This window comes from Panicum virgatum, chromosome 8K, assembly GCF_016808335.1.
Source record: "Panicum virgatum strain AP13 chromosome 8K, P.virgatum_v5, whole genome shotgun sequence".
Taxonomy (NCBI): domain Eukaryota; kingdom Viridiplantae; phylum Streptophyta; class Magnoliopsida; order Poales; family Poaceae; genus Panicum; species Panicum virgatum.
Window position 1 is genome coordinate 36,451,533 of NC_053143.1, and position 72,089 is coordinate 36,523,621.

The 72,089-nt window shown below is 46.4% G+C and overlaps 1 protein-coding gene and 1 non-coding gene across 2 annotated transcripts; one reads left to right on the forward strand and one right to left on the reverse strand.

The window, feature by feature from the left end:
- The first annotated feature begins 41,773 nt into the window (after positions 1–41,773).
- LOC120645669 lies at positions 41,774–43,489 on the forward strand. The gene has a single exon (XM_039922433.1). It carries the CDS (start codon positions 41,774–41,776, stop codon positions 43,487–43,489), a length of 1,716 nt encoding a protein of 571 aa, XP_039778367.1.
- LOC120646563 lies at positions 42,140–42,246 on the reverse strand. The gene has a single exon (XR_005664467.1). It is a non-coding gene; the product is annotated as a small nucleolar RNA R71 (small nucleolar RNA).
- Positions 43,490–72,089: the final 28,600 nt, after the last annotated feature.

Here is a 72,089-nt window from a genome sequence, read left to right on the forward strand (position 1 = left end):
AGAATTCATATAAAGGAGTTTCATCCACCATCCACCAAAAATATCCACACACTTGCACATCTTGATCAAGGCTTATGACTTGTTTCTCTTTTGGATCCGGTCTTTGACTTAGCAAAATGTGAGAAGCGGGTTGCCTTTACATCCTCCATACCTACAGATCCACCAAAAAGAGCCATTCTAAGTAGGATGTAAAAACAAAGGCACATAAAAAGACCTTGGTGAGGAATGAAACACATTTGAGCGATCCGAGAGATCACCTTAGGAACTTACAAAATTTCTTTTAAAAAATTATAATTATATAAAAACTCCGGATTGACGGTTGAACAAAGGAGTGGTAAGTGGTACTCTACAAAGCCGTTCTGACCCTCAACCGCCAAAGATGAGGATGATGCTATAAGCCCCACAGGAGTAAGGTAAAAGGTGCGAACAAGGCCAACTTATTCAGAATGAAGGTAAGAACACTCGGTTGTGCCTTGGGCATAAGTCAGGAATGCGACATTGTAGCAACTCCTGATCAACAACCTAAGTCTAAAACTTTGCTCGGGACGAGCAAAGGGCTAGCTTGGGGGAGTTGTTGATGGTGCTTAAGTGCCATTTTCAGCCGTCAACTATACTCAATAATAAAGGAAAACTACATGCCTTACTCGCATATTTGTATCACTAACCTCGCTCCACAGTTGTTTTCGAGTTTTGTACATTTTAGATGAGCAAGAGCGGAATAAGACGAAAACACGCAGCAGACACCATACAACTACAAACGGCGTCACCCACTTACAAAGAGGGCCCATCTGGCAGAGCAAACGGGCACGCCACTCATAATGCATACAAGGAAAGATATCAGGGCCCACATGTCAGCCTGCTAGAGAAGGATAAGGATGAGAGGCTGCCAGGTGGGGCCGGCCGACCCCCTGGGTTGGCTGAACCTGGCCGGCCTCCCGTCTAGGTGCATTTCGAGGAGGAGTCGCTCCCAAGTCTCCTGATCACCTTCCATACGTGCATTTGGCGGGAACCGACCTCCACTAGTATAAATAGGCCCCCCTCTCACCCCTCTAAACACACACACACTTCATTCCATTCTCTCCAAGAAGGCTCTCCTCTCTCTTCCTCTCTTAGCTAGGCAGTGGAGCTAGGCTAGTTCTCTTTAGCGAGCAAGTCGTCCTCGGGCTCGTTGAGCAATCCTCGGCTCATGGTATGGCTTTGTATCCGACTTGTCAGACTTCTATTCATAATATAGAGTTCTACCGTGGTTGCTTTACTATCGTGATAGTTTATCAATCCATGCTTAGATCGTTCATAAGTTATGCTACGGTCTTGGTTAGGCCAGATGATCCGGGTACGGATAGAGGTTCGTTGTGCTTTCGGGCTTGCTCTAGTGTTTTACTCGTCCATCCGAAGGGTGGGAGACCTAGGGGCACTAGAGTAGTGACTTCATACACGAGCGTGGTGCTCGGGTATGTGGGATCCTTCAGATATGACCGTGCTCCACGGTGTGACTGGGGTAGACGGCAGGTGGTGACAGCCCTGTCCGTCCGGCGTAACAGCGGTGTTGCGTTTAGCGTACTCCTCGACGTTCGGGTTCGGTGTAGGAGTTCATGCAAAGTGGTAACGGGACTGGATGTACTCCGGTGCAGGACCTTCTCCCCGCTATCCCATTTTCCTGGCACCTGCAGTCCTAACATGACCCCAGCTTTGGATAGAAGCACTAGGACACCTAACCTAGCCTAAGGTCCAGCTGACTTGACGTAGGATAGAGTAGTTCTTTGTTTTATAGTTTCTCTCCTTTATTCCTTCATCTTGGAGTGTGGATGTGTGCTGTGTCACATTACCCTTGCTTATTCTTTATCTGTACTTACCTCTGTTAGAGTATTGCCTATTGCTTGAGGCACAATGTCATGGTTAATGTTGAGTACAATACCTTTGCCACTGCCGTCCTTTGGGACACAAATAAATGACGATACCCTTACTCTCCGGGTGAAATGCTACAACGGTATATCCGTGCGCTTGCGGATCCATCTGTAATCGTATTGATTATACCACGAGAGTGGCACCCCTTGTGTGCAATTGCTAGGATGGGTTCGGCGCCCTCATTTCTAGTGATTGCACTAAGGGCTGCCAACAGGCATTTCTGGCGCTGTTGCTAAGGATTAACCATTCCTAGTGATTGCGCTAAGAAATGTCAACAGTTGGCCTGTCTTGACTTGTTTAAATTGGGTTCTTGCATCACTTTTGGTCCATCTGAGCCTGAATCGGTGCTCTGACAATTTCTATGATTTTATGTCGGGCCAAAGTGTGCTTGTAACCTGCATATTAGCTTGAAAACACAACTTGCATATTCTAAAAGGTAAAGTGTGGTTTAGGGACTTTATTGGATAGGATGCGTGTAAGAAATGCAAACTCTCATGATTTTCTGATCAAGTTGACGCCTGGAAATGATCGTTAGTGAGCGTCAACAAGATCCCCCAAGCTGTCTTTTGCTCGTCCCGAACAAAGTAGGACAAATCAGGTTGTTGATCAGAAAATCACTTTGACTCGTACCTTACCTGTCATGTCATAGTCTGAAGCAAAACGATTCATCTATAAGCTTAAATAAGTCGGTTAGCATACCTTTGCTCAATTACCTTACTCCTTCATAGGGCTTTTTAGCTATCTCCTTGTCTTGGGCTGTTGAGAGTCAGAACTGTGCATAGAGTGATACTTACTTGTTCATAGATCCGCAATCCATCTGGAGATACTTTTTGAAAGAATTTTGAAAACATGGCAAAGCTCCCAGGATAACTCTCTCGAGACACTCATCTTGTATTTTCTTACCATGGCAGTATCTGCCTTTGATCTTCCCTACTACTACAAGTCTTTATGGAGCTCAAGGTAGGATAAGAATAGTGCACACTTGTATTCTATTTATTGTAAAGTCAAAGAGAGGATCCATAGAGAAACAAGTCATGAAAACTCGATCAAAAGGTGCAAGTGTATGAATGGATGGATAGATGGATGAATATGGCTTACTCATTGAGGTAATGGCTTTTCTATCTCGAATCATCCCTGTCTCTCTCTCTTTTTTTTTGAGACATGGTTACCCCCTTTTTCTCTTCTTTTTTTTGGGTCATGCTTCTTTGGCATGCCATCTTTTCTCTTCTTTTTAGGACAACCATAATCTGACTTTATTATATTTCAGGAATGTTCTACGAGAGAGATCACCAAGACATGGAGCATTTATAGATGTGAAGTGGATGGTGGTGCTAATTCCCAGTGTAGGAATATAACAAATGGATGGGACGTGTACGTGCTTATGATCGAGAAAGCATGAAGAGCATCTTACTAGGGTCACCCAATTTGACAAAACTCAACAGAATATCAAGCAGCATATGTATAAGGGTTTTTCATGGAATATGACATATGGCTCTAGTAGGACATTGCATATCGCTAGGAAACTTGCCTTTTAAATTTTTTTTCGAAAACAACTCCAGTCTTCAAGCATCACTAGAACAAGTTTGCATAACCTTATTTACCATATCTAAGCTCACAACAACTTAGACTCGGATCAAGCATATGCAACACACGGAACTTTCAGGTTTATTGGCAACATATTTGTATAACCAACGAATATAAACTCAAGAGAAATCTTATTTTCAAACTAGGCACAACAGACATGATAGAGCAAAGCAAAACTCATCCTTTCAACTTGTCAAAAGGGAGTTAAAATATTCTTACTGCGCATCATGTAAAAGGGAAATAAAGCAGTAAATTTTTATTTTGTTTTTGGAAGTTTTTATCAATTTTTATTGAAAGCAAATAAAGGGATACGGTTGGCTTAGGGGAGGGGATGTGTGGGAGCATGAGTTTAATTTCCAAAGTCTAAGTTGTTGCGGGATTCGAGATAGCCCAAATCGGAATAAATTGTTTGCTCTAGTAGGGAACCTCTCGGAATTCTATTTGAAAATTTAAATCATGGTAAAGGTTTCCCCTTGGTTGTAATAACCTATCCAAAGCCTTACAAATTTTATTTCATGAACCGTTATGAGCTATCTTGTGTTACTTTGAGCTTTGTCGAATGGTGTGTCCGCTCAAGAAATGGTACTTGCCATCTACCGATCTTTCTCCTTCGCGTACCCATTGTTTGCTAGCCTCAAAGTGTCTCGTATGTCAGTCACCTACTCCGGGTATTGACATCCACCTTCGCCCGACAAAATTCCCTCGCAATAACAAACCCAAAATCTCCACAGTGTGCCCATTCATCCCAAAAAGGTCTTGCCATCCAAAAACTCCAAAGAAATTCAAAGTTATACCAGCAAAGGAGTATCGAGTCATCTTCTCTAAAAAATGAAAAATGATGAAAAGGAGAAAAAATAAATTCCATACTCCATTCCAAAAGAGTTGCAAATATGAAATTCAAATAAAAAGACCAAAGTCCATCCAAGTGTGAGTCCATTTTCTCCCTCTCCCCTGGACATTTTATCTTCCATAAAATCGGAATTTGGCTAAGTACCAACCTTCTGCAGATCACTCTTTGGCTCGGCAATACAGGTAACCAAGGTATGCAAAAACTCTTCCTACCCATAAGCTCCACATATCAGCCTTAGAATTTCGGTGAGTGAGGATCATACACCTTGAGTGAGGATCATACACCTTGAGTGACTCGAGAGTATCATTGGGGAACCTGAACCTCTTTTGAAAAACTTGCAAAATTCCGAGCTAGGAACCAGAACAGGTAGCAGAAAACATTTCGGTGAAGGTTGTTCAGTCCTTCAACCACTCAAGACCGAGGGATGAAAAGCGAATAAGCCCCATCTTCCAGAACCTTAGGTATGAGCCAACTTATTTACCATACATACAGGAAGAGTAATATGTTGTGCACAAGGTACTTACAAGGTGTGAACATCGACACAACTCCTGATGCACTGATCCTTAGTTTAAGCTTTGCTCGAGGACGAGCAAAAGTTTAAGCTTGGGGGGTGTTGACGGCCATTATTTCACATTTTGGCCATCAACTTCTCGGAATAAATTGAGCTTTACACTATGTTCCATTCATATTTTATTTATTTCTAACGAGTTCTACAAGTTTTGGATGAGTTTTGATTTGAGGAGAACATGTGCCAAAATTGGATGAAGTTGGGTGCACACCCAGACCGACCGGCCTCTCCTAGGCCAGCCGGCCTAGCACCCTCACACACTCTGCCACGTCTTCAATCCAGATGCAAAGTAACACGGGTATAATGCCTCTGAGTCGTGGATTGGATGTCAGTTTGATCAAATGGATTGAAAGGCTTGTACATGGATCAAAGGACCCACAACTCAGTGCAAACCCGAGTCCAAGTCGGCAATTCAACACCCAGGGCTGATCACAAGCGTTGGAGTGCAACATCGGCACAACACCCAGGGCTGATCCCTCAGGCCGGCCGGCCTAGCACGTGTGTGTGTTCATTCCAAGCAACTTACATCAACACAGGGAGAAGATCAGAGACGTCCAGGAGAAGGCAGTGGCCACATGGCCACACCCCTAGGCCGGCCGGCCCCATTTGGCAACCCCTGAACTTGTTCGCGTGGAAGACAAGCACACCGACTTCAACTGCTTACAACTAACGCCACATGCTTTACCTGCCAAGAACCGACCATGGAGCACTATAAAGAGAGCCCCATCCATCACTTGTGACACACACCATTGGAGTTCAATCTCTCTTTGCTTTCTAGAGTAGGTTAGTAGTTTGGTAGTTAGATTCAAGTCGAGCTTGCCTCGGGATTCCAGAGTCGTCGGAAGTCTGGTATAGCTCTTGTATCTTTCTTTTGACTTTATCAATATAAGTTATCTTCTCTGTTTATCTGAGTCAGCTTTACTTTCAGCATTTATGTAACACCCTAATTTAAATTTCAGCTTTTAATAATAAATTTAATTGGCTTTATTTAATTTTCTAAGGTTTATTATGATTAGTCTTGCATTTAATTTAATTTTCGTTCCACAAGTAATTAAAATTTGTCTAAGTTTAAAATTTGTTGTTGCATTCATGCTGGTGCATGTTTTTTTTTGAATGCATAGGAGTTTTGAATTCAAATTTGAATTTGAATTCAATTAGATTTGAGTTAGTTTGAAAAAGAAAAGGAAATAGAAAAGAGGAGGAAAACCAGAAACCTAATCTAGACCAGCCGGCCCTCCTCCTCTCTTTCCTTTTCCTCACTCCAGCCCAGTCCGCCCCGATCGGCCCAGGCGGCCCAGTTCCCGCGCACGGCGCCCCGCTCCCACGCTCCCGTCCCAGCTCCGCTCTCTCCATGCCTGCGCGTGCGCACCCTCATGCTGCCACATGGGCCCACCCGTCAGCCGCTTCTCCCGCACTCCAGCAGCACGCGCTCGCCCGACCCCCCCGCTTTCGCTGACATCTCGGGCCCGCTTGTCGGTCCCATCTCCTTCCTTTCTCCTTCTCCATGCCGAGCCTCTGCTCCACCCGCTCGCCTCGCTCCTCCGCACCGTGGACCAGCACAACCCCGTGGACCACCCCGACGCCGCAGACCCACTGGTCAGCGCGGCGCGTCCTCCTTCTAGAAGCCACACCCCGAACGGGATCACGCAGAGTTGTTGCCCGATCCGTTTCCTCCGCGTGCAGTCAAATCCAAGCTCGTCGCCGCGATCGTCGCGGTACCCTTCCATATCGCGCCGCCAGGATCTCGGCACAGCTTCTTTAAACACCCGGCCTTCCCTGCACCTCGCGTTCCCATCCCGCAGTGTAACACCCGGTTTATAAAAGGACATAAACCGAGCAATCATATACATGCCAGAATCAAGTCACACGTATATACAACAAAATGAACAGTATATCATAGCACATATCACGTAAAAAGATATAATAAAGCGAATACGAAAGTTATTTATTACATTAATGACAAAAATGTCTGATACAGCGGAAGCGAAGTACAAATACGATAAAAACTCTCCGAAGCTGAGCAGGGTGCCACAGGGAAGTCGACTGGGAGACGAACACCTAGAAGTCCTCGTAGTCCTGGTAGCGCAGAGCGAACTCCCTCGTGTCGGCAGGAACTGAGCAGCAGTAGCGTATCCCAAGAGGAAAAAGTATAGAAGAAGCAAGAGTGAGTACACAACCGTACTCAACAAGTATAACACAAACTATGAGGCTCTAAGGTTGGCTGACTCAACTGCATTAGCTTTTAAGTCTTGGCAAAATTTTATTAAAGCTAATTACTACAAGTGGATGAATTACCATGAACCCAGTTACATAGTAATTAATCAAAATTAATCATGTTACTACTGAGAACCAAACCACAACAATACCAAAACCCCGAGAGGCACCCCCTCGTCGGAAGGAGTTAACCCCAGTAATCAAAAGGAGGATCTGGGCCGCTCATGACCGTGAGCACGGCTAGTATACTAGTTTTACACTCTGCAGAGGTTGCACATCTTTACCCACAAGTCGTGAGCTACGCTAGTTGTTCATCACACTTCCTTAGGTGAGATGACTAGCAAACTCACTACGAGGCCTTTACAAAGAATCTCGTTGGCAAGGAGTAACCGCGAGGGTTGGATCGGCGACTATGGAGCAGGTCTAGTGGGCGTCATCGACGAGGCCACTCAGTATGAGGGACATAGAAGCTTACCACCCTTGCCCCGTCGGTAAGTTACTCCAAACCAAAAAGACCTAATTATTACGCCAAGACCGTCCCATTCCAGTCTTGTGGTAGCGCTGTTGTCCCAAGTTGTCGCTCTATGAACCGGTCCTTATGGAGAGTGGCCAACCAGGCAGTAAGCACCGTGCTGGCCCCCTAAACCATGTTTCTAACAAAACCAATTTTAACGAGAAGTGAACCACTCAAGCCACACAGAGGGTCACTCTCAGAATTAAGTTGCATATACCATTAATCAAATTAATTTAAAAAGACAATTATGTGTTATAGCGCGGCACCTAGCACAACTAACCAAAATGCAACCCAAGGATATATATAAAGGATATAAAGTGGCTAGGAAAGTCCTTATAGGCATACAGTATTAAAATGCAGAATGAAATTGTATTTAAAAGTGATAGGTTGTTCATGTTATACTTGCCTTCCTCGTACTGCTCAGGCTGCTACTCAAACTGCTCCGTAGATGGCTGCTCCGGGTACTGGTACTGGGGCTCCTCAGATGGATCAGCGTCTACTCACGAACACATGGCCAATACAGTGCACAATAATAAGAATACAAGCAAACACTAACAAAAACTAAGAAACAATACATCAATACATAAAAACAGCACACTAAACTAGTCTAAAACTATTCTACGCGTTACAACGATCGCGTGGATATAAAGAACGCTTAAAACGGAGTTAAAACGCATAATCTAGGCTAGAAACAAGGTTCGGGGACTAAACTGCAAGAAATCTTAGGTTCCAGGGGCTTTTCTGCAAAAACCGAGGGCCTAAACATAATTAAACTAAAACTCTGGGGTCTAACTCGCGAAAAGGATAGGTCTGGACCGGGGGAAAACGAGCTCGGCGAGGCTCCTGGTGCCGGGGCGGAACAATTGCGGGGTTTGGCCGGGGCTATTGCGTGGCCGAGCTGCTGGACCGCGGCGGCGCAGAGCTATGGTGCGACGGTGCTCGGCGTGGCTGCGCTCTAGGGTTTGTGGTGGCGGCTGAGGAGGGGAGGAGGGTGCAGGGGGTCGCGGGGCGTTTAAAGAAGGGCTGCCGGAGATCTCGGCATGCGGGCCAGGAAGGAAAGGCCGTGGGGATCAGGGCTGGACTCTGCTGCGCGGCGAGATACGTGGGAGGTGGGGGATGATAGGCGGGCCCGGGGGCACAGTGAGGGAGGGCGACGCGGTCGCGAGCGAGCGGGCTGAGCGGGGTCCTGCTGGGCCGAGGCGGGGTGAGCGAACGGGTGTGGCGAGCTGGGCCGGGAGGCGGCGCGGGAGTGTTGGGCCGAGCAACTGGGATGCTGACGCGGGAGAAGAAAAGGGAGGAGGGGTCGGGCTGGGCCCGGAGAAAGGAAGGTGGGCCGCTGGGTTGGGTTGGGATGCTGGGCTGGTTTGAGTCCGGGTGGGTTTTCTCTTTTCCATTTCCTCTCTCTTTTCTATTTCTAATTCAAACAAAGTTTGAATTCAAATACAAATTTGAATTCAAACCACACTCAAATAATTAAAACTATGCACCAGCATGAATGCAACACCAAAATTTAAACCTATGATAAAATTTTAATTACTTAAGGAACAAAATTTTAGATTAAATGCAAGTCTAACACAATAAACCTTAGAAATTTAATTAAAGCCAATTAAATTTATTATTAACTAGAAAAATTAAATTAGGGTGTTACAAATCCTACCCCCTTACAGGAATCTCGTCCCGAGATTCTGGGCTGGCTAGCAAAGAGATCAGGATAAGTCTTCATCAACTCCTCTTCCTTCTTTTGGCAAGTCCTCTGAAAAGACATCCGGGAATCCAGCCACCACGCGAGTACCATCCGTGGGTCTAGCCTCCATCTGATGAAGAAAACCAGAAGGCTCTGTAGCACTGACTGTCACCTCTTGGCCATTAGATGCTAACAAGTGAACTGACCGCTGAGCACAATCAATTCTGACTCCCCACCTGGCAAGAGTATCCATTCCCAGAATCACATCGATACCCTTGGTGTCTAGCACCCTCAGAGCAGTACTGAACGTTGCCCCCCTTATGGCTATACTGACTCGAGGGCTAACAATATGGGATCTCAACTCCCCTCCCGGTGAAGAGACTAGCAGATACTTCTTTAATGGGGTGGTAAAGAAACTATGCTGCTCAACATATGACTTGGTGATGAATGAATGAGTAGCACCAGTATCGAAAAGTACTGTAGCTGGATGGGAGTTGACCATGAACGTACCAATAACCACGTTAGGAGCCTCGGCCGCTGACTCGGCCGTCACGTGGTTCACTCTGCCCTGTGCTGGCGTCCTGGGCTGAGCTGGGCGCCCCTGCTGTCCCGCCTGCCGTGGAGCCGGTGAAAGGCGCTTCTGTGGACAACCTTTGGCATAATGACCTTTTTGTCCGCACTTGTAGCACTTGCGGTGGTGGTGAATGGCGCTACTTGGTTGACTTCCCTGTGAACTTAACATCACATCTTGCATTATTTCTGCTGCCTGCTCTTTGGACTCCTTGTGACTGCGTGGCTGAATCACCTTCATAGTGATAGTCAACCCATCAACATAATCATGGAGAGCTTGATTCTCGACCTGTGTATCTCTAGAGCACTTAGGATCCTTTCTCTTCTGGATAGTCTGTAGCTCTTCGACCGATGGACCGTCAAGGAAAAGGGAATCCTCTGCTAGCTGCTCTTGATGAGACACCTTCCTCTTTGTACCGGAGAACAACCTCTAATTCCTCCTAGTTGCGGCTTCATCTTCAGTCGCACGAACTTGACGACAAGGAACGCCATAGAATTGGCAACACGGGCAAGTTTTCTCACCATCACCCATTGCACTGTCTCCAAGGTCTTTTTGTTCTGTCGACATCTGAGCTAGGGCAAAGAGGAAACACAGATTGGTAAGGTCAAGGAAGAGAGAAAAACTCCATTATTTAAGGTTCTATCCTATTTAGATAACACTGCACAGGCATTACTGCTGATAACTCCAGATAGGTGTTACATAAATCTGGAAAAAGAGAACTATAGAATAACTCTTCTGTCTCATCTGAGAGATTCTCAAATTCTCCAGTACTATCTGTAGGCCGGGGTGTCACATCCCTACCCCCTTACAGAAACCGACGTCCTCGTCGGTGAATCTCTGGATGTCACCTTATCTTCACGCCATCCTTCTTCTCAACAAGCAAGACAGAAGCCCAAGGCACGATAAGGTAGAGAGGATAGAGTGGATGGTTTTACCCCGAACGATCTAAGTCATTTTATTAATTAATTAACTTTAACTTAAAACTGATTTTCATTAAACAAATTTAAACTACTAAACTATGCAATCAACCAAAGATCCAAATCAAACATGTAGCATAATAACAAGCATACAAATTTCACAACTTAGCCGAGTTTAACACATGACTCGACTAACACAACGCGTCGCAGAATGTGCTATCGTATTATTATAAAAGGGTCACCTAGCTTATACTCATGGTGGTCAGATGACTGATTCAGGTCAGAATCTACGAAAACTATTCTTTAGAGAGAGAAATCAAGGCAAGACGAGTAAAAGGCATAGAATTCAAGGGGTATAATAGTAAAATAGTTTCAGCAGACAAGGCTAAGAGAGAAAAAGACTTAAAACTCGACCAGTTCTATCTAGGCTTTCGTCCTACAGTCGATACGGCTCTGATACCACTCTGTAACACCCGGTTTATAAAAGGACATAAACCGAGCAATCATATACGTGCCAGGATCAAGTCACACATATATACAACAGAATGAACAGTATATCATAGCACATATCACGTAAAAAGATATAATAAAGCGAATACGAAAGTTATTTATTACATTAATGACAAAAATGTCTGATACAGCGGAAGCAAAGTACAAATACGATAAAAACTCTCCGAAGCTGAGTAGGGCGCCACAAGGACGTCGACTGGGAGACGAACACCTAGAAGTCCTCGTAGTCCTGGTAGCGTAGAGCGAACTCCCTCGTGTCGGCAGGAACTGAGCAGCAGTAGCGTATCCCAAGAGGAAAAAATATAGAAGAAGCAAGAGTGAGTACACAACCGTACTCAACAAGTATAACACAAACTATGAGGCTCTAAGGTTGGCTGACTCAACTACATTAGCTTTTAAGTCTTGGTAAAATTTTATTAAAGCTAATTACTACAAGTGGATGAATTACCATGAACCCAGTTACATAGTAATTAATCAAAATTAATCATGTTACTACTGAGAACCAAACCACAACCATACCAAAACCCCGAGAGGCACCCCCTCGTCGGAAGGAGTTAACCCCAGTAATCAAAAGGAGGATCTGGGCCGCTCATGACCATGAGCACGGCTAGTATACCAGTTTTACACTTTGCAGAGGTTGCACATCTTTACCCACAAGTCGTGAGCTACGCTAGTTGTTCATCACACTTCCTTAGGTGAGATGACTAGCAAACTCACTACGAGGCCTTTACAAAGAATCTCGTTGGTAAGGAGTAACCGCGAGGGTTGGATCGGCGACTATGGAGCAGGTCTAGTGGGCGTCATCGACGAGGCCACTCAGTACGAGGGACATAGAAGCTTACCACCCTTGCCCCGTCGGTAAGTAACTCCAAACCAAAAAGACCTAATTATTACGCCAAGACCGTCACATTCCAGTCTTGTGGTAGCGCTGTTGTCCCAGGTTGTCGCTCTATGAACCGGTCCTTATGGAGAGTGGCCAACCAGGCAGTAAGCACCGTGCTGGCCCCCTAAACCATGTTTCTAACAAAATCAATTTTAACGAGAAGTGAACCACTCAAGCCACACAGAGGGTCACTCTCAGAATTAAGTTGCATATACCATTAATCAAATTAATTTAAAAGGACCATTATGTGTTATAGCGCGGCACCTAGCACAACTAACCAAAATGCAACCCAAGGATATATATAAAGGATATAAAGTGGCTAGGAAAGTCCTTATAGGCATACAGTATTAAAATGCAGTATGAAATTGTATTTAAAAGTGATAGGTTGTTCATGTTATACTTGCCTTCCTCGTACTGCTCAAGCTGCTGCTCAAACTGCTCTGTAGATGGCTGCTCCGGGTACTGGTACTGGGGCTCCTCAGATGGATCAGCGTCTACTCACGAACACATGGCCAAAACAGTGCACAATAATAAGCATACAAGCAAACACTAACAAAAACTAAGAAACAATACATCAATACATAAAAACAGCACACTAAACTAGTCTAAAACTATTCTACGCGTTACAATGATCGCGTGGATATAAAGAACGCTTAAAACGGAGTTAAAACGCATAATCTAGGCTAGAAACAAGGTTCGGGGACTAAACTGCAAGAAATCTAAGGTTCCAGGGGCTTTTCTGCAAAAACCGAGGGCCTAAACATAATTAAACTAAAACTCTGGGGTCTAACTCGCGAAAAGGACAGGTCTGGACTGCGGGTTCAAAAAGTAAAAGCTCAGGGTCCTATTCGTTAAAAACCGGACCTATCTGGAAATATTTTTGAATTAAGAAGGACTGCGGGTTGAATATGGAAAAGTTGAGGGGCTCTTTAGCAAAAAAATACAGGCCAAACCGGTATCTACGCTCGGGGCCTTCGGATCTCGATCTGACGGTTCAAAAAGGACCGAGCCGCGATCTAATCTGGGCCGTTGACTCAAGATCTAATGGCCACAAGCGGTTGGGGCGCGGGCGGCGGCGCTGGCGGTGAGCCTAGCGGCGGCGGCTTGCCGGAGTTCACCAAAACCGGTGCTCCAGGGGTCGTTTCGACTCGGGTTTGGGTCGGTTGGCGTCTACGTGACATGGGTAAACTACTGGGGCCAAAAACGGGGCTCGGCAGGTGACAGGGCGGTGAGAGCGACGGCGCAGGCGGCGAGCCTCGCCGGAGTGCAGTGCCCTAAGCACTAGAGCGCACCAAGGTCCAAACTAACCAATGCAAAAGGTGTAGGAGGTCTGGGAGATGCTCACCGATGGTTTGTGGCGGCCGGATTTGCGGCGTAGCTGAGTCATCGGCGAGGTCCGGCGGCGGGTTGTGGCGGGGCCCGCGGAGGTAGGCCGAAACTGGGTTGCTCCAGGACCCTGGACTCCTTGGATCGGCGTGGGATGCTCCTGCGGCGGCGGTGGAAGGGTCAGCGCGACCAGGGCAAAACCGGCGGCGAGCAATTTCCCAATTTGAGCTCACCTTCGACGGCGGGGTCCGGGAAAAATTCCGGCGCTTGCAGGGCTTGGACCGGGGGAAAACGAGCTCGGCGAGGCTCCTGGTGCCGGGGCGGAACAATTGCGGGGTTTGGCCGGGGCTATTGCGTGGCCGAGCTGCTGGACCGCGGCGGCGCAGAGCTACGGCGCGACGGTGCTCGGCGTGGCTGCGCTCTAGGGTTTGTGGTGGCAGCTGAGGAGGGGAGGAGGGTGCAGGGGGTCGCGGGGCGTTTAAAGAAGGGCTGCCGGAGATCTCGGCATGCGGGCCAGGAAGGAAAGGCCGTGGGGATCACGGCTGGACTCTGCTGCACGGCGAGATACGTGGGAGGTGGGGGATGATAGGCGGGCCCAGGGGCACAGTGAGGGAGGGCGACGCGGTCGCGAGCGAGCGGGCTGAGCGGGGTCCTGCTGGGCCGAGGCGGGGTGAGCGAACGGGTGTGGCGAGCTGGGCCGGGAGGCGGCGCGGGAGTGTTGGGCCGAGCAACTGGGATGCTGATGCGGGAGAAGAAAAGAGAGGAGGGGTCGGGCTGGGCCCGGAGAAAGGAAGGTGGGCCCCTGGGTTGGGTTGGGATGCTGGGCTGGTTTGAGTCCGGGTGGGTTTTCTCTTTTCCATTTCCTCTCTCTTTTCTATTTCTAATTCAAACAAAGTTTGAATTCAAATACAAATTTGAATTCAAACCACACTCAAATAATTAAAACTATGCACCAGCATGAATGCAACACCAAAATTTAAACCTATGATAAAATTTTAATTACTTAAGGAACAAAATTTTAGATTAAATGCAAGTCTAACACAATAAACCTTAGAAATTTAATTAAAGCCAATTAAATTTATTATTAACTAGAAAAATTAAATTAGGGTGTTACACGCACCCCACCGAACCCTAGCATTGCCGCCTTGCCTCTGCTCGGAGCAGAGCACCCCTCCGCGGCCACGCTGCGCCACCGCCCCCAAGCCCCTGCAAACCGCCACAGCAACTCCGCCTCGGCACCAGGAAGCCATCCGAGTACTCCTCCCTCGACCTCAGACCCCGCCATCGCCGGAATTGGCTCAGTGCCACCCGGAGGTGAGATCCCGTCCGCCGTGCAATTGCTCGCCGCTGGTGAGCTCTATGCCTCTCTGACCCCTGGTTCTTCTCCCCAGCGACACCGCGAATCGAGCCCTACAGCCCAGACGCCCGGAGGACCACCGCAGCGCCCTGTCCATGAGCCCCGCTTCTGCTCCGCTGCCGGACAACGTCGCCGTTGACTCTGCCCGGCCTTCCAGCCTGATCTGCCCCTTGGTGAGCACCTCTCGAACCCCTTCTACCTTCTGCAACTGCTAACTAGGCGTGTAGGCCACTCTTGTGGCACGAGCACCCCACGCCGGCGACCCAGGGCCGCCTCTCGCCACGGCGAGCCACGCCTGAGCCCAGACTCGCCATCATGGGTGCTCCAAAGTTTTACGCGTGTCGCGCTTGCTCTTCTGAGCCAAACCGCAGGCCGAACAAAGCCCTGGATCGCCAGATCGGCCAACGCCGGCGAGCTTCCAGCCGCGCGCTGCCGCGGAAACTCAGCTCCATTGACTTTACGCCGCTGCCCGCGCGCCGAGTCCCTCCCATGCCGCACGATCCAGATCGGACAGCCTGAGTCAACCCGAGCCCGAGTCAAACATACTAGATACCAGTCAGCGCCGTCGGTTTTGCTAAAGAGACCCCGGGGTTTCCTGAAATTAACCCGCGGTCCTAACCTGTGTAAAAGTATTTACATCCAGGCCCTGTTTTATTCACTTAGACCCCTGCGCTTTTCTCTTTTAGAAACCGCAGTCCAGACCTGCTGTTTTTGCATGTTAGGCCCTAGAACTAAGGTCTAATTATGTTTTAGTCCCTGGTTTTTGCAGAAAACACCCAGAAACACTGTTTTTCTTACAGTTAAGCACCTGGACCTTGTTTTAGGCCTAGTTTTCACGTTCTAGCTCCGTTTTAGGCGTTCTTTATGTCCACGCGATCGTTGTAACGCGTAGAATAGTTCTAGCTTGGTTTTGTTTGCTGTTTTTATGTATTGTTGTACTGTTTCTTAGTGTTAGCCTTTGTTTGCATGTATGTTTATGTTGTTGCCTTGTTTTTGGCCATGTGTTCGTGAGTAGACATTGAGCTACCTGAGGAGCCATAGTACTAGTACCCGGAGCAGCCACCACTTTCTGAGCACTTTGAGCAGCAGGAGCACTTTGAGGAAGGCAAGTATAACATGAACACTACCTATCACTTTTAAATACAATTTGATTCTGCATTTTAATACTATATGCCTATACGGACTTTCCTAGCCACTTTATATTCTTTATATATATCCCTTGGGTTGCATTTTGGTTAGTTGTGCTAGGTGCCGCGCTATAACACACTTGGTCCTTTTTAATTAATTTGATTAATGGTATATGCAACTTAATTCTGGGAGTGGCCCATTTGAGTGGCTCACGTCTCGTTAAAAATTGGTTTTTATAGAAACATGGTTTAGGGGGCCAGCACGGTGCTTAGTGCTTGGTTGGCCACTCTCCATAAGGACCGGTTAATAGAGTGACAACCTGGGACAACAGCGCTGCCACAAGACTGGAATGGGACGGTCTTGGCTTACTAATTTGGTCTTTTTGGTTTGGAGTAACTTACCTACGGGGCAAAGGGTGGTAAGCTTCAATGATCCCTGCTCCTCCGGCTTGGTCTGTGCTTGGTCTGTGCACCTGTGCTTGTACCCCCGTGAGGTGGGCCCCATCGTCGCCGATCCAACTCTTCGCGGTTACGCCTTACCAACGAGATTCTTTGTAACGGCCTCGTAGTGTGCTTGCTAGCCATCTCACCTAAGGAAGTGTGATGAACAACTAGCGTAGCTCACGACTTGTGGGTAAAGATGTGCAACCTCTGCAGAGTGTAAAACTGGTATACTAGCCGTGCTCACGGTCATGAGCGGCCCAGATCCTCCTTTTGATTAGTGGGGTTACCTTGGTGGTTCGGTTTGGTTCTCAGTAGTTCATAATTAATTCTGATTCATTTCTATGTAATTGGGGTATGGTAACTCATCAACTTGTAGTAATAGCTTTAATAAAATTTTGCCAAGATTAAAAGCTAATGCAGTTAAGTCAGCCAACCTTAGAGCCTCATAGTTTGTGTTATACTTGTTGAGTACAAGTTGTGTACTCACTCTTGCCTACTCTACTCTTTTTTTCCGCATGTTCTTTTGGGGGATACTCTACTGCTGCTCAGTTCCTGCTGACGCGAGGGAGTTCACCCAGAGCTACCAGGAGTACGAGGACTTATAGGCGTTCGTGTCCCAGTCGACGTCCCTGTGGCTCCCAGCTTCCGAGTTTTGTACTTGTACTTTACGCTTCCGTTGTATCAGACATTTTGTCATTAATGTAATAAATAACATTCGTATTTGCTTTAATATATCTTTTTACGTGATATGTGCTGTGATATACTGTTCATTCTGTTGTATATACGTGTGACTTGATCCTGGCACGTATATGATTGCTCGGTTTATGTCCTTTTATAAACCGGGTGTTACAGAGTGGTATCAGAGCTATATCGACTGTAGGACGAAAGCCTAGATAGAACTGGTCGAGTTTTAGGTCTTCTTCTCTCTAAGCCTTGTCTGCTGAAACTATTTTGCTATTATACTCCTTGAATTCTAAGATTTTTACTCGTCTTGCCTTGATTTCTCTCTATAGAATTAGTTTCCGTAGATTTTGGCCAGAAGTAAGTCGACTGTCCATCATAGGTGTAAGCTAAATGACCCCTTTATAATAGCACAATAGAATGTTCTGCGACGCGTTGTGTTAGTCGAGTTGTGTGTTAAACTCGACTAAAGAATGAACTTTGGAATGCTTGTTATTATGCAAATGTTTGATTTGGATTTTTTGTTGATTGCATAGTTTAGTAGTTAAATTTGTTTAATGAAAATTAGTTTTAAGTTAAAGTTAATTAATTAATAAAACGAGTTAGAACGTTGGGGGTAAAACCGTCCACTCTATCCTGTCTACTTTATCATGCCTAAGTCTTCCTTGCCGAAAGATATCATACCCATCTGAAATTATTTCTGCAATATCTTTGCTCATACATCTTTTGTTCAAATCAGATGGTGAACACCAGGAGCACCGGTTCCGGTTCTGGCCAGCAGCAGGGGCAGAACAACCAGGGTACCAGGATGCCGATGCCTCCACCCTTGACTCCGGAGCAGTTCTTCCAGCTCCAGATGCAGATGACGGCCACCCTGAACAACACCGTTCAGGCACTGCAGCAGGTCCACGCTCAGCCTCCGCCTCCGCCTCCACCACAGCAGCCCCGCGATAGGCGGGCGGAGTTTATGAGGGGTCACCCGCCGACGTTCTCCCACACGTCTGACCCACTTCAGGCAGATGACTGGCTCCGTGCAGTGGAGCGCCAGTTGGACATCGCCCAGTGCGATGATCGGGAGCGTGTTCTGTACGCAGCAGGACAGCTACAAGGGGCAGCTCTTGACTGGTGGGAGTCCCACCGAGTTCAGGACCGCGAGGCTTTCACCTGGATCCAGTTCCGGGAGTGGTTCAGCAGCCACAACATCCCCGCGGGCGTTATGAAGACGAAGAAGAAGGAGTTCCTTGCACTTAAGCAGGGAACTATGACGGTCACGGAGTATCGTGATCAATTCCTTCATCTCGCTCGCTACGCCCCTGCCGAGGTCGCGAATGACCGCGACAAGCAGGAGCACTTCATGGAGGGACTGGAGGACTACATCTAGTATGCGCTGCTCAACCTCCGCTTCGACGACTTCAACCATCTGGTTGAATGCGCGCTCAACACGGAGCGCAAGCACCAGGAGATGGAGGACAAGAAGAGGAAGATCACTCCCGTTGCTTCCGGCAGCAACACCCGTCCTCGCCTCCAGCCGCCCCAGCAGTACCAGCAGCAGCAGTACCGGCCGCCTCAGCAGTACCAGCAGCGGCCGTAGCAGTACCCGCCTCGACAGCAGCAGCAGGCAGGTCAGGGCCTGAGGTTACCGGCACCTCCGGCTCGTGCTGCTCCACCAGCTCCACCAGCACCTCAGGCTCCACGGCAGGCAGCTCCTCCTACCGGACAGCAGGCTCAAGGACCCCTTCGCACCTGCTATCACTGCGGCCAGCCGGGGCACTACGCCAACACTTGCCCCCAGAAGGCGCAGGCGGGACAGCAGGGGCGCCCAGCTCAGCCCATGGCGCCACTTCAGGGGAGGGTGAACCACGTTACGGCCGAGTCAGCGGCCGTGGCTCCCAATGTGGTTATTGGTACGTTCATGGTCAATTCATATCCAGCTACAGTGCTTTTCGATACTGGTGCTACGCATTCCTTCATTACACAGTCTTTTGTCGAGCAACATGGTATTCGTACTAGCACATTAAATAGGTGCCTATTAGTATCTTCACCGGGAGGACAATTGAGGTCTCATACCTTCTGCCCCAGAGTTAGTGTATCCTTGAGGGGGGTAGAATTCAGTACAGATCTGGTGGTGCTAGACACCAAGGGCATCAATGTTATTCTGGGGATGGAGACTCTTACTAAGTAGGGAGTCCGGATAGATTGTGTTCAGAGGACAGTCTTGTTATCGACTTCCAGTGGTCAAGTGGTTACTATCAGTGCAGTGGAACCTTTTGGATTTCTTCATCAGATGGAGGCTAGACCCACGGATGGTATTTGCGTGGTGTCTGAATTCCCGGATGTCTTTCCGGATGATTTGCCAGGTATGCCGCCTGAACATGACATCGAGTTTCTATTGATCTCTTGCCTGGCACTACTCCTATTGCAAAGCGGCCCTACCGCATGGCACCTATAGAGCATGAGGAAGTCAAGAAGACTATTGATGAGTTGCTAGCCAAGAGCTATATTCGTCGTAGCTTTTCTCCTTGGGCTTTTCCATTGTTGCTAGTAGATAAGAAGGATGGCTCGAAGAGAATGTGTGTCGATTATCAGGAGCTGAACGTAGTTACCTTTAAGAACAAGCATCGACTGCCCCGTATTGAGGATCTGTTTGATCTGCTTCGAGGTGCTCGTGTATTCTCGAAGATTGATCTGCGTTCGGGTTATTTTCAGCTGAGGATTCGTCCTGAGGATATTCCGAAGACGGCATTCACTTGCAAGTACGGGCTGTATGAGTACACAGTCATGTCTTTCGGCTTGACTAATGCCCCGGCTTTCTTCATACACTTGATGAACATGGTTTTCATGGATTATCTGGATGTCTTCGTGGTGATCTTCATCGATGATATTCTGATCTTTTCCAAGTCAGAGGCAGAGCATGAAGTTCATCTGAGGCTCGTGTTGCAGAGATTGAGGGAGCATCAGTTGTATGCTAAGTTCAGCAAGTGCGAGTTCTGGATTGACGAGGTTCCATTCCTCGGTCATATCATCTCCAAAGGAGGTATTGCAGTTGACCCGAGCAAGGTGAAAGATGTGCTCGAGTGGGAGACACCGCAGATGGTGAAAGAAGTCCGGTCATTCTTGGGCTTAGCAGGATATTATCGGAGGTTCATTGAGAATTTCTCCAAGATCGCGAAGCCTTTGACTTCTTTGCTAGAGAAGAATGCAGCATTCATATGGACTGATGAGCGACAGATGGCATTTGATGAGCTGAAGAAGAGGTTGACTACGGCGCCAGTCCTTACTCTGCCAGACCAGAGCAAGAGGTTCACGGTGTACTGTGATGCTTCGAAGGATGGTCTTGGTTGTGTTCTGATGCAGGAGGGCAGAGTGATTGCTTATGCTTCACGATAGTTACGTCGGCATGAGCTGAACTATCCCACTCATGATCTTGAGTTAGCCGCAGTTGTGCATGCTCTGAAGATTTGGAGGCATTACTTGTATGGGCAGCAGTGTGATATCTACACAGATCACAAGAGCCTCAAGTATATTTTCACACAGAATGAGCTGAACATGCGGCAGAGGAGATGGTTAGAGCTGGTCAAGGACTATGACCTGGAGATTCACTATCATCCGGGTAAGGCCAATGTTGTGGCAGATGCTCTGAGCAGAAGAAGCTATGTCAACATGGCCGTTGCTTTCCAGATGCCTCAGGAGTTATGTGAGGAGTTTGAGCAGTTGAGTCTGGGGTTCTTGCATCATACTTCGAGTGCAGCATTCGAGGCAGTGCCCACTCTAGAGGCAGAGATCCGGCAGCATCAGAAGGAAGATGAGAAGCTGCAGGAGATCCGTGAGTTGCTCAAGAAAGGCAAGGCTCCTCATTTCAAAGAGGATGATCAGGGTACCTTGTGGTACAAGAACCGGATCTGTGTGCCAGATGTGAATGATCTCAGAAAGTTGATTTTGAGTGAGGCTCATGATACAGCTTACTCTATTCATCCGGGCAGTACCAAGATGTACTATGATCTCAAGGAACACTTCTGGTGGTATGGGATGAAGCGTTCAGTGGTAGAGTACGTGGCTATTTGTAACACATGTCAGCGTGTCAAGGCTGAGCATCAGAGGCCAGCAGGTCTGCTACAGCCATTGAAGATTCCAGAGTGGAAATGGGAAGAGATCACTATGGACTTCATTGTTGGATTGCCTCGTACTCAGAAAGGGTACAACTCTATATGGGTAGTAGTGGATTGTTTGATGAAGGTTGCTCACTTCATTCCAGTGAACACTACTTACTCCGGTGCTAGACTTGCAGAGTTGTACATCTCTCGGATTGTCTGTTTGCATGGTGTGCCCAAGAAGATCATATCTGATAGAGGATCACAGTTCCCTTCACGGTTCTGGGAGCAGCTCCATGATTCGTTGGATACGAAGCTGCGTTTCAGTATTGCCTATCATCCTCAGAAAGATGGACAGACAGAGAGAACCAACAAGGTGTTGGTAGATATGTTGCGAGCCTGTGCTATTCAGTATGGTACTAGTTGGGATAAGTGCCTGTCGTATGCTGAGTTTTCCTACAACAACAGCTACCAGGCCAGTCTGAAGAAGTCCCCCTTTGAGGCATTGTTGGCGCTCCTTAAGTATCCATTTTATCCCCTGTTTAACTTTGATAATGGCATGAATTTAATATCAGAATCACTAACCATCCTAACCTCGGCCCAATTATTGGTCGTTTTCGCGTTTGCACATATATTTTGGAGGTACTTCGTTTTTGCAGGTTTTTGACCAATTTTGGAGCATGAAATGGCGAGGCCCACGATCACGCGATGACACGAAGAAAGACGAAGGCCAAAGCCCGAACAAAGGATCGAAGGCCATGATGATTAGAGGCCTGTTCATGCACATCCACCCTCCAATGAATCCCAAAGGACAAAGCCCATAAGATAAGATCAAGATACTTAGGACTAAGCAAAGCAAAGAGATATTTAAGGAAGGATTTTCCATCCTATCCTTCTCCTCGAAAAAATCTCGAAGATAACGACGTCTAATGGGGTGCAATCGTGAAAGACATAAACTCTAGAAGATTCCAGGAGACTTGGAGAGAAAGATGAACACGAGCCGGTGAAGGAAAGACCCAGGCCGGCCGGCCTAGGCTCATTGGGCCAGCCGGCCCAGCCCTTTTTTAGGTCGGTTCGACCTCCCCTTTGACCGAGGGTTCCCTGAGGCTATTTAAAGACCCATCCCCAAGGTTCACGCAGAGATCAATTCGGGAGACGACGCCAAGGAGTAGAGAAGATAGATGGACACCTCTCGGAGAGCCGAGGGTCGTGCTAGTTGTCTAGGGTTCGCCCTAGCCGATGTGGGAACCTTGCAAGGAAGACCACGTCGGAGTTCTGGAGCTAGGATCATCAAGATCAAGGTAGGGCCCGGTTGTGATCTTGTGATGTACTATCATTCATGGTGAAGTTATTTGTGATTCCGAATGTTTAGCGACCATGTTCTCTCTTTCGATTTCATTCTTTTCTTTGGGTTTGCTTCATCCTAGATCTATTATCGAGATAGATCGCTTAGCATGATCTTATAGTCATGGTGGCCAGAGGTTCATGACGGAACTACCAAAGGGGGTTCGACTTGCTTCAGGGTATTTCGTTCAAAAGGGGGGCGTCGTGACAGGCCGTCTCCATAGAGTAGGTGGAGTATCGAGGGATCGGATTGGAGATTTTGGGTTTAAAGAGGCTTTTCATTGAGATTCACATCTATCTTACTTCACTTTATCTAGCTAGAATTAAAACATATGCATGATCTAGGTGATCTAGATTGGTTATCTCTAACTTTCTCTTGCTACCTTCGGTGTTTGTCGTGTTTTTAGTAGATTAGATTCGTTTTCACCATCTCACACAAAGGAATTTCTATGCTAGTAGATTGTTTCTTGTCTCTTTGGTTCCGTGGATTGATAAACCTTGGGGGAATACTCTAAGGGAAAAGTTACACGAAACCGTGCGCTTGCGGTATATAAATCGGGGGCGCTAAGGAGCATCAACAAGCTTTTCTGGCGCCGTTGCCGGGGAACCATCGATTTAAGATCCAATCTTACTTGCATTCGTAAATATTTCTTGATTTTTCTTTTTGACCTTTTTAGATCTCTTATTTTTCTGAGCTAACTAAAAAAATGGATCTATTCCACGAAAATCAATCTAATCTAGAGTTTTCTTTATTTTGCTTTATTTTTCTTTTATGTTTTAGATCTTGTATATTCATCTTTTAGATCTCGTATATATTTTTTCTTTTTCACTAACCCCTAACAGGAGATGGACGGGAGCCTCTCCAACAAACCCGAAAATTTTGTGGATGATCCAGAAAAAATTTATAGGCAAAGGAGACGAGAAGCACGATCAAGAAAGCTGGAACTAGTAGATCCAAAGGTTGAAGCCGACGGTTCATCATCTTCACCTCAAGCAACTCCACCAACAAGTCCAAAGGAGGCGCCACTTCACCAAGGGATGGCGCTACCGGAGCCGAAGCGTACGATCGAAGAGCTATGCACTCCGGATGTTCGGGACTTGCCGATCCAAAATCTCGACAACATCGGAGTTCTGTTCGAGATCAAGACTTCAATCATAAGGATGGTGCAAAGCTCGCCCTTCACTGGAAAAGAAGACACTAATCTACATCTTCAAGCGTTCCTCCAACTATGCCGCACCTTCGACATGCAAGGGATGACTCAAGATCAAATAAGAGCGAGGCTCTTTCCATTCTCTCTATTTGGGAGAGCGCTGCAATGGTTTCATTCTCTACCACCGCGCACGGTGCAAAATTGGGAGTCCTTGATGAAAGAATTCATGACGGAGTTCTACTCGCCGGGTAAGACCCAGATTCTGCGCAACAAGATTGCAACATTCGCGCAAGCCCCGACGGAGACTATTGCAGAAGCCTATGAGCACTTCAACGACTACATCCGCGCCGTACCTCATCACAAGTTTTCAAGGGAGGATATGGTCCAGAAGTTCTATCAAGGCCTCACTACTGCATCAAGGGGGATCATTGACGCATCGGCCAGAGGTTCTATCATTGAGCTCACGCCTACTCAAGTTTTCAAGCTATTCAAGAAGGTGGCGGACAATGACGCATGGGCATCATCGGGGCGCCTACAACCACTCCAAGCCGTGGGCGCCGCGAAGAGTGTATTACAAGTGGAACGCGAAGAAGTGCTAGAAGGGAAGATCGACTCGCTCATGAGAAGGTTGGAGAAGTTGGAAGTGGAAAAGAGAGAAGCCCAAGCTATCGATTTGATGGCGGCCGAAGCGAGGTCTACATGTGAAGAATGTGGAGAGTATGGCCATGTACAAAAGAATTGCCCGGAGGAAGCCAAGATGCTCGACTATATGAAGAAGGGAGAATGGATTCCGCCGACCAATTTCCGCTACGGGCAAGGTAGACCCCAATTTAATGCAAGCTCTTCCATTCAAAACTTAGTGCCTCTTCGTATACAGTTGAAGGAGTTCATGGAGGAGCAAGGCAAGATCAACAAGGACACCGTCACCAAGTTCAAGGCTATGGACAAGATTTTGGAGAACATTGTTGGCAAGGTGACGGAGGTCGGGAGCTCTAACCTTCAAGTACTCAACTTGATGACGATGCTAGAAACACAAGTAGCCTAGCTCGCCGGACGCCTATCTAGCAATGAAGGAAAATTGCCCGGGCAACCACAAAGTCCGGAGACGGCTAAGGTAATTTAAACTCACTCGGGAAGGGAGACCGAAGAACCCGAACATGCAGCGGGAGCAAGGAAGCCTAAGCCAAGAGTTGAAGTGGAGACAATCATCAAGGAGAAGGCACCTACTCCTATGCCAGAGATAGTCACCGAAGAGCCGGAATTTGAGCTAGATGATATAGACACCAAGATTCTACCGCCAAGGCCATGATACCGCAAAGGTAAATATGAAGATGAGCAATTCAACAAATTTGTTGACATGGTACGCAGGTTGAGCATCAATATGCCGCTCTTGGACGCTCTACAAGTTCCGACGTATTCTCGCTACTTCAAAGATATCATGGGAAACAAGCGCGAGATACCGCCAAGCACTATCAAGCTAACCAAGGAATGTAGCGCGGCAATCGCTAATGAAGCTCCTGAAAAGAAGAGGGACCCCGGATGTCCTACCATCCCGTGTTCCATTGGGTCTCTTATGTTCGAAAGAGCACTTTGTGATCTCGGTGCAAGTGTGAGCGTCATGCCAAAGAATGTGTTCGAGAAGCTACGCTTACCGGAGCCGGAGCCCACTGCCATGTGCCTAGAGTTAGCGGACAATTCCGTTCGCTATCCTTTGGGAATCGCCGAAGACGTGCCCGTGAAGATTGGAGAACACTTAGTCCCCATTGACTTTGTGATTCTCGATATGGGAGAAGGGAGCAAGGCACCTCTCATACTTGGGAGGCCTTTCCTCAAGACCACAAGGGCGAACATCGACATTGGCAAGGGGGAGATAAAGTTCGACATCAATGGCACCACAAGCGAATTCAAGTTTCGTCCACGCCTCGAGGTATGCAACATGATCAATGTCAAATATGTTCCGCCTCACCGCCGTGTCACAAAGGAGAAGCCGGAGAAAGATGAGGAGCCAAACAAGAAGGAAGCGAAGAAGGAGATAGAAGTCGTCGCGTCCATCGCGACAAAGAAGATCGTTGCACCCGTTAAGAAGAAAGCTAAAAGCCCGCCTATGAAGACCAAAAAGAAGACTAACGTAGAAGACAAACCCACACCAAGGATTGTGCGGAAGAGGGTACCCAAGACTACAGCGCCATCACCGAGCGTTGGTCCGAAGTGAAGAAGAAGAAAGTCTAGCTATAGACTATAAACGAAGCGCTTTGCGGGAGGCAACCCGTTCATTGAGTCAAGAATAAAGCTACCGGGAGTTCAACCCGTTCGTCGATTCAAGAATAAGCTGCCGGGAGGACAACATGCGAAAGGTTTAGGTAAGTGAGTCGAGAATTTTGCTACGCAAGAACATGATATACTTTTGAACAATTGGTAGTTCGGTCAAACAATTCGATTTGGAATTTTATTCGCTCAGTCATTCCGATGTTATCTCTTATTCTAAACCAATGACATGAGCCATCCTATGATTTATTTGCCTCTTCTTGAGAAAGCCACATACAAAATTCCATACCTATTTTTGGCGACCGTCCTCTCCATGACGGCCGGACCAAGTTGAGATAAAACACACGAATAGAGCCGCGCTATGTTTATATCATTTGAATTCTTGATGCGTAGGTTCGTGCAAACATAGAGAGAATCTTCAGTTTCATCACCATAGGATTAGAATTTTCCTAACTTTATTATTCTCTTTTTTCAAAAATCTCTCTCTCATTTTGGCAAAAATTAGAACCTAAACCCAAGACCCACGGTTGAATTCGAGATTGTTCGCTATCAATTCATGAAAGTGAACGGTTCCGATGCAATCAAAATTAATATAGTCGGGAAATATTTTTCGACTTACAAATGTAAAGATGTTTCAATTCCCCTCTAATTATTCATTTAAACTCATTGCATGCTTTGAGTCAATTCTGAAATTTCGAAGTTAGAGGATTAAACATCTAAGCATGATTTGGAGAGGGTTTATGTGCTTGATTAACATCCATTGATCAAAGTGAGTTCACGGGAAAGATTTGTGCTCTCTACCTACCACCACATGCAAATAATTCAAAGGAGGGAGCAGCCATGCATGGAAGGACATGTGATTTTCAGCAAAGATGGCACTATGTGATGCATGATGAAGCATGGGACAAGGTGAATGACACAAAGTAGAGAAATAATGTTGCAAGTGGACATCAAAGGCAAAGAAGGAGTGGTTCACAGGATTTGCACGGTGCAAAGCATGCAAGATGTACTGGACAAAAGCGAATAATTGCACCAGGAAGCCACCAGAGAAAATTGAAGTGGAGAGGAGCCAGAAATCCCCTAGGCCGGCCGGCCCCAAGGCCCTAGGCCGGCCGGCCTGGCCCCTATTTAACCCCTCTGGTGCTCCCCTTTGGCAGGTATACTCCTCACTCAATTCCTTGCTTATGTTCTTCAAGTTCTTTGCCCAGAAACATCAGTTAGAGCCCTGAAAAATTCGTCCACCAAAATCTACTCCAAAAATCTCAGAAAATTCACCACAAATCCTAGTTTGTTCCACTCTTCGATATATTGTTCTCCCACCGGCAAGAAACCCCCGGTGTGTTTGTTTTTGAGTGTGTGCAGCAAGGAGTCACCATGAGTGGCCTCATGAAGTTCATCGCCGGGAGGAGAAAGACGCGTTCATCAACATCCGACGCATCGGCAAGTTCTTCGCGGAGGCACTCGGTCTCCGAGTCTCCGCGAAGCATGGAGGAAGACAACCCCGCACCGAGAAACGACATGCTGCTCCTTGGTGGGATGAGAGACCCGAGAAGCTCCTCCATGAGATTCACCGAAGGGATGCCACCTCCTCCACGGCGTTCGACAACGTCATCTGCACCACCACCATACAAGCCCAAGAATTCAGAATATGGGTTTATTATCTTGTCGAAGGAAGAAGAAGAAAGGCTCAAGTTCATGAAGGGAAGACTACGAGCAAATTATGATTTTGATGATGAAGCATTGGTGAAGCTGGGATTCCATCATGACATCTATGAGCTCTTGGAGAACATCGGTTGGAAGTTATTTTCCGACGGTGTCACGGTTGATATGCAAGAAGAAGTGGCTCTTGAGATGTTCATGACAGTAGAAAAATCAACGGAAGTGGTGGATGATGAAGAAGTTCCATGTCTGAAATTTAGGCTTAAGAATGAAGAGAAAGTAATCACCTATGGAGAAATAGGAAGCTTGCTCGGATTTAAAAGTAATGCATATGAAATGGTGCAAGTTGAAGATGGAGAGCTTGATGAATTTTGGACAAAAATAGTAAAAGATGTCAACCGCCAAAGGAAAAATATAAGTAATGTGACCCTCCAAATATTCCACTCTTGGTTGAGCAAGAGAATCCTCGGGAGGATGAGAGAATCGAAGGTCACCGACCAAGAATTAAATTGGATGTATGCTGCATTGGTGAAGAAACAAGTGATTGATCCCACCTACATCATGGTTGAAAGGTGGATTTGTGAAGCATCATCCGGTACGGGAGAAGTTGGTTCGGGGTGTTATCTCACAATGATAGCCCGAGCCATGAATCCGAGGTTACGAGTGATCCAAAAGTTTTATGTCCCGGGAAGAGATATTGGGATTGATCATTTGAGGCAAGGTCATTATATCGGAGGGGATGAAAAGAAAGGATTCACTATTTCTGAGATGGATATTTCCCTCCCCGATCAAAGGCTGAAATTATTTGCAAGAGGGAGGACTGATTGGCGAGTTGAAAATATTGGAAAAAAGGTGAAGAAATCAAAAAGAGGAAGGTTAATTGAAGGAACATCGGCATCAGCACAACAAGAAGACTTGGAAGTAAACCTTCCACCGCCAAGTTCTGCTTATTGGAGGAACGAATTTCAAGGTGAATCAAGTGGACAGGGATACCCACAAGGATGGACGAGTCAATGGGAAGGAAGCCAAGAACAAGCATGGGGGCACACTGCGGTGGCACCCCCACCATTTAGCAACTACGGCTACCCACCCTCGTCATACCAAGGAGAGATGCCCGACCCTTCATTTGGAGCACAATATTTTGACCTCCCTCAACCGGAACAAGGAATGAGAATCATGGGTGCCTATGCGAGAAGAAACATGGAAGATATAGACGCCATCCGGAGGCATACAACCCAACTAGAAGATGGGACTGCGGGAATTGCATATCAAATGGGACTTCTAGGCCTGGCGCCACCGGAACAATTTAATGGAGGAGCATTTCAGCAGTATTATGACCAAGGATACAACGCAAGAGCCAATCAAGGAGATTGATCGACGGCAAGACCATGAATAAAATGCTCGCACGTGTGGTTTGGATTTTCTATTTCTTTTCATTTATTTTAAGCATGTGTGCAATTTGTTTTCTTTTGCTTTCATCACCATGATAAATAAATGCATCACCCACGCTTTAATGTTATGGTTAGTAATGATGATAGAAAGTTTGTGCCATGATAAAATATGATGATCGTTGCCGCTTTGTCTACTTTCTTGTGCTTGGTTTATGCATGATTAAACTAATGCTCTCTCTAACATGATCTGAAAATTACATAAATGCCGGCTAATTCAATTGTGGAGGTTATGATAAATTAAGACCCATATCTTTTACTCTTGCTCTCTTACTTAAGCTTGTCAAGGAATATTTAATTTGGATTTAATTTTGAGCTAACCTTGTCAATCATACCTTTTGCAATTGCTCTACCCTTCTTCAAGCCTAAATGATATATCATAACAAACCATAGAGCAAGAATTATTTTCAGGTGAATTAATTCAGGAATTATCTTCTTTGGTACGAGACTAAGAAGCTGACCATTCCGTATTTTTGCGTACCTCTCTTTTGCTAGCCATTCTATCCATGCATTGTGAGTTTCTATACCGGGAACATCGCAAACCTCGCTGGATATCCACCCCTAACCAAAAACATATTTTTGTGAAACACCTCCTTGACCACAACCTATATATTGAGTATATATTTATTTCGACGGCAAAACAGTGGAGGCCTACAGGCAGTAGGCCGGCCGGCTCAACACCCTTAGGCCGGCCGGCCTGCTCTTTTTCCTCCTCTGTTGGCTTCAATCTTTCACGAGGAGATGCTCCATTGAATTCCAAAGTTGAGTCCAGAGAATTGATAAAGGTTTTGTGCACTCACTCCATCAAGTTATCATCACTTCATTGCTTGAGGACAAGCAAACGTTCAAGCATGGGGGGGAGGTGGAGTAAGTGCATTGTGTTGCCAATGGTTCTGAGGAGCAAAAAGAAAGAAAGAAAAAAAAAAGAGGAAGAGAGAAAAGAAAAAAAATGAATGATGATGAAAAGCTCCTCGGTTCCTTTAGCTTCATTAAACTCCAGGTACTTTGAAGATTATTCTATACTCAATTATTCCATCCATGTGCAATCCGATAACAAGGACTTCAGTTGTGCCTTGGGATCAACCATTGCCATTTGCACATGTCCACCATCTAAAGTGTGTGTTCCATTCTCTCCCTCTCCTCAAAGAAATTATTTTCCAATGGTATTTTTGACGAGTCTCGGTGAAATCCATAAGAAGTATTTCTTGTTTTGATAATATCTTGATTATAATATCTTTTGTTAGGACTAACCTTTCCAGAGCTCCAGATAAAGCCTCACACATACATATGAGAGAAAGAAAGGAGAGAGTTCTTGCAAGATTGAGAGACAAGATGAGCTGAGAGTTTCCATGAGCAAATTGCAATGAGGTTTGAATTATTGATCTTGGTTTAGTATTACTTATGGAACTTACTTTCTTAATTTTGAGACTTGTTTAATTTTGAGAGCATGTGCTTAATAATTGTGGGGAAGCATTTAACTTGTATCTACCTTCCACATTGAAAAAGCTTGTTACAACTTGAACTATTAATTGCAAAATATTTTGGGTGCCTTGTGTTTTCTCGTGTATGATCAAGTGCAGGGATTGGACACTGAAAGACAGCGCTGATTTTTATCAAAGACTTACTCGAGGACGAGCATGGTTTAAGCATGGGGAGAATGTTGGCGCTCCTTAAGTATCCATTTTATCCCCTGTTTAACTTTGATAATGGCATGAATTTAATATCAGAATCACTAACCATCCTAACCTCGGTCCAATTATTGGTCGTTTTCGCGTTTGCACATATATTTTGGAGGTACTTCGGTTTTGTAGGTTTTTGACCAATTTTGGAGCATGAAATGGCGAGGCCCACGATCACGCGATGACACGAAGAAAGACGAAGGCCAAAGCCCGAACAAAGGATCGAAGGCCATGATGATTAGAGGCCCGTTCATGCACATCCACCCTCCAATGAAGCCCAAAGGACAAAGCCCACAAGATAAGATCAAGATACTTTGGGGCTAAGCAAAGCAAAGAGATATTTAAGGAAGGATTTTCCATCCTATCCTTCTCCTCGAAGAAATCTCGAAGATAACGACGTCTAATGGGGTGCAATCGTGAAAGACATAAACTCTAGAAGATTCCAGGAGATTTGGAGAGAAAGATGAACACGAGCCGGCGAAGGAAAGACCCAGGCCGGCCAGCCTAGGCTCATTGGGCCGGCCGGCCCAGCCCTTTTTTAGGTCGGTTCGACTTCCCCTTTTGACCGAGGGTTCCCTGAGGCTATTTAAAGACCCCTCCCCAAGGTTCACGCAGAGATCAATTCGGGAGACGATGCCAAGGAGCAGAGAAGATAGAGGGACACCTCTCGGAGAGCCGAGGGTCGTGCTAGTTGTCTAGGGTTCGCCCTAGCCGACGTGGGAATCTTGCAAGGTAGACCACATCGGAGTTCTGGAGCTAGGATCATCAAGATCAAGGTAGGGCCCCGGTTGTGATCTTGTGATGTACTATCATTCATGGTGAAGTTATTTGTGATTCCGAATGTTTAGCGACCATGTTCTCTCTTTCGATTTCGTTCTTTTCTTTGGGTTTGCTTCATCCTAGATTTATTATCGAGATAGATCGCTTAGCATGATCTTGTAGTCATGGTGGCTAGAGGTTCATGACGGAACTACCAAAGGGGGTTCGACTTGCTTCAGGGTATTTCGTTCAAAAGGGGGGCGTCGTGACAGGCCGTCTCCACAGAGTAGGCGGAGTATCGAGGGATCGGATTGGAGATTTTGGGTTTAAAGAGGCTTTTCATTGAGATTCACATCTATCTTACTTCACTTTATCTAGCTGGAATTACAACATATGCATGATCTAGGTGATCTAGATTGGTTATCTCTAACTTTCTCTTGCTACCTTCGGTGTTTGTCGTGTTTTTAGTAGATTAGATTCGTTTTCACCATCTCACACAAAGGAATTTCTATGCTAGTAGATTGTTTCTTGTCTCTTTGGTTCCGTGGATTGATAAACCTTGGGGGAATACTCTAAGGGAAAAGCTACACGAAACCGTGTGCTTGCGGTATATAAATCGGGGGCGCTAAGGAGCATCAACAGGCATTGTATGGCAGAAAGTGCAGGACTCCTCTTTATTGGGATCAGATTGGTGAGAAGCATCTCTTTGTCCCTGACATTATAGAAGATGCAGAGCAGATGGTACAGGCTGTGCGAGAAAATCTGAGGATTGCACAGACTAGGCAGAAGAGCTATGCAGATGGCAAACGGAGGGACCTGACCTTTAAAGTGAACGATTATGTGTACTTGAAGGTGTCACCAATGCGGGGAATCCGCAGGTTTAATATAAAAGGGAAGCTAGCACCTCGGTATATTGGTCCATTCAAGGTGCTAGAGAGGAAAGGCGAAGTCGCTTATCGCCTGGAGTTGCCTACCAACCTCTCCGGAGTTCATGATGTCTTCCATATTTCTCAGCTGAAGAAGTGTCTGCGAGTACCTGAGGAGCAGGCACCACTGGATGGGTTAGATGTGCAGGAAGATCTGACCTATACTGAGCATCCGGTGAAGATTCTGGAGACGTCAGAGAGGGTTACACGGAACAAGTGCATCAAGATGTGTAGAGTTCAGTGGAGTCATCACAGTGAAGCTGAGGCTACATGGGAGCGAGAAGATGAGTTGAGAAAGACATATCCAGATCTCTTTGCTAGCCAGTCCAGCTGAATCTCGGGGACGAGATTCCTATAAGGGGGTAGGGTCTGTAACACCCTAATTTAAATTTCAGCTTTTAATAATAAATTTAATTGGTTTTATTTAATTTTCTAAGGTTTATTATGATTAGTCTTGCATTTAATCTAATTTTCATTCCACAAGTAATTAAAATTTGTCTAAGTTTAAAATTTCTTGTTGCATTCATGCTGGTGCATGGTTTTTTTTTTGAATGCATAGGAGTTTTGAATTCAAATTTGAATTTGAATTAAATTAGATTTGAGTTAGTTTGAAAAAGAAAAGGAAATAGAAAAGAGGAGGAAAACCAGAAACCTAATCTAGCCCAGCCGGCCCTCCTCCTCTCTTTCCTTTTCCTCACTCCGGCCCAGTCCGCCCCGCTCGGCCCAGGCGGCCTAGTTCCTGCGCACAGCGCCCCGCTCCCACGCTCCCGTCCCAGCTCCGCTCTCTCCATGCCTGCGCGTGCGCGCCCTCACACTGCCACATGGGCCCACCCGTCAGCCGCTTCTCCCGCACTCCAGCAGCACGCGCTCGCCCGACCCCCCCTCCCCCGCTTTCGCTGACAGCTCGGGCCCGCTTGTCGGTCCCGTCTCCTTCCTTTCTCCTTCTCCACGCCGAGCCTCTGCTCCACCCGCTCGCCTCGCTCCTCTGCGCCGTGGACCAGCACAACCCCGTGGACCACCCTGACGCCGCAGACCCACTGGTCAGCACGGCGCGTGCTCCTTCTAGAAGCCTCACCCCGAACGGGATCACACAGAGTTGTTGCCCGATCCGTTTCCTCCACGCACAGTCAAATCCAAGCTCGCCACCGCGATCGTCGCGGTACCCTTCCATATCGCGCCACCAGGATCTCGGCACAGCTTCTGTAAACAACCGGCCTTCCCTGCACCTCGCTTTCCCATCCCGCAGCCGCCACTGAACCCTAGCATTGCCGCCTTGCCTCTGCTCGGAGCAGAGCACCCCGCCGCGGCCATGCTGCGCCACCGCCCCAAGCCCCTGCAAACCGCCACAGCAACTCCGCCTCGGCACCAGGAAGCCATCCGAGTACTCCTCCCTCGACCTCGGACCCCGCCATCGCCGGAATCGGCTCAGCGCCACCCGGAGGTGAGATCCCGTCTGCCGTGCAATTACTCGCCGCTGGTGAGCTCTATGCCTCTCTGACCCCTGGTGCTTCTCCCCAGCGACACCGCGAATCGAGCCCTGCAGCCCAGACGCCCGGAGGACCTCCGAAGCGCCCTGTCCACGAGCCCCGCTTCCGCTCCGCCGCCGGACAACATCGCCGTTGACTCTGCCCGGCCTTCCAGCCCGATCTGCCCCTTGGTGAGCACCTCTCTAACCCCTTCTACCTTCTGAAACCGCTAACTAGGCATGTAGGCCACTCTTGTGGCACGAGCACCCCACGCCGGCGACCCGGGGCCGCCTCTCGCCACGGCGAGCGACGCTTGAGCCCAGACTCGCCATCCTGCGTGCTCCAAAGTTTTACGCGTGTCGCGCTTGCTCTTCTGAGCCAAACCGCAGGCCGAACCAAGCTCTGGATCGCCAGATCGGCCAATGCCGGCGAGCCTCCAGCCGCACGCCACCGCGGAGACTCAGCTGCGGTGACCTTACGCCGCCGCCCACGCGCCGAGTCCCTCCTAGGCCGCACGATCCAGATCGGACAGCCCGAGTCAACCCGAGCCCGAGTCAAACATACCCGATACCGGTCAGCGCCGTCGATTTTGCTAAAGAGACCCCGAGGTTTCCTGAAATTAACCCGCGGTCCTAACCTGTGTAAAAGTATTTATATCCAGGCCCTGCTTTATTCACTTAGACCCCTGCGCTTTTCCCTTTTAGAAACCGCGGTCCAGACCTGCTGTTTTTGCATGTTAGACCCTAGAACTAAGGTTTAATTACGTTTTAGTCCCTGGTTTTTGTAGAAAACCCCCAGAAACTCTGTTTTTCTTACAGTTAAGCCCCTGGACCTTGTTTTAGGCGTTCTTTATGTCCACGCGATCGTTGTAACGCGTAGAATAGTTCTAGCTTGGTTTTGTTTGCTGTTTTTATGTATTGTTGTACTGTTTCTTAGTGTTAGCCTTTGTTTGCATGTATGTTTATGTTGTTGCCTTGTTTTTGGCCATGTGTTCGTAAGTAGACGTTGAGCTACCTGAGGAGCCCCAGTACCAGTACCCGGAGCAGCCACCACCTTCTGAGCACTTTGAACAGCAGGAGCACTTTGAGGAAGGCAAGTATAACAAGAACACCACCTATCACTTTTAAATACAATTTCATACTGTATTTTAATACTATATGCCTATAAGGACTTTCCTAGCCACTTTATATCCTTTATATATATATCCCTTGGGTTGCATTTTGGTTAGTTGTGCTAGGTGCCGCGCTATAACACACTTGGTCCTTTTTAATTAATTTGATTAATGGTATATGCAACTTAATTCTGGGAGTGGCCCGTATGAGTGGCTCACGTCTCGTTAAAAATTGGTTTTTATAGAAACATGGTTTAGGGGGCCAGCATGGTGCTTAGTGCTTGGTTGGCCACTCTCCATAAGGACCGGTTCATAGAGCGACAACCTGGGACAACAGCGCTACCACAAGATTGGAATGGGACGATCTTGGCTTACTAATTTGGTCTTTTTGGTTTGGAGTAACTTACCTGCGGGGCAAAGGGTGGTAAGCTTCAATGGTCCCTGTTCCTCCGGCTTGGTCTGTGCTTGGTCTGTGCACCTGTGCTTGTACCCCCGTGAGGTGGGCCCCATCGTTGCCGATCCAACTCTTCGCGGTTACGCCTTACCAACGAGATTCTTTGTAACGGCCTCGTAGTGTGCTTGCTAGCCATCTAACCTAAGGAAGTGTGATGAATAACTAGCGTAGCTCACGACTTGTGGGTAAAGATGTGCAACCTCTGCAGAGTGTAAAACTGGTATACTAGCCATGCTCACGGTCATGAGCGGCCCAGATCCTCCTTTTGATTAGTGGGGTTACCTTGGTGGTTCGGTTTGGTTCTCAGTAGTTCATAATTAATTTTGATTAATTTCAATGTAATTGGGGTATGGTAACTCATCAACTTGTAGTAATAGCTTTAATAAAATTTTGCCAAGATTAAAAGCTAATGAAGTTAAGTCAGCCAACCTTAGAGCCTCATAGTTTGTGTTATACTTGTTGAGTACAAGTTGTGTACTCACTCTTGCCTACTCTACTCTTTTTCCTCTTGTTCTTTTGGGGGATACTCTACTGCTGCTCAGTTCCTGCCGACGCGAGGGAGTTCACCTAGAGCTACCAGGAGTATGAGGACTTCTAGGCATTCATCTCCCAGTCGACGTCCCTGTGGCGCCCAGCTTCCGAGTTTTGTACTTGTACTTTACGCTTCTGCTGTATCAGACATTTTGTCATTAATGTAATAAATAACATTCGTATTTGCTTTAATATATCTTTTTACGTGATATGTGCTATGATATACTGTTCATTCTATTGTATATACGTGTGACTTGATCCTGGCACGTATATGATTGCTCGGTTTATGTCCTTTTATAAACCGGGTATTACAATTTATCTATCTTCTCAAGTTTGAGTGTTTAGCTTGAGCGCGGAAGTAGGTTTACATTTAGCATTAGGCTAAGTTTTCTCTCTTATTTTCGGGGTCTTATCTTAAGGGTTTTCTCGCCCAGACTAGAGAACTCAAGTTAGTTCTCTAGGTTGAGGGGGATTTCTCTCGAAGGCTTCAAGAGAAATCCTAACACCGAGTACGGACGTGGTGTCTGAACTCAGTATTAGCTAGAGAGTGTGTTCCACCCCACGGTACCGTTGTGGTAGGCGGCTCGTGGTGACAGCCCTGTCCGTCCCTTGTAGTTCACCACGTTCGGGTGTTTTCATAGCAGTAATTGCCGACTATTGTTGGACTCCCTTCTCATCCCATTCTTAGTCCTTCCCTAAGGCCGCCGAAGTAAGCTCTGGTTTCTCGAAGACTAGTTAGAAGTTTAGTCTGATCTAGAGAGTCTAGCTCGATAGTTCAGAAGTGTATTAGGTGTCTTATCTGGCTCGTTGTCCTCCTAGCTACTACCCCTCTAAGGAGTTGAGCCTCCGTGTGTCACTCGGTCATTGCCTGGCCACTTATCTTACCTACCTATTTGGCTTAACCCCCGTCAAGTTAGTCGGTTGATTAAACTAGTATGGTTATCATTCGATTTACGATACTCTTTACCATAGTGCTTCCCTAAGGAAAATTACGATACCCTGGAATACTCCAAGGTGAAGTGCAACAGCGGTGATTCTGTGCACTTGCGGAATTAATATTCTATTGGGCATAAGAAACGCCAACACCCATGAATTTTATAACCATCTGACTGCTCCATATGTATCTCTTCCTCTAACTCTACATAAAAGAAAGACGTCTTCACATCCATTTGATGGACATGTTGACCATAGGAAGCAACAAGTGCAAGAAGCACTCTAATGGTGGAAATCCTGGCAACTGGAGATGAGGTATCAAAGAAATCCTCTCCTTCTTTCTGAGTAAATCCCTTGGCCACAAGCCTAGCCTTTTACTTTTCAATAGTACCATCAGACCTCAATTTCTTTTTAAAGATCCACTTACATCCAATTTGTTTACAACCACAAGGACGATCAGTAATCTCCCAAGTACCATTTGACATTATAGAGTCCATCTCGCTACAGACTGCCTCTTTTCAGTACTCAGCATCATGTGATGCATAAGCCTCAGGAAGAGTTTTTGGCACATCATCTACAAGATAAACAATAAAGTTGTCACCAAAAGATTTTGCAATCTTTTGTCTCTTACTCCTTCGAGGAGCATCATCAACTAAATGTTCATCTTTAGATTTCTCATCATTTGGTTCAAGTTGAGTATAGTTCTCTAAACTGTGCTCATGAGTATGCCTATTCTCGCTCCGAGAAGTGCTACCTGCTGCTCTCATAGGAAAAATATCCTCAAAGAAAGAAGCATCTCTAGACTCCATAATGGTATTCACATTTTGCTCAGGAGTATTAGATTTTACTACTAAAAATCTATAGGCTGTGCTATTGTGTGCCTAACCCAGAAACAAACAATATACTGTTTTGGGTCCGAGCTTTCTCTTTTTCGGCTCAGATAAATTAACCTTAGCCAAACAGCCCCAAGTTTTCAAAAAGCTAACATTGGGTTTCCTTTTGTTCCATCCCTCATAGGGAGTGACTTCCCTATTTTTAGTCACAACTCTATTTAGAATGAAATTTGCTGTTAAAATAGCTTCCCCCCACCATTCATAGGGCATACCAGCATTCTCAAACATGGCATTCACCAAGGCTGTTAATGTCCGATTTTTCCTCTCAGCCACACTGATGGAACCCGCTGGGGTTTGTTCCCGATCTTTCGGTGAGGGTAAATCTGGATAACTCAATTTAAGGGGATGGTGAAGACATTCACGGTCCGACTTCAGCAATTCGAGGATGCTGCGCCTTAGCAACCGATACACCTTCTCCAATGATTGCCGCGAACTTGTGGTGCGCGACACCCAGCCACTAGGGCACCTGCTCTGCAAGAAATTGAGAACTAGCAAGAACAAGTAAACAAGAACTGAAATCTAGATTAAAACAAAGTTGGGGACTCGAATACAAGAAGACTGGTGGTTTCTACAACACACGCGCTTCCAGGAAGCTGCAAAAGCAAACTTACGTCTAAACAAAAACCTAGCCATCCATGGTAGCGGCTGGGGGTATAAGTACAAGGGAGGGCAACCAGGAGTCGTCTCCTAACCCTAAGACGCGCCGCCAAGGGCTCTACTGGATACGCGGCCCATTGGGCCCAAATAGGGTGGTGCAGCACCATGGACTGAAAAAACCCGGATACTCCGGGTATAGGCTCGGAGACTTCGGGACAAGGTTCGGACATCCGGTCCTCAGCCCGGATACTTCGAGTTTTGGCACGTAGACTCCAGAGTTTCGCTGAAAGAAGCCTTGACTGTTGTCACAAGTTGGTGTTGTCCTGCTGTCCGAATCCAGCCCACGCGAATCCCCTCTCCTCCATCATTCCTAAGTAAAATAAGAGTACGCGTGCTTCCATTTTCTAGATATAATGGACAAGAGTTTGAGAATGAATTTACTTGATGATTGAGTTGATGTGCCCGAGTGAGGGTAATAGGACCAAGTGGTGGAGATGGTGGTGTGGATGTATTGTTGGTGCTGATGTCCTCATCATCCTCCCCTTCTTGCATTTGAGTCGTCCTCAACTCAATCGCATCTTCGTCTCCCAAATATGGCACCAAATCTGCAACGTTAAAAGTGGGACTAACCCCAGAATCTGCAGGTAGATCAAGCTTATATGCATTCTCATTAACTCATTGCAGTACTTTAAAAGGTCGATCAGCACTAGGCATCAATTTTGATTTTCTTAATTTAGGAAATATATCCTTCCTTTAATGCAACCAAACCAAAACTCCAGGTTCAAAAATCAGTTGTCTCCTACCTTTATCACCAGCCAACTTATACTTAGCATTCATGCGCTCTATGTGTTCTTCAGTTGTTTCATGCAGTTTTAACATCAATTCAGCACGTTGTGCAGCATCGAAATTTAATTTTTCAGAAGTTGGCAAAGGCATTAAATCAATAGGAGCATGAGGTAACAAGCCATAAACAATCTCAAAAGGGCATTTCTTAGTGGTAGAATGTTGTGACCGATTATAAGCAAACTCAACATGAGGCAAACATTCTATTCACGAAAGAACAAATCAGCAACATGTGTAGCATCTTCACTCTTATGTTTCAAAATAACCCTAAGCATGGTTGATAGAGTTCTATTCACAACTTCAGTTTGTCCATCGGTTTGGGTATCACAAGTAATGGAAAACAAAAGCTTAGTCCCCAGCTTGGCCCACAAAGTTCTCCAAAAGTGACTAAGAAACTTTGCATCATGATCAGAAACTATGGTGTTTGGCACACCATGCAATCGAACAAACTCACGAAAGAACAAATCAGCAACATGTGTAGCATCTTCACTCTTATGACATGGTATGAAATGGGCCATTTTAGAAAATCTATTATTGACGGCCATTATTTCCCATTTTGGCCGTCAACTTATCAGGAATAACATGAGCTTTACATCATGTTCCATGCATATTTTGCTTATTTCTAACAAGTGCAACAAGTTTTGGATGAGTTGTGGTTGTAGGAGATTATATACCGAAAATCAGGAAAAATGGGCAAAAACCCAGGCCGACCGGCCTCCCCCAGGCCGGCCGGCCTGGCACCTCAACTAAGTGTGCCCCATCTTAAATACAGGAGCGAAGATACATGTTTACAAAGTCTCTAAACCGAGGATTGCAAGTTGGTTTGTTGAAATGAACCGAAAGGCCTAGCACATTGATTAAAGGACCAACCTACAGCACTTACCCTGATCTTTTGGGCCGGAGCACCACTATGGACTTCATGCACCCTTTGATCAATATGTCGGTGAAACGGAGGGCCGAGATGTGCCAACTCTAGGACGGCTGGCCTAGGGGAGGCCGACCGACCTGCAACTTTCAGCGTTGAACCAACGCAACCTACACCGACACCAGGAGGAGATCAGGAGCGTCCACGAGAAGGACGGCGCTAAATGGAGGAAATCCCAGGCCGGCCGGCCTAAGGGAGGCCGTCTGGCCCCACTTTGCAGCGTCTCGTGCCCAACTTCGCGTGGAAGTTATATCAACCGTCCTAGTTGCTTACAACACACGCACCCACCTCGTACCGACCTTGGAGCACTATAAATAGAGAGCAACACCCTCACTCTCAACAAACACCAAGGAGTTCTCTTCTCACTTTTCCTTTCTAGAGTAGGTTAGGTAGTTGGAAGTTAGAGTCGAGTCGAGCTTGTCTCAGGATTCCGGAGTCATCATCAGAAGTCGGGTATAGCTCTTGTATCTCTTCCTTTGACATTTATCAATATAGTTATCTTCATTATCTTTTCGAGTCAGCTTTAGTTTCTGCATTATTTATCTTCTCAAGTTATCATACTTGTGTGCGGAAGTAATTCCTTTAGCTTAGGCATTGTATCTTTCTTGTTTATCGGGATCTTACCTTACAGGTTTTCTCGCCTGAACTAGAGAACTCAAGTTAGGTCCCTAGGTTGAGGGGGGTTTATCTTGAACGCGTCAAGAGGAATCCAAACACCGAGTACGGACGTGGTGTCCGAGCTTAGTGTTAGCTAGAAAGTGTGTTCCACCCCACGGTACCGTTGTGGTAGGCTGCAGGTGGTGACAGCCCTGTTCGTCCCTTATAGTCCACCACGTTAATGTGTTTTCATAGCAGTAGTGCCGACTGCCATGTGACTCCCTTCTCACCCCAGTCTGAGTCCTTCCCTAAGGCCGCCGAAGCAAGCTCTAGGTTCCCGATAACTAGTTAGAAACAAGGTTTAGTCTAGAGATGCTAGCTCGATAGTTTAGAAGTGTTTTAGGAGTCTTTCTCGCTCATTGTCCTCCCAGCTGCTTACCTCTCTAAGGATTAGAGTCTCCTGTGTCAAACGGTCTTCGTTGGCCATTATCTTATCTTATCTATTAGGCTACCCCCCCTAAGTTTGTCGGTTGATATCTCTAGTAAAGTTTGTCATTCGATTCTTCGATACTCTTTGCCATATCGCTTCCCTGAGGAAAATTACGATACCATGGAATACTACAAGGTGAAGTGCTACATCGGTGATTCTATGCGCTTGCGGAATCTATATTCTATTGAGCATAAGAAATACCAACAAGCATTTCTGGCGCCGTTGCCGGGGATGCAATTGGCTAAAGATATCGTCGAATAGTTTGATAAAATTTACTAATTTATCACCGCTAATTTTAGCAGGATTACCATTGCTCTCGGATATCTGTGATTTCTGCAGTGCTGTGCAGGACCAGATTCGATCTACCATATCACTTCAACTCAGATCCAGAAGAATTGGGTAAATTGTATGATGCATAGTCGTCCTACTAGAAGGAATTTACTTAGGATCACGGTTTGACAACGCCAGCTTCAATACCCATGTCTCAGATGACACTCCGCCAATTCTCAGCCCCGTCTAATAGCCATATCCCTACTAGACTGACCAATGACCAAGGCACTGATGACTTTGAGATAAAGACTGGCCTTGTCAACATGATCCAAGCAAGTCCCTTCTGCGGAAAGGCATCAGAGGATGCCAACGCTCATCTTCAAAATTTTCTGGAAGTGAGCAGCATAATCAACCCAAAAGGCACTTTGATGGATAATATTCGTCTTCGATTGTTCCCATTCTCTTTGGTTGGGAAAGCAAAGATGTGGTTCTACGCATACAAGGAAGAATTCGACACTTGGGATGCGTGCGCCAATGCTTTTCTGGTCAAGTACTTTCCGGTGGGCAAAACCAACACCCTTCGGAATAGGATTACCAGTTTTCAACAACTCCAGGACGAAACAGTCCAGGAAGCCTGGGAACGTCTTCAAGAATACATTGCAGTAGGCCCACACCACGACATGGAAGAATGGCTTGTCATTCAGAAGTTCTTCCATGGCCTGAACCGGCGATCACAAGATCACATGGACGCAGCAGCGGGAGGAGCATTTCACTCCCTCGATGTTGCAGGAGCTAGAGTGCTCATCAATAAGGTTGCTTCCAACCAGAGTTGGAACGAAGAAAGGCAGCCGGCCCATGCAAAAGGAGTACATGAAATCGACAGTGTCGACAGGCTAGTAGCCAAGATGGATCTTCTCATGAAAAAGCTAGAATCTCCACACCAGGAGGTTACCCAGACTGAGTCTCGGATGACATGTGAGAAATGTGGCAATACTGGACACTCGGGCAAATCTTGCCCGTTCACTCAAGAGGACGAGAACTTCATTGGGAACAACACTCCTTATGACACAGACTGCCGTCTTCAGCAAGGTTGGAATTTTAAGCCCGACCTCCCCTTCGGCCAACAGCAAGGTAACAATTTTAATAACAGTTTTCAGCCCTCGCTTAAAGACTTCATGAAAGGCCAAAAACAAATCAATGACAATATTAGTGAGAAGTTTCTTGCTAATGATAAAATTCTTGAATCTTTGGCTATGCAACTAGATGGGTTTAACTCTGTTATTAAAAATCAGTTGAGTTTCAATAAATTGATAGAAACTAAGGTAACTCTACTGGCCTCATCCTACCTTAACCAAAACACGGGGAAGCTATCCGGGAAACCGGAAGTGAACCCGAAAGAAAGCGTGAATGTGGTAGCTGTGCGGGCAAGACAATCCACACAGAGACCACATCTTCCGCAGGATGTAGGTGCACAGCGGAAGACCGTAACTGCCAGGAATACCAAAGCTAAAGACGGGGTGCTAGAGGAGGCCGAAGAATCCAACACCATTGCTACCCAGGAAGACCCCGTGGAACCCCATAGAACTTCACGCGACTGTCACGACACAACCGCCTTACTGTTTCTAGAGCGGAAAAGGAGGCCGGTGGCCGACAAGCAATTCAGCAAGTTTGTCGAGGTAATCAAGAAGCTTTATGGCAACATACCACTTCTTGATACTATGCAGGTTCCCACGTACGCCGAGTATCTCAAGGATATCCTTGGCAACAAGAGGGTCCTGCCGCCCACCGAGGTCATGCAGCTTACAGAAGAGTGTAGCCCAGCTATACTCAACCCTCTTCTGGAGAAGAAGAAGAAACCAAGATGCCGCACCATCACATGTTCCATCGGAGCTCAACACTTTAAGCATGCTCTTTTCGATCTGTGAGCAAGCATCAGCGTCATGCCAAAGGTAATTTATGATAAACCTAACCATCATGCGCTTGCTCCTACTGCCATGTGTTTGCAGCTAGGAGACCAATCGGTTCGTCATCTCGCGGGGATTGCCAAGGTTATTCCGGTGAAAATACGGAATTTCTTTGTCCCCATTGATTTCATCATTCTCGATATGGAAGTCGACACCAAGATCCCTCTCATATTGGGAAGGCCATTCTTGAGCATGACAACTGCACACATTGATGCGGGAGTTGGAGTAATCCAACTTAACATCAATGGGCAGAAGGAGAGATTTGGTTTCAGACCAAAGGATGAACAATGCTCACAGATCAAAAGTTTCAACCGGAAGGAATCCGTGAAAGAGCAGGAGAAGCCATATACCCCATCCAACTCTACCCTCATCAAATTTGTGGATAATCTTCAAACTCCAGAGGAGATCAAGGTGTATAACCAACAGAACGCGAAGCGGAACATCCAACGTAAGAAATTTCTAGAATTTGGGAAGAAAGAGATCGATATAACTCTGCCTATGGCAGAAGAAAGCGTCGCCACCAACGTCTCCATCAGGTGACGACGACCGAACCCAAGGTATGGATAGTCTCGCTCAGGACAAAAAACTTGAGCCCTTGCCATGAGGTACGTGGTAGTTATCCATTCTTGCATCTACATATAGGACAGTTTATATCCTTGCATAGTTTTCCCTTTCACATCATAGCATGTTTAAATTTTCGCAAATGCATTCCTTTTCATTTCACATTGCATACAAAAAAAAAATCGACCGAGATGGCAAACCTATTGAGCTTCATTCATGCTTGGGGGGGATGCCAATGTATCCAGGTAAGTCGTCCATCCTGTCCTTTCATCTTGTGTCTTTAAAAAAAATATAAATATAGTTTGAGTCTTTCAAAAATTCAAAATAAAAAGAATAACATAAAATAAAAATAAGAAAAAAAAATAAATAAAAGAAAAAAGAAAAAAATGTTTCATGCTTTGAATAAAACTCCCAACTCATATGTGTGGAAATCCGTGTAAGCTCTTATCATGGAGATGATGAATAGTTGCTCTGTCTATGCTTTGCAAGTACCTCGTATACAACTTTTTACTCTCCCAGTACTTGAAATGTTGGCTCATGGAAATATCATTAAAATTCTGGTTTGAGTGGGAGCATGAGCTTGATTTCCATGTCTATGTTGTTGTGAGATTTGAGATGGCCCGAATCGGAATAAAACTGCATGCTCTAGTAGGGAACCTCTCGGAATTTCTTTAAAATAAAATATGGTTAAGATTTCCCCTTTGGTTTAAATGTCCTACCCAGAGCCATAATTTTTTATCATAAGAACCAATATAAGCTATCTTGAGTTATTTTGAGCTTTGCCGAATGGTGAGTCCGTTCGAGGAAGGTACTTGTCATCTACCGATCTTTCTCCTTTGCGTACCCATTGTTTTGCTAGCCTCAAAATGTCTGGCATGTCAACTACCTAATCTGGGTATTGATATCCACCTTCGCCAGACAACTCCCCTCACAACAAAGCCCAAAATCTCCACAGTGAGCCTATCCATCTCGAGTGGTCTATTCAAGTTATGCTCCCTTCCAATAACTCTATCCTCATGGAGTATGGGTCATCTTCCTTAAAATAAATAAAAAATAAAAAAAAACCACAGCAAAAAAAAAGAGAGACAAGACCCATACCTCCACTCAAAAGAGATGAAATAAGGAGCTCAAATAAAAAAGACCAAATGTTTTCTAAGTGTGAGTCCATTTCCTCCCTCTCCCCTGAACATTTTACCTTCCATAAGATTGGGATTTGATCGAGTACCAACCTCTTGCGAACCACTCTTCGGCTCGGCAACACAAGTAACCAAGGTATGCTACACACTTCCTACCCAAAACTCCACATATTAGCCTAGAGTAGGATGAAGATGGTCAAAATTTCCGACCATGGTGAGGATCATACACCTTGAGCGATTTGAGAGTACCATTGGGGAATCTTAAACCGCTTTTGAAAAAACAAAAAAAAACTTGCAAAACTCTGAGATAGGAACCTGAACAGGAGCAGAAAATATTTCGGTAAAGGTTGTTCAGTCTCTCAACCGCCCAAGACGAGGGATGAAATGCCAATAAGCCCCATCTTCAGAAACCAAGGTATGAGCCAACTTATTCATAGTATATATGGATTAGAGTAATATGTTGTGCATAATGTTTCTGCAAAGTATGAGCATTGATGCAACTCCTGATCCACTGAGCCTCAGCTTTAGCTTTACTCGAGGACGAGCAAAAGTTTAAGCTTAGGGGGGGGTGTTGACGGCCATTATTTCCCATTTTGGCCGTCAACTTATCGGGAATAACATGAGATTTACACCATATTCCATGCATATTTTGCTTATTTCTAACAAGTGCAACAAGTTTTGGATGAGTTGTGGTTGCAGGAGGTTATATACCGAAAATCAGGAAAAAAGGGTAAAAACCTAGGCCGACCGGCCTGGCACCTCAACTTAGTGTGCCCCGTCTTCAGTACAGGAGCGAAGATACATGTTTACAAAGTCTCTAAACCGAGAATTGCAAGTTGGTTTGATGAAATGAACCGAAAGGCCTAACACATGAATTAAAGGACCAACCTGCAGCACTTACCCTGATCTTTTGGGCCGGAGCACCACTATGGAGTTCATGCACCCTTTGATCAATATGTCGGTGAAACGGAGGGCCGAGATGTGCCAACTCCAGGCCGGCTGGCCTAGGGGAGGCCGACCAACCTTCAACTTTCAGCGTTGAACAAACGCAACCTACACCGACACCAGGAGGAGATCAGGAGCGTCCATGAGAAGGTCGGCACCAAATGGAGGAAACCCCAGGCCGGCTGGCCTAAGGGAGGCCGGCCGGCCCCACTTTGCAGCGTCTCGTACCCAACTTCGCGTGGAAGTTACATCAACCATCCTAGTTGCTTACAACACATGCACCCACCTCGTAACGACCTTGGAGCACTATAAATAGAGAGCAACACCCTCACTCACAAACCACACCAAGGAGTTCTCTTCTCACTTTTCCTTTCTAGAGTAGGTTAGGTAGTTGGGAGTTAGAGTCGAGTCGAGCTTGTCTCGGAATTCCGGAGTCATCATCGGAAGTCGGGTATAGCTCTTGTATCTTTTCCTTCGACATTTATCAATATAGTTATCTTCTATATCTTTTTGAGTCAGCTTTACTTTCCGTATTATTTATCTTCTCAAGTTATCATACTTGTATGCGGATGTAATTCCTTTAGCTTAGGCTTTGTATCTTTCTTGTTTATCGGGATCTTACCTTACGGGTTTTCTCGCCCAGACTAGGGAACTCAAGTTAGGTCCCTAGGTTGAGGGGGGTTTCTCTTGAATGCATCAAGAGAAATCCTAACACCGAGTACGGACGTGGTGTCCGAGCTTAGTGCTAGCTAGAAAGTGTGTTCCACCCCATGGTACCATTGTGGTAGGTGGCAGGTGGTGACAGCCCTGTCCATCCCTTGTAGTCCACCACATTCGGGTGTTTTCATAGCAGTAGTGCCGACTGCCATTGGACTCCCTTCTCACCCAGTCTGAGTCCTTCCCTGAGGCTGCCGAAGTAAGCTCTAGATTCCCGATAACTAGTTAGAAACAAGGTTTAGTCTAGAGAGGCTAGCTCGATAGTTTAGAAGTGTTTTAGGAGTCTTTCTCGCTCGTTGTCCTCCCAGCTGCTTACCTCTCTAAGGATTAGAGCCTCATGTGTCAAACGGTCTTTGTTGGCCATTATCTTATCTTATCTATGAGGCTACCCCCCCTAAGTCAGTCGGTTGATATCTCTAGTAAAGTTTGGCATTCGATTCTTTGATACTCTTTGCCATAGTGCTTCCCTGATGAAAATTACAATACCCTGGAATACTCCAAGGTAAAGTGCTACAGCGGTGATTCTGTGCACTTGCGAAATCTATATTCTATTGAGCATAAGAAACACCAACATCTATCCACAATGATGAACACACAATCCCTCCCCTTCTTTGTTCTAGGCAGTCCTAAGACAAAGTCCATAGAAATATCTTCCCAAGGTGCACTTGGAATAGGAAGATGCATGTATAAACCATGAGGATTAAGGCGTGACTTAGCTTTTTGGCATGTGGTGCAGCGAGCAACAAACCTCTCCACGTCTCTCCTCATCCAAGGCCAAAAGAAATGACCAGCAAGGATGTCCTCAGTCTTCTCCACTCCAAAGAGTCCCATCAGTCCTTCTCCATGTGCTTCCTGCAGCAATAATAAACGCACAGAGCTAGCTGGAATGCATAGCTTGTTAGCTCTAAAAACAAATCCATCATTGAGGACAAATTTGTTCCATGTTGTACCCTCCTTGCAATTCACCAACACATCTTTAAAATCAGCATCATGTACATATTGCTCTTTTATTGTTTCCAACCCAAAAATTTTGAAATCAAGTTGTGAGAGCATGGTATAACGCCTAGACAAAGCATCAGCAATGACGTTTTCCTTCCCTTTTTTGTGTTTGATGACATAAGGGAAAGATTCAATGAATTCAACCCATTTAACATGTCTACGGTTCAGTTTCGCTTGGCTTCGAATAGGTTTCAAAGACTCATGATCAGAATGGATAACAAATTCTTTGGGCCATAAGTAATGCTGCCATGTTTCCAAAGTTCTAACAAGTGCAAGTAATTCTTTATCATAGGTTGATTAGTTGAGACTAGGCCCACTCAATTTCTCGCTAAAATACGCTACAGGTTTGTCCTCTTGCAGCAGCACACCTCCAAAACCAATTCCACTAGCATCACATTCAAGTTCAAAGGTTTTGTTGAAATCTGGAAGTTGGAGTAAAGGTGCATGGGTTAACTTATCTTTCAACATGTCAAAAGCACTTTGATGTGGTGCAGCCCAAGTGAACGTTGCACTCTTCTTGGTGAGTTCATGCAGCAGGGCTACAATGGTGCTGAAGTCCTTCACAAAGCAATGATAGAATCCAGCCAGTCCTAGAAAGCTTCGCAATTGGGTGACCGTTGTGGGAACCGGCCAGCTGTGAATGGCTTCAACCTTGGCTTGATCAACATAGATTCCCTGTAGTGTCACAACATAGCCAAGAAAAGAGACTCGATCTGTGCAAAAGGTGCACTTCTCAAGGTTACCAAACAAGCGTGCATCACGGAGAGCATCCAAACAGCACGCAAATGATCAAGATGGTTTTCTAGTGATTTGCTATAGATCAGAATGTCATCAAAATATACTACCACAAATCTGCCAATAAAAGTGCTAGGCGCATTAGTGAGTCCAAAAGGCATGACTAACCATTCATACAAGCCAAACTTGGTTTTAGACGCTGTTTTCCATTCATCTCCTAGCTTCATGCGAATATGGTGGTAACCACTACGCAAATCAATTTTAGAGAACACAATTGAGCCACTCAATTCATCAAGCATATCATCTAACCTAGGAATAGGATGACGATATCTGATTGTGATGTTGTTTATCGCTCTACAATCCACACACATGCACCATGACCCATCCTTCTTAGGAACTAAAAGCACAGGAACAACACAAGGGCTATGGGATTCACGCACATAACCATTGTCGAGCAATTCTTGCACTTGGCGCTAAATCTCTTTAGACTCTTCTGGGTTGGTCCTGTATGGTGCACAATTGGACAAGGAGGCCCTAGGAATAAGGTCAATCTAGTGCTCAATCCCATGAATTGGTGGCAGCCCCGGTGGCACCTCCTTTGGGAAAACGTCCGCATACTCCTGCAAAAGGTTAGTGACAACAGGAGGCAATGAAAGGGGTATGTCCTCAAGTGAAAACAAAGTTTGTTTGCAAATCAAGGCATAGCAAACAGTAGTAGTGGCATCAATCACATCCAAATCAGATTTAGTAGCAATGAAACATGCCCCTTTCAGCAATTCAGCTTGATATCATTTTTATTATCATGAACAGATTTGTCACTTCTCTTTTTGTGCTTCAGGTAAGGTCGGTGTGCTTGTCTTCCACGCAAAGCCGGGATGGGAGACGCTGCCAAGTGGGGCCGGCCGGCCTCCCCTAGACCTGCCGGCCTAGGGTTGCCACCGATTTCCCAACACCTTCTCATGGACGCTCCTGATCATCTCTCGAAGTCGGTAATGGTTGCTTTGGTTCAACGCAGGCAGGTGTGGGGCCGACCGGCCTCACCTAGGCCGGTCGGCCTGGCTCTGGCTCACCTCGGCTCTCCATTGCTCTGCCACATTGATCACAAGTTGCACATTGCTTCTCAAGTCGGTTTAGGTCTTGGTTCACTAGTTTGTCGCTGCAAGTGGACCCAAAGTGACTTGGCTCAAGCCTTCCGGTCTCAACTCATAATTCTTGTGCAAGATGTCCTTGGATTGGCTTCATCTGGAGCTCAGGACCATAGTTATGAAGTTGCACGACAAAGTTCCACAAGGGTTAGGCCGGCCGGCCTAGGCCGGCCTGGGATTCTCCCAAATTGGTTCAATTTTGGATATGTTGTTCCTAAATTCAAATATTCACCAAAACTTGTGGAACTTATCAATGTTAGTAAAAATTGTAGGATTATGGTCCTAAAAAGTATGAAATCCGAAGGAATGTTGGTGGTAAATTTCATTAAAAACGACCGCCAACACACCCCCACACCTAGACTTTGCTCGTCCCTAGCAAAAAGTGTCGACATAGATCCTGAGGATCAAGCAAAGTCCCGGGTTCATGAGATCGAGTATGCATAAGAGTTATTTCAAAGCTTTCCCTTCATACCTTGGATTCCGGGTGTCCAATGCCGTCATGTTCACCTATTGATCTTCAGAATAAATCGACGAAGGTCATGACAAGCCCTTGCTTCACAGTACTCGGAAGGTTTTCGCGGCTTTAATTAAAATCAAGGCATACTCCTTTGCTCGAACCACTCATCCGCTCATCTTATTCAAACCTCACCGGCTTTTATCAAAGCTTTTCCTACCTTTAAAGGTAGTATGTGGAGTTCAAGGTAAGGGGGTTGCATATCCTCAACATTTATATTGCAAGTTCAACCCTCGTGTCTCCAAGTAGTCGAGTCATTCATAACTTGGGTCAAGTGCAAATGTGAATGAAGACACATGTCCTTGGTGGTTTCGAGTTTCAAGCATCTTCCATCTTTCCCCTTCTCTCTTTTTACTGAACAAGCACGAGTGCCGTTCATAACTTCTTCTTTTTCTTTTCAGGGGGATGAAGAGTTGTTTTGTTACCACTATTGAAGGACTTTGAGATGGTGATCATGTACGTGAATGACCCGAGGAGGAATGATCAAGACATACTCAGAGGCACTGATGTTTGAACAAGCTCAAAAGGCAGAAGATAGCTATAGGTTTGGACTTGTATGCAAGTGTTTATGGCTCTGGAATGGGTATTGGCAAAGTTGAGCACGAGAGTTACCTCATTTTGCTTTTCAAAGATAAAAACTTCCAAGACTTTGAATTAAAAACCCGCATGCCTTAATGTCATTATATCGTAAAGATCAATAAGCAAAAGGTCAAGCGATCCTAATCATGAGTTCCAAAGGCATTCCGGTAGTTGCATCAGAAATAAAACTTAGCACGACAAGTTTTGATGAAAAGATTTCAACTCCTCCTAGGTGTTTCGTTCGAGAAATTTTTACGAGTTTAGTTAGGATGAATTTGAATGAAAACAAGGAAGAGAGAAGGAGTCAAAGGTTTGAACCGTCACCACGCGAAGTGGCTCGATGTTTGGCTGACAAGTGGGGCCGGCCGGCCTAGGAGAGGCCGGCCGGCCTGCACTTGTGGCCAAATCTCGGGGCCCTTTTCGCAGACGTGCAGGCTCGGTTCCTGACCTTCCAGAGAACATGTCTTGGTCGAGTTGGTGAAACTTGTAGGCTGACCGGCCTGGTGTAAGCCGCCCAGCTTAGATTTCATCCAGAATTCATCCAAGTTTCTCTGGAGTGTTTGTAACATTCTCCTTGTTTGAATTTGCTGCGCACTTGACAGAACATCAGAACAGGGGTGTGGTTGGCACACACATGTGCACCAACCACCAAAAACACAAGGAGGAACAAACTCTTTTTATTTTATTGAATTCAAAATGGGGGTGCTGCTGATTACAAACAAATTTAAACCAAAAGAATCAAAGAATTGAAAGGGAAATTCAGCACCCATCCTAAACCTACGACTCGATCTAACTCCTAACACCCTACTTCGGGTCTGGGGATCTATGGAGATAATCGTTCCCAGTCGCCTTTGCAAGGCGTTTGATCTTAGAACAAACGGCCCTGCGGAGGGTGTCTACCCTATCCCCGAGTTCCATCCGGTCGATCTCGGACTTGGCTACACACTCATCCATGTTGTTGAGGCATAGCCAGAGGGCGGCAAGCTGCTCACAGAGAGACACGATATCGGTGGGCTCCTCCTCCTCATCATCGTCGTCGTCATCGCTGGTGTCCGTGTAGGCGTGGATCTCCAGTGGACCACAGATCAGTGGCGGCCTGATGTGGTATCGCACTGAGTCCGGAGGGGAGTCCACACCACTGTGATTCAACGGTGGAGTCAAAACTTTCCTCCTGCCGACTTTGGCCTCGACAACGCGGTAGCGTGGTGGGCTAGGACTGGCGGGGGAGTACTCCGGGGAGTACGTGGACGAGTCCGGCTGCACTACTTGGAGTGCAGTGACTTGTGCGACACATGCACCCCCAGAGGACAATCCCGTGCACTTTGTCACGACTTTCCTAGGGGAAAGGACCCCTGTGGTAGGACGTGTCGGACTGTGCGCATGAGAACGCGCATTGGCCCCTGATCCAGGGCCCTGAACGGAGCTCTCCACGGAATCGGGGGATGACCGGCCTCAGGGTGAGGCCGGCCGGCCTGGGGCTGATGCCCCTGGCCAGCCAGTGGCGATGACAAAAATGCGGCGATCTCCAGAGGCTCCAAAATCCTGACGCTGCTCAAAGATGCACGGGATTGGTTGGATTTGGAAGGAGCTCTTGGGGTGGATGTCACAATGGCCCCGGATTTGGGTGTTTTTGGGGAGGATTGCGAGGCCATGGCAGTGATATCAGTGGAGGAGTGGAAGGACGAGATGAAAACTAGTGGAAGGCTTTGGGATGAACAAATGGGTGAGGCCTTCCGGTTTAAATAAAGGCTCCTCACCCTGAACACTCAGGAGTGGAACGTTCGAACTGAGTGGAACATTGCATGAGCGGATGAGGGCGAGGGGACTCGGAGCCAGGCCGGCCGGCCCCATTTTGTCAGGTGTGGGCTCCGGTCTTCTGGAATGTTCGTCCGCAGTCTTTCCTTTTTCGGGTATTTGGGTGTTTGAGGCTAGAAAACGAAAGAAATAGAATGGGTCAAGAGAGGAGAGGCATCTAGCCTAGGATATGGCATGTTTAAGGTATGGCGATGACCGTAGATGAGTGCTCTAGCTCGGATAACTCGTAGACATCTACTTCTTCGAGTTGCGGTATTTCGGGCTCAAGGAATATTTTCAATCATTGGCCATTGGCCTTGAAAACATTCCCGTCATCGTCCTGGAGAGTTATAGCGCCGTGGTCGGCGGCGTTAAGTACTATGAAGGGGCCTTTCCACTTACTTCTAAGCTTACCATGACCAAACAAACAAACACGAGAGTTGAAAAGGAGTATCTTATCTCCCGCTTTGAAGTGCTTGAACTTGATCCGCTTGTCGTGCCATCTTTTTGTACGCTTATTGTAGAGCTTGGAGCTGTGGTAGGCCTTCTCCCTCCATTCATCCAATTCAGCTAGTTGGATTTGCCTTTTTGACTCTAGCTGATTGGAGATCCATGTTTCACCTCATGATTGCCCAATGGGATTTGTACTCGAGTTCAACTAGCAAATGGCAGGTTTTGCCATAAACCAGTTGATACGGTGTCATTCCTATCGGCATCTTGAAATCCGTCCAATAAGCCCATAGTGCCTCAGGTAACTTGCTCTTCCATCCTTTCCCCATGGCATTGACCGTCTTTTGCAGGATGTTCTTGATTTGTTTATTGGATGTCTCTGCCTGACCCCTTATTTGGGGATGGTATGGTGTAGCAACCTGGTGATCTACTCCAAGCTCACTGAGGCACTTCTTGAAGGTTCTGTCGATGAAGTGTGAGCCTCCATCATTGATCATGACTCTCAGAACTCCGAAGTGAGGAAATATGATATCCTGAAACATTTTCTTCGAGCTCTTCTAGTCGGCCGCAACACAAGGAAGTGCTTCAACCCACTTGGACACATAGTCCACCGCCACCAAGATGTACTCGCACTGATCTGACATCGGGAAGGGACCCATGAAGTCGACTCCCCATACGTCGAATATCTCCACTTGAAGATTGCTCTTTAGTGGCATTGCGTCTCAGAAATTTATGTTCCCATGCTTTTGACATCTTGGGCAATGCCGCACGAATTCCTTAGCGTCTTCATACATGTTTGGCCAGAAGAATCCACTTTGCCAAACTTTTGCATGGGTTTGGAAAGCTCCGTAGTGTCCTCCGTAGGGTGAGTAGTGACAATGCTCTAGAATCTTGCGGGTCTCACATATCGGGATACAGCGGCAGAGTAAACCATCGGCAAAGACTTTGAATAAGTATGGGCCATCCCAAAGGTGAAATTGGCTGAGGTGTATCAATTTTTTCTTGTCTTCTTCTAGGGGTATATACCCAGTCACCATGAAATTTACTAAGTTTGCATACCATGGACTGGATGAAGTAACCTTCAGAAGTGTATCATCTCTTAGGTAATCATTGATCGGCATGTCCGATCCTTGTACTTGCATTCTTGAGAGATGATATGACATGCAATTATCTACTCCTTTCTTATCTCTTATTTCCAAGTCGAACTCTTGGAGGAGCAGAATCCAATGGATGAGTCGTGGCTTGGCATCCTTCTTGGTTAGGAGGTACTTCAGTGTCACATGATCCGTCTACACAATCACTTTAGCACCAACCAAGTAGGATCTAAACTTATCCATGGCGAATATGATAGCCAGATGTTCCTTCTCCATTGTGGCGTAGTTGAGTTGGGGTTCGGTCAGTGTCTTACTGGCATAGGATATGGCATAATGCTACTTATCTCTGCACTGACCCAGCACTGTGCCCACAGCATAGTCGCTTGCATCACACATGATCATGAAAGAAAGTTTCCAATCGGGAGGCTGAATAATGGGTGCGGATACGAGTGCCTTCTTGAGGATATAGAAGGCCACGAGGCATTCCTCGTCGAAGTTGAATGGGGCATCTTTTGCGAGCAAGTTAGTCAAGGGCCTGGCTATACGGGAGAAGTCCTTGATGAACCTCCTGTCGAAGCCAGCATGACCCAAGAAACTTCTAACTCCCTTGACATTTGTCGGGGGTGGCAATTGTTCGATAACATTGATATTTGCCCGATCCACTTCTATCCCTCTTTCGGACACTCTATGTCCGAGGTCAATTCCTTCTCTGACCATGAAATGAAACTTCTCCTAATTAAGGACTAAGTGTGTCTCTTGGCATCTCTTGAGAACTTTGTCCAAATTCTCAGGGCATTGATCGAAATCCTTGCCGTAGACTGAGAAGTCATCCATGAATACTTCCATGATATTCTCAATCAGGTTCGAGAAGATCGCCATCATGCACCTTTGAAATGAAGCTGGTGCGTTGCATAGATCAAACAACATTCACCGGTAGGCGAATGTACCATAGGGGCAGGTGAAGGTAGTCTTACTCTAGTCATTAGGATGAATAGGAATTTGATGATAACCAGAGTATCCATCGAGGTAGAAAAAGAATGAGTGTTTTTCCAACTGTTAAAGCATCTCGCCAATGAAGGGGAGAGGGAAGTGATCTTTCCGGGTAGCCTTGTTGAGCATCCGGTAATCGATACACATCCTCCATTTGGTAACTGTCCTCTAAGGTATGAGCTCATTTCTCTCATTTCGGACAACTGTCATGCCTCCCTTCTTTGGGACCACTTGAACTGGGCTGACCCACTCACTGTCTTACATGAGGTATATTATATCCGCGTGTAGTAGCTTTAGTACCTCTTTCTTGACTGTCTCCCTCATCGTATCGTTAAGCCACCATTGATGTTCTCTTGACGGCTTATGTTCCGGCTCCATAGGGATGCGATGGGTACATAGGTTGGGCCTGATCCCCTTCAAGTTTTGAAGAGAATATCCAATGACGGATCGATATTTCTCCAAAACTACAACGAGCCGTTGAGTCTCACTCTCTGTCAGCTTATCACTGATGACAACTGGCGTAGCTCTGTTGTTGTGGAGGAATGCATACTTCAAACTAGGAGGCAACGGCTTCAGCTCAGGGAGAAGAGGTTGCGATTTCTCCTCTTCGTTGAGCTTACTCTTGCCGTCCAGATCTGTCTCCTAGGTGAAGTGTGAGACATCTTCATCAAAAATGGGCTGAGTTTGCTCTTCTTGGTTGATGTTCACTGCTTCCTCCAATGGGTCTTGCTCCGGTCTAGCCTCAGCAATTGTATTACATGAGTGAACTAGACTGACCGGGATTCTTTCTTTGCCAACCTTGACCTCGAGGGTTGCTCAGTCTCCATTTGGGTTGACAAATAGTTCTATTGGCCATCCAATCAAGATGAACTCCTCACCTTCTGGGATATCGAAGATGTGAAAATCCAAGAAAACCTTGTTAGTGCCCATTTTCATGGGCACAACCCGAAGAATTCCTTGACTTTTCACTATCTAGCCGTCGATCCACCTCAGGTGCTTACGAGAAAAGGTCAGAGGTTCCTTAGGTGCAACATGATCTGCCAAGGTTTTGGACATCACATTCACCCCAACCTTCGGATCGTAAAAGATCTCTTATAGTATGGCATCCCCAATAGAATAGAGGAGTATTCTAGGACGGCAGTAGATCTGGATGATGCTACCTCTGGATTCTACTTCCTCTATCCATTCCTTGCTCATGATCGCAGAAAGACCCTCAATCTGCGGCGTTTCTTCCGGAATGAACGCCTCAGGTTTTGAGCATACGCACTTATGCTCCTTCGGCATGCTTGTAACATTACCAAGTTCTAGGTACTCTTCTTCTATGAAGAGATCAGGTATGAACATAGGCATATCTTCGATGAGGGGCTCATAACCTGGGGACTTGGGTGGTTCGTTGATTTCCTCTATGTATGGTGGAGGTGGAGAGGATGCAGCTGATAGAACCTGAAGTTGCTGCGTCTCACTGGGTTGCTCCATTGGCTCTGCTGGATCGACATAAATACCAGTGTACTGAGTACTGTTTAGAACCTTCTCTAGGATAGTCCTGACTTCAGCCACTATCTTGTACATGATAGATCCGTCGGAAGATGCATTCCTGAAATGTGCACTTTCCGGCTTGAGGCCATGGATGAAATGTTGCATAAGTATCTCCTCTGGCATATGTTGTGGTGGCCCAGAGTCTACCAAATGCATGAATCTGGCCCACGCTACTCCAAGTGATTCATCACCTTGCTCAAATGATAGCAGTTGCATTCGATGAGGAACCACTTTGGAGATAGGATAGAAGAACAAGCAGAACTCATCCTTCAGTTGTATCCAATCTCCTCCAACTCTCCCTGCAGTCCGGTTGTACCAAATCCTTACTTCTCCCATCAGAGAGAACGGGAATAGCTTCCACCGTAAGGTGTGTTGAATCATACCGGGTATAATCAGAAGAGAACAGTTATCTTCGAAAGCCTACAAGTGAGCATAGGGGCATTCGTCCTTTCTACCAGAGAAGGACTGTGCACAAACCATGGCTATGAGACTGGGATGGATCTCGTATCCATCGGATAGCATGGGATGGCAAGATGGTGGCAGTTCCAAATACTCACGAGATGGAACTGCCGGATAACTAGGAGAAAACTCCATGTGGTAGGGTGGAAAGTCGTACGGCTGACTAACTCTAAATCTATTGTTGCTACCGTTCCCCGGCAACGGCGCCAGAAAGCTTGTTGGCACTCCTTAGCCTAAATGAATTACTCCACAAGCACGCAGAGAACGAATGTAGCTTTCACCAGGGAGTACACCTGGGATATCAAATCCAAGGAACGATAAAGCTTCGACCAGACTTAGAACTATTCAACCGGACACACCCAGAAAGGAAAGGTAAGAGGGGCGGAGGGCCTAACTCTAGATAACCTACTACTTTACCTAGCCACGAGCTAACTACCAACTAGATCTACTTCGGCGTCCTCAGGGAAGGACTCAGATTGGGGTGAGAAGGGAGTCCAACGGCAGTCGGCAACTACTGCTATGAAAACACCCGAACGTGGTGGGCTACGAAGGACGGATAGGGCTGTCACCACCTGCCGCCTACCACAACGATACCGTGGGGTGAAACACAACCTGAGATAGCTAACCAAGCCTGGGCACCTCGCCCACAGCTATCAAGCTACTTGCTCCTACCGTGTACTTAGATAGAAAGCAACCTCAAATAAGTAGAACTTGCTACTTACGCAGACTCAGGATCCCACAGATCAAAGGAAGTAACTAAACAAGTAACTAAAGTAGAAAGTAAAGCTAGCAAGAAACTGAAGTTGAGACAAGGAACTTACTCAAAGATATATTCCTCAGAGGTGGATACAAAACATGGAGTAAGACCGAGAGAACTTGAGTCCACTCCATTAGCTTGGTTTTCACCAAAGGTCTCATCTCACACTGTCCCTATTCTAATACAAAGAGAGTAACAAAAGAACACTTCTCTCAAGTGGATGGTGTGTCTTGAGAGTGAGGGGTGGAGCTCTATTTATAGGATTCCAAGGTCAGCTCTGGGAAGGTGAAGCATGTGGCGTCAGTTGTAAGCAGGTAAGGTCGGTGTGCTTGTCTTCCACGCAACGCTGGGACAGGAGACGCTGCCAGGTGGGGCCAGCCGGCCTCCCCTAGGCCGGCCTCACCTAGGCCGGTCGGCCTGGCTCTGGTTCACCTCGGCTCTCCGTTGCTCTGTCACATTGATCACAAGTTGCACATTGCTTCTCAAGTCAGTTTCAAGTCAGTTTGGGTCTTGGTTCGCTGGTTTGTCGCTGCAAGTGGACCCAAAGTGACTTGATTCAAGCCTTCCGGTCTCAACTCATAATTCTTGTGCGAGACACCCTTTGAATGGCTAGATCTGGAGCTCAGGACCGTAGTTATGAAGTTGCAAGACGAAGTTCCACAGGGGTTAGGCCGGCCGGCCTGGGATTCTCCCCAAATTGGCTCAATTTTGGATATATTGTTCCTGAATTCAAATATTCACCAAAACTTGTGGAACTTGTCAATGTTAGTAAAAATTATAGGATTTCCTGAAAGTAAGAAATTCGAAGGAATGTTGGCAGTAAATTTCATCGAAAATGACCGCCAACAGTGGGATTGGCCTCAATTCCTCGATTGCTCACGATGAAATCGAGTAGTTTTCCGGATGGTACACGATAGACGCATTTGGTGGGGTTAAGTTTCCATTTGAATTTCTGAAGATTTTCAAATGTCTCTCTTAGATCCGCAATGAACTGATCATTGCTTTTGGTCTTGATGACCACATCATCTACGTAGGCCTCGACATTGCTGTGAAACCCCAGGTGTCAAATTAGCCAAAGCAAGACAATTAGCATAAACATCATACATAAATGAGCCAAGAAAACTGAAATAAGAACCTCATATTTTGCTTTTGCAAATCTATGTGTACATGAATGTGTATATGTATTTGTGTACAATACAATATGCTTGAAATACAATACTTTGTAGGTTTTCAAGCTCGACTTGGCATGAGTTTAACAGTGCACAAAAACATACCTTTCATAATGCTTTAGCAACTTTCTATACAAATTGAATCCAAATTCGAAAACAATCACAGGAAATGATAACAAATTCAAATCCTATTTGTCTTAGATTTAAAATAACATGCAAATGGATCCACCAATGTCCATGAAATTTTATAGGCATATCCACCATGACAAGAGTAACAAATGTCTAGTTGAACTCGAGGGGTAAAAGTGACAAAATTCACATGAAATGATAGGTTCTTTAAATCAACAGTAATTTTCAACATTTTAAAATAATTTCTGAACCTTTGTTCAAATGAACTTAAGCATGAAACAAAAGTTGTAGATCTTGGAAAATTGAACAAGTTTGGTATTCAACAATTTTTTGTTTGACCTCAGAAAATGGGAGAAAATTTCACTTTTACGGTCAGGCCCCCTGTCTTTTTCCTTTTTTTCCCATTTTATCCCACCCCACCATCTCTCTCCTCCCTCCCTTGTTTTCCTCTCCGCCCGCGATTTCCCCCGACTAGGGCCGCCAACGCCGCCACCTGGCCGGCCACTTGGCAAGTGCCAAGCAACGCCCTACCACTCGCTGACCCCATCCACCCCCCTCCTGAATCCGCCCGCCCTAACCGTGCGCTCGCGTGACACGCAGCACGAGGATGGCCTGGCGAGCTGACCGCCTGAGCCACGTGCCCCTACCCGCTGCCATGCCGCCATGCCGCCTCCTTCCCTAGCTCCGGCGAGCTCGAGCTCTCCATGGAGCTCGCCTCTCCGCCCGCACATTGCCCAAATCGAGCCCACCAAAACCTTCCTCGCCCCTCACTGGTGTTGTACGCCCGGTAGACCACCGCCAAAACCCGCTGGAGCACCACCGCCAGCAAGCCGCACCTCCGCCGGCTCTGCCCCTCCACGGCGCCGCCATCTCCGACCGCCCCGAGCCCCACCACAAGCACCCAGAGGTCTGGCTCGGCCCCCTCACCCTTTTCCCCTGCGGGGCCCCCACCGCCAGCGATGGGAATCGCCGGAAAAGGGCCGGCTGCCGCTCTGTTGTTCCTCTGTTCCGGCCAAGGGCCTCCCTGCAAGGAAATAAAAGTTTCCAGGGGCTAGAACATTAAATGGACATGAACTATTAGCTGTGAACTTCTAATATCGATAACAAATCATAGAAAAATCATAAAGATGCAAATCCAACTGTTCTGAAATTGTTGAACTAAACTCTACAACTTCGCCAACATGGACATGAACTGAATCTGAATATTTTTAGCTCTAGGTTTAAATCAAGAATAAATAGGGTATAAATGTTCTAGGAGTTCCACTCATCAACTATAGGAGATTTTTGGTAGATAGAAACTTTGCACCCTGTCTAGCTCTGTGTAAAATTTTGGAACCCAGAAGACAATTATAACTAGATGAAATCCTACTTCTTGCTAGATCTAGCATATCACTTCATATTTTATTTCTGGATGTTTTGTTAGGGTACTTTGTATGAAACTTTTTCCATGATCTAGGAGCGCTAAGAGAACCTCAATGCGCAAGTTTGGTTAACTTTTGAACTGTCCAGCTATATATGAGATTTAATCCATGAAACAAGACACTATATCATGGTATATTGTTGTAGTACCTGAAAAAATCTGACATTTGTACCATTACTTACTCTTGAATAGATGAATCTGCATGCAAAGTTTGAGGGTCAAATACTGAGTAGAAATAGAGATACATTTAGCTCATGTTGTTCCTAGATCTAGCTTGTACTTTTTGTTCATGCTGTTCTACAAGCTTTCTTGGTATGAAACTTTCTTAGATTTATAGTACCACTGCATAAATGCTACACAAAAAGTTTGGGATCTATTGCTCGACAAAAACTAGCTCGAATAATTATGCATATGCAAAGTTAAGTAAATGCAATAATAAATATTTTGCTGGAGAAAAATGGTGATATTTTTACTGAAGCATGGTAATGCATAGCGTAGGCTCTGGTAAAAATTTGAGAAGAAGAAACACTCTATAACTCCCTGTAGAATTTAATCTTGTTATATATGATCCAAGTTTGTCAAAATTATTGCTTCTGATACATGCTTAAATAAATTCTTGTAAATTTACAGTATGTTAAGCATCATGTGTGGAGTACTCTGTAAATATTTGAGCATCAGAACAATTGTATTTTATTCTGTATAATTACATCTTGATAGTAGAGTATTCTGTTTAAAGTATTTTTCATGCCTAGATGCTTTACTGTTTTTAGCTTAAAATTTTACTATAAGTTCATGCATAAGATTACCACACTGTGTCAAATTTCTAGCACCAGAAGCTGTTCTTAGTTCATGGAATGAAATTTGTCAAATGTCCTTATGAATCTTAACTTGAAATAAATACCGCCACCCAGTTCACTTTATGAAATTAAGTATAATTAAAAACTACTGTATAAACGATTGCCCATTAAATTAAGATAAAGAAGTTCATCACTAAAGATGCATAAGTTTTGGATTACAACTCTATAATGAAGTAAATAATGATACTTTATACTTCTATCACATAGAGTAAGAAGTGGAACGATGATGATGATAAATATGTATGGATGATTAATTGTTTTCCCACATGATTGGTTAGAGATAATTGCTCATTTAGAATGGTTAATTGAACTAGAATCTTGAAAGCTAAAATCTGAAATTAAGGACATACTCTTTGTTGCTTTTCGGCTAAACAAACCCCTCCAGCCAAAAAGCCTTGCATGTCTAGATAAGTGGGCTAAGTATACCCATCGTCGGGTAAGTCTTGCTGAGTATTAGTATACTCAGCCTTGCTTGTGGCTTTGTTTTCAGGTACATCTTTTGAGGACATGTTTGTTAGTCTGACTTGGTGTTGTACTCTGTCTCTGGGTTGGTCCGTGGAATGGGATACGTCCCCGGCCAAAAATGACTCTGTTGAGTGATGTCACGTACGGTCTTCATCGTGACATCAATAATGTCGTTAGCTCTCATGTTTTATTTCTGCTGCAATAAAGAACTCTGATGAACTTCCTTCGTGTTGGACTTCAAAATTTCTATTTCACACTCAATTTGTAATAAAGTCATGTTGAACTTTGTGATGTAATAAATGATGAAATGTTGTACTCTCTGGACTCACCTTCGTATGAGTTGCATGTAAGCTTTGGGTTCGATCGAAGCTCATGTGGTTTCATCGGAACTTTACCTGGCGGGACTGTTAGATTACTCTATTTGAAATGCGAGGCAGATCAATTTGTCCTTGTGACATTGGTCGTCACACTTGAGCCGGATTAATTTTGGCGGTTCTGCCACAATTGTGCCCGGTTTGCACCTGGAGGCATATCTGGATGGCCTTCTGGTAGGTGGCACCTGCATTCTTCAGCCCGAACGTCATGGTGTTGTAGCAATAGGCCCCGAAGGGCGTGATTAAGTAGGTCTTCTCTTGATCCGACTTCTTCAGGGTGATCTGATGGTAACCTGAGTAGCAATCAAGAAAAGAGAGGAGAACGCATCCGGCCATTGAGTCAACGACCTGGTCGAAGCATGGTAAGGGGAAAGGGTCCTTAGGGCAGTGTTTGTTGAGATTGGTGTAGTCGACACACATTCTCCATTCACCATTCGTGATCACGCTTGGGCGATCTATTCCTGTGACCCCGGCCGCGGGAGCCTCTGGAACTTCCCGGCTTGTCGCGGACATCCACCCTTGCACGCTTGGGCTCTTCTGGGTTGACGCTGTTGGAGAGAGTGCGGCACTCGCGCGTGGTGTGGTTGGCGTCCTTGTGCCACAGGCACTTGCCATCGAAGAGCCGGTCGAGGTCCTCCTGGTTGAGGGAAGACCGGAACTGGAGCCGGTCAGTGACGGCGATGGTGTTCTCAGGGCCCCGCTTGTAGTCCTGGCTCTTGGTGGACTCAGCACAGTCGCAGTTCTTGTGAGGCAGAGGTGGACGTCCATCACGGGGAGGCCCTTGCTGATCATCCCTTTGACAAGGGCGATCGGCAGGGTCGCGGCGGTCCTTGTGCCAATGATGAGCATGCTCGGCATCCTCCATGTCAGCGTGCTTGTTGATGACGGCCATCATGTCGGAGAGTGTCTTGGGGTTGGACTCAAACATCTTTCTCCATAGTTCGATGTTGTGGAAGCCTTGGTAGAAGTGGTCAATCACGTCCCTGTCTTCAACCTCTATAATGGTGTTATGGTTAGCGAAGTACCTCATGATGTAGTCATGGAGGGACTCAGAAGGTTGTTGTGTGATGCTGCCCAGATCCCATCTGGTTTTGGGACCCAAGCAGGAAGCCTGGAAGTACTGGACGAAGGCGGTGTAGAGGTCCTGCCAGCTATTGATGGAGCCATCAAGGAGTGCTTCTAGCCAGTTGAGTGCCAACGTGCTCATCATGACGGGGAAGTAGGCCGCCATGATGTCGTTGTTGCCGTTGGCTGCATGAACGGCGATGGAGTATGTGCGCAGCCATGTCTTGGGGTTAGACTCACCATCAAACTTCTCGATACCAATCGGCTTGAAGGTCGCATGCCATTGGATGGCATGCAACCTATTGGAGAAGGCGGAGAAGCCGTCGAGGTTGTTGTCGAGGTCGTCATCGATGATGATGTGATCGCATTGCCGCGCCGATCGTGGTTGCGGTTGGTGTAAGGGGCTCCATGTTCTTCTTCATAGCGGCGGCGGCGCTCCTGCTCGGCGGCGTCATGATCACGGTGTCGGCTGTTGATGCGGGGACGCAGACCTTGGTGATGAAGGCGGTTACGGAGGTCGGGCTAATTGTCCTCCTCCTCATGGGTGCGGGAGTGAGCCGAGTGGTTTGTACTCGACTGCGCCTAATATCCCGAGTTCTTTTTTCTCAGACACTGGGTTTAAGCTGCCACAACTTGGAGACGAACACAAGCTTTTTCAAGTTCAGGGGTGTTGGGAAGCATCTCGAATACCTAGAATACGGAAGCCATGTTGGCAGATGGCGTGGCAAAGACATCATGGCCGTCGTACTCTAGCACGAACCCGTCCTCAAGGTTCCAAGCCTGGATGGGGGAGCATCGTCGTGCCACCCTGGGGTGACATCCCTCGGCGGCGTCAAGGTCCTCCTCAGCCTACCGCATGGTTGCTTCATTCTCGCGCCAGGTGGCGCGATTAGTATTGTGGCCGAGTTGCAGGTTGCGCTCCTCCTACTCTTCTCCATCAACGGAGTCAGAGTCGGATGAAATGACGGAGATCTGGCGCTACTCGGTCGGCCTGTTGCGGTTGGGTGGGAGGGTGAAGAGCACCACTTGGAACTCAGAGTCCGGCCCAAGGGCTGAATCAGATCCGATCTGATCCGAGTCAGATCTAATCAGACCTGGGGTAGGAAGACTCCTGCGGGGTACTCGGAGTGGATCCTAAGTAGACTGCAGAGTTGTTGTGTAGGCCGAAAGGCATGCTACCTGAGTCGCCTGGGCGACGCAGAGCGTTTTCGCCGAGTTGGATGCACTTGGCGATGGAGTGACTGACGCGATCGATCTGTGAGATCAGATCATCGGAGGAGATGGCGGGACGATGGACCATCCGGCGGCGAATGATGGGAGCGTCATCTGTCTTGAGTTCGAAAACTTGACAAGTGATGGAGCTCTGGGCGGTCAAATCATATTTGACCCTGGAGGATGAGTCGCCCTTGGTGGTCGAGGGGCTGGTGGGTGGGTTCCGGGGAACCATGGTCTCTGGGAAGCTCCCGAAGGTGAAGGAGAAACCGGCGGTGGCCTCCATCTGGACGGTGATGTTGGCGGAGAGGAAAACACCGCTCTTGAATGCCATCAAACTCACAGCAAGGACTCCTGAGAATCCCCCTACCTGGCACGCCAACTGTCGGATTGCGATTCCGGCAAGTCCACCAGGGGTATGCCTGGCGGTAAGTTTTAGGTGGAGGATTCCGGAGCCAAGAGATCAATGGTTACATGGTGACGCAAGGGTTAGACAGGTTCAGGCTGCTAAGATAGCGTAATACCCTACGTCTTGTTGGTTGTTGTATTAGGGTTTCTGAGGTGGAAGATGATATGGTGTTGTGTGATGGAATGTAATCTCGTGTGTTTTCTATGGATCCCCCCACGTCCCATTTATAGCCTAGGAGATGTGGGTTACAAGTAAGGAAGAACATCTACTCGGGTTGTTTACAAGGAAGCTGGCCGGTTAAGATCCCTAGATTCGCGGGCATCTCTGTCGAGCCTTCAACCTGATCTGTAGAGGACCCTTTCGTTCGTCCAGCAGAGTGCCTATCCGCCGAGTAGTTGGTGCATGGTGGCCGAGTAGTAGGCACCTGGACTCAGGGACCCTACTCAGTCAACGGCCCTGTGTATCCAAGAGTCCAGCTATCTTTCATCATCCCGTAGATTGTATTCTGGACTGAGTTCAACATGAACCCAAATTGATTGATCAGGGCATGGTGCATGGCCATGTCGAACATCTCCTGGAACTTGACGTATCCTCAGTGATGGTAATACGGCGCGGTGTAGGAAAACTATCTTTTTGTATCACCTTGCCTCCTATGCCGACCATACTGAATGTCATGAGACATTCGTCTTCGAAATTTTCACCAGCTTTGGCAAGCTACTGCTTCTGCTCTTCACTGAGTTGCTCCTTGGTCACCTTGATGGTGTTGCTGGGGTGGACTTCCACATGGGTGTCACCTTCGTTGACTTTGGCTTCTTCGGTTTCACCAACCTCAGCCATGTATATGCAGCCGTACATGATGTTGTCATGGATGTTGATGACATGTCCCACCAGGCGTGCCAAGAAGCCTATTGATGCGAAAATCCCACCATAGGGGGACTCTCATGCTCCACGTACGCAAGGCCCAGGACGATCTGCTTCACTCTGACGTACCGAACCCAACCGGCGCACGTACGGTGCGCTAGGCATGTGTTGACAGCCAAATTTGGCACCTGCCGAGGCCGACCGGTCTGACCGGTCGGGTCGACCGGTCTGACCGGTCTGGTCTGTACAGTCCAACTAGAATTAGGTTTTTTGTAAAGAGTCCTCATGTAATCCTACTCATGAAGGGGTACATCTTCCCCGGCCTATAAATATAAAGGCTAAGGCCGATTGAGGTAATTCCCAATCGAATCAATACAAAAATCGCATTACTTTTTATCTCTCAAACCCTATCCTTTACCAACCCTAGATTGCTTTCTTCATTTGTCTCAATGGCGTTTGAAGACATTTTGAGTGGCTTGCTGACCTCAGAGCAACCCTACATTCACGAGCTCCGACGGGGTCCCTCCCGAGCTCGATGTTCTAGGTTTCCGGCGACGCCCTCCTTGCACCGGTCGGCGGCACTGGTCAGACCGGCCTGTCCAGGGTTTCGCGGGTGTTGATTGTTTTGACGATCGTCTGCACGTTCTAGCGCATTCGAGTTTGTTGTCTTGATTCTGCGTCAACATACTTTTTAAAACCGATCTAATCTAACTTCTCCGGAAAGGTGGGTACTCATGGTGAAATTCACAACGACAACGTCATCAAGACGACCATGGAGGAACTCACTGAAGACGAGCGCAGGGCCTACCTCATCGCTGAAGAGCACCTGAAAGAGCAGTTCCTTCAAGGATTCAAGAAGGAGCGAGGAGGCCTGTTCAAGAGGGTCGGGGAGTTCGTGATGCCATCATTCAAGCTGAACCAAGGCAAGGTCGAGGTACTTCCTAATGATCCCTCTGAATTAGTCAAGCAATTCTCTCTTATGGTAGATTCGAAAATATCTGCCGCACAAGTAGCTGCAGGAGAGAGTTTTTCTAGGCTCAATGATCAGATTGAGGCACTTAAAAAGGGCAAAAGTGTCAAGGATGACATTTATATTCCAGAAGCGAATTCGGCTGGCACATCCGCTACCCAAGAACAATTCTTTGGGATGCCGCCGAACTCGTTCCTAGGGCAAACATCGTTGCCATCTACTGTCCACGCGCCACCGGTCCCACCGGTCTCCTCGACCGGTCAGACCGGTTCAGGCGGTCAGACCAGTTACATGATCGGTCAGACCGGTCCAACGGGACAGTGTCCAGTGCCCTCTGCACCGCACGCTTCTATTCCCGATTCGGCCGTCCCTAGCCGAACCAATGAGATAGTGATGCATGTCGGGCCTCATACTACATCACAGCAGGTATCTGGACCTCACCGAGGGCTGATTCCTAACACAAAAATGACTTACACTAGTCCTACCACGCAACGTGTTTCGTCCTCTTCGCATGCATCGGCCAGCGGTACTTATCAGGCCGATTTCAACAGATTTAAAGAGGATTTGGCCGATGTTCTTAAACCTAAACTTGGGATTGATATGGGTGGGTCGCGTTTATATCAAAAGTCGTATCCTCCAGAGTTTGATTTCGTTTCATATCCTGCTGGTTGGCGCATTCCCGAGTTCGTGAAATTTAATGGTGAAGATTCTCGTACTTGGGAGCATGTTAGCCAATATGTCTTGCAATTGGGAGAAGCGGGTCTTAACGATGCTTTGCGCGTTGGCTTATTTTCTTTATCTTTGACCGGAACTGCTTTCTCTTGGTTTTCCTCGCTTGCGCCGGGATCGATTTTAAATTGGAATCAATTAGAGCTCAAATTTCATGATCACTTCTTTAGTGGGGATGCCGAAGTTAGATTGCTAAACTTAACATCGGTTAGACAAAACCGAGATGAATCGGTTTTGGATTATTTCCAGAGGTTTAAATCTTTGAAAAACCGTTGTTTCAATTCGTCTCTTTCAGAAAAAGATTTGGCGGATTTGGCATTTAATGGCTTGTGTTCTTATTTGAAAGAGAAACTTGAAGGTTTTGATTTCATTACGGATAATCATTTGCAAATGCGAGCTGTTGGTGTCGAATTTAAGTATAAAAATTCTAAAGATTCCTTTAAGCCTCATCGGTCTAACACACATGTTGTTGAGAATGATTCCGACTATTCGGACGATGAGGAAAAGGGAGTGTACGCCGCTGAATTTATTTGGTCGTCAAAGGACAAACCTTCTATGTGTCCTTCGCTTAAGCCGGTTCAAAAGAATCGGCAAAATGAGATGAAATTTACTTTTGATGTTTTCAAGTGCGATAGGATTTTTGATGAATTACTTAAACATGGAAACATTCGTTTGTCTCATGCTATACCGTCGCCGGAAGAACTAAAAAGGCATGCATATTGTAAGTGGCATAATTCTTTCTCACATGCTACTAATAATTGTAATGTTTTCCGTCGACAGATCCAATCGGCTGTAGATGAAAGACGATTGGTGCTTTCAGAGATGCAAGTAGACAAGACTCCCTTCCCTATCCATACTTTGGAACTGAATAATCCAAAGGTTCTCCTTCGGCCGGAGCAAGCCGAAGGGGCTCAAGGGAAGAATGTAGTGATTGGAGATCCGAGGCCGATAAATGCAAATGGCAAGATTCTGGCCCGAGAAGTCGTTGCTGAGAAGACTCCTGATGGGAAGCCGACTTTGAGGATTTTTGTTAATGCTCCTAAGCCCGGGGGACAAGCAAGTTCCTCCAGTCAGCCTGCTGTCTAGGCGCAACCGGTCAGACCGGTAGCATCAACCGGTCAGACCGGGTACAACGACCGGTCAGACCGGCCCAGGGAGCAGCCCCGAACTTTCAAGCCAAAACGTCCGGAAGAGGGTACTTGGAAAACAAATGTGCCAAAACTGCGGGGTAGGCGTACAAATCAGGGACCTACCTTTGGGTAGTTATTGAACAAGTACACTAAGGCCGTTCAACAAGATCGGCCATTAAAAAAGAGACCTCATTCACCACTGCATCGGGGCAATGCTTCGCCTCCAAGGAGGAAATTCATCAGGCGCAGGAGTGATTATCCTCAGTTTCCTCCACAAAAGATGTATGCTACTATGCCTTGGTCCCCACCGGCGTCAAATGCAGTTAATCCGATGTGGGAACATGAGGGGATTTGGCTCCAGTGCTTTTCGATGCCATATCCACAACCATATCAGAGGGAGGAAAGATCAAGGACACTAGTACACGACCGATTGGGAGCACACCAATCTGGCCCAGCTTAGCAAGCGCCACCGGTCAGACCGGTTCCCTATGACCAGTCAGACCGGTTTCAGCAGAGACTGGTGCGATTTGTTCCTCCGCAGGTTGAATATCGCGTGAAGAAAAAGAAGTTAGAGGTGCAATCAGAAGCTACTCCAGAGAAGGCTAAAGCCGATACTATTGTTCGGATCGGCGAGATTAAAGTGGTTGTACATGATAAGGGTAAGGAGCCGATGGTGATTGATAAATCGGCTACTTCTTCTGCTCGTCCTGTCCAGAAACCTTTTACTGCTAACAATCATGAGGCGAGTGGCAGCACGGTGGCGGACAAATACCATCAACCCCGTTGGTGTCCCGAAGGATTGATGCATACCCAGAAGAGGAAGCTCCAACATCTTCGCAATAAGGAAAAGAGGGAGCAGGAGGCAGAGAAGGCGAGGGATGAGTACTTCAACAAGTACAGGCCCATGATCCCTCAAGACAAAGTATGGCAGGCCAAGACGATTGACTAGCCATCAGAAAAACCGGTCAAACCGACCACGGCGACCAGTCAGACCGGTTCTCTCGACCGGTCAGACTGCCCTAAGCCACCGTTCAGACCAGTTGAGCCCAGTGCAGAGAGTACAGCCGAATCAGCAGTGCCTGTTTCGGTTTCTCGAGTTGATGAAGTGGAACCAGCTCCTCCAGTAACGGAAGAAGAAGAACTGGTGGATTATGAGGCATCCCCGGAGCGCAACAATTTGGAGATCAACGTTGTGCATATGTCTTTGGATTATCTCATAATTCTTGAAGAGGAAGTGGCTCATCTTCGATTTGGGCCTCGTGATGCTGTGTTCCAGAAGCCCAAGGAATCGGATAACCACTTGAAAGCTCTCTACATGAGGGGACATCTTAATGGAAAGCCGATTTCTCGCATGTTAGTGGATGGTGGGGCTATTGTAAATATTATGCCCTTCTCATTGTATAAGTAGCTTGGCGGGAAGGATGAGGAGCTGATCAAGACCAACATGACGGTTAGTGGTGTAGGTGGAGGTGATCCCATTGGTGCCAAGGGAGTTGCATCCATGGAGTTGACCGTTGGAAGTAAGACGCTTGCCACAGCCTTCTTCATCTCGGAAGTGCAAGGTAACTTCAGTTTAATACTTGGGCGTGATTGGATTCATGCCAATCAATGTGTTCCATCTACCTTGCATCAATTTCTAATTTAGTGGATCATTGATGAGGTTGAGATAGTGCCTGGTGACACTTCTTCCTTCATAGCTACCGCCGATTCCAATTCCATTGGTGCCAATGACAACGTCAAGAACTTATCGGGCTTGGATCTGTACGATTATGGGCTTATCAGTTGCACCAAGGAGGGTTTCGTTCTTGCAACTCTAAAGCCCATGGAAAATCGGCTAAATCACTTAATGCTGTAAAGATGAGTCTAGCAGGCGATTCAGGTGCAACCGGTCAGGCCGGGTCCCACGACCGGTCAGACCGGTCCTCTTCGGATCGGCCATCAGAGCCGACCGGTCGGACCGGTGGGTCAGACCGGTCAGACCGGTCCAATGCAGAGTGGCTCCACAACGCATTGAGCACTATCGGGCGCGTACGAACGATATGTGTGAAACTATTAAAGATTCAGAAGGCATGGACAAGCTGGGCCAAGGTTTTACGTCGGCTGATCCTTTAGAAAAGGTAGATTTGGGTGATGGTACTATTCCTAGGCCGACTTTTGTAAACAAGAATTTATCGGTTCAGTTTAAAGCCGATTTGATAAAGTTATTAAAAGAATATATTGATTGTTTTGCTTGGGAGTATTCTGAAATGCCGGGATTGAGTCGTGATCTTGTTGAACATCGCTTACCAATCAAAGCCGGTTTTAAACCTTATAAACAACCGGCTAGACGTTTCAATCCTAGTATTTATGACCAAATTAAAGAGGAGATTAATCTATTATTAGATGCTGGTTTTATTCGGTCTTGTTGTTATGCGGATTGGATCTCTAATATTGTGCCCGTTGAAAAGAAAGATTCGGGCAAGATTCGTGTTTGCATTGATTTTAGAGATCTCAATAAAGCTACTCCCAAGGATGAATATCCTATGCCTATAGCCGATATGCTAATTAATGAAGCATCAGGACATCGTGTTATTAGCTTTCTTGATGGTAACGCGGGTTATAATCAAATATTCATGGCCGAGGAAGATACGTCTAAAACGGCCTTTGTGTGTCCCGGATTTGTTGGTTTGTTTGAGTGGGTGGTTATGACTTTTGGCTTAAAGAACACCGGTGCAACTTATCAGAGGGCTATGAATTTAATCTTCCATGATTTGCTTGGTGTTATCTTGGAAGTGTACATTGATGATATTGTTATTAAATCGGCCAGTTTGGATTCTCATTTAGCCGATTAAAGACTTGCTCCTGAAAGGATGTGTTGGTATGGTTTGAAGATGAATCCACTCAAATGTGCTTTTGGAGTATCGGCGGGAAAATTTCTAGGTTTCATCATTCATGAGAAGGGCATAGAGATTGATCCTAAAAGAATTGAAGCTATGAGGAAAGTTGAGGCTCCTACTTGCAAGAAAGACTTGCAAAAGTTTTTGGGCAAGGTAAATTATTTGAGAAGATTTATTTCTAATTTGTCCAGAAAGATTGATGCCTTTACTCCTATTCTTCAGTTAAAGAATGAAGCCAAATTTACTTGGGGGGCAAAACAGCAAGTGGCATTTGAGAAAAATAGATACTATTTGTCTTCGCCGCCGGTTCTTAAAGCACCGAGGAGAGGTGTTCCTTTTAAACTTTATATAGCGGCCGAAGATAAAGTTATTGGAGTTGTTTTGACTCAAGAGACCAAAGGAAAGGAGTATGTTGTTACTTATATAGGCCGACGACTTATTGATGCAGAAACAAGGTATACTTTTATTGAAAAGTTGTGCTTGT

Bases quoted from the DNA above. Each gene is read 5' to 3' on its own strand.
- LOC120645669 (XM_039922433.1), top strand. From the start codon at position 41,774: ATGTCTCAGATGACACTCCGCCAATTCTCAGCCCCGTCTAATAGCCAT.